Here is a 72,089-nt window from a genome sequence, read left to right as displayed (position 1 = left end):
TAACTCGTACAATTCGAAAATTGCACTCGTGATTTTTTTGTTTCTAATAACAAAAAAATCACTCGTGCAATTATATTCGAATTGCACTCGTTATCATGTGATTACATATACTAATCATATGATGAAATTTTTCCTAAGCTATTTCTCTAAGCTCAAACCGTGAAATCAATTCCTAATTTCACAGATTGAATCTCTAATTGCACGGTTTGGAAAAGCTAATGTTTATAATGGATCTTGAAGTCTGATTTTTCTAATTTATCTTTCCTTTTTCTTTATGTCTTTTGTTTTTATTTAAAGGTATCTTTTCCTTCATTACATTATTCATTAAAAAGTAATTGACAAAAGATCAGAATTGCCCTCCTTCATATATGATTATTAGTACTAATTCTACCTGGTTATAATTCCAGGCTAATGCAACATTTATATTCAGATTTAGTTTCACTTGGATTTTCAATTTTGAAAAATAGCAATTATCTTACTTTGCTACCCCCAAGAATACACCATGCATATAGTCAAAGGGGAAATTCCATATGATATTCAGATGTGGTAGTTCCCCAAGGATAGAAAATCCACGGATCCCAAAAACCTAAAGTGAAAGAAAAAATCATCTAAAAATCATATCTTTTAAAACATAGGGGGTAAATCTTGTAAAAAGATTATCTAGAGTTCCAAAATACCTTAAGGGAACTTATTTCGGCGGGAACTGATTTTGGCGAGCTGCAAAAATCCTGAAATTTTTTAATTTTAACGAAAACTAATTTTGGTGAATGACAGCGTGAATCTACTCTGCTCTATTTTGCCTTATTTTGAGCAACTTTGATGAATTTCAGAGGTTATTTAGACAAGACAAGAAATAAAATTAATTTTGGTGGAAACTGATTTTGGCGAGTTAGCAAAATTAGTTCCCGCCAAAATAAGTTCCCTTAATAAGATAGGAGATAAAGGTTAATGGAAAAAGATATAAAACTGCTCAAAAAAAGAAAATTATTACACGCTTTTTTTATAAAAATACCTTTTATAAGAATATCAGGGTGAAAATTGGCCAAATCTTAAGAATACCCTCCAGGGTGAGTTTCACAGATTCTAGGTATTCTAACAAAGGTATAAAATTATATGGTAGAAATAAAACTTTAGCTCCCAATGTGCTTGTTAGTCCAAAATAGGAAAGAGCCATACTAAAACATCACAAAAAAAGGGCTACATTAGTTGACTGTAAAGTATTTTTTACTAACATCAAGTATGTAATGAAAAATTCAGAAAAATCTGACTTTGTCCGTAATAATTTGACGACATGACTCTACATTAAAGAATATTTCATCTTCAATTTTGGCAATTTCTTGAGAATACTTGACCCTCAGTACACTATATTATAAAAAAAGCGTGTATATTCAAATGGTTTATAAATAATATTTACTGTCTTATTATTTTCAATTGCTAAAAGTGCTTGGGCCATCGTTCTCTCTTCTGATCTAAGTACTAAATCCTTTGACTTTATCATTGGAAAAACAGTCTTTGATCCCTTTTTTTTGCCAGTACACTGAACACGCTCTCCCTTTAGCTCGCAAAAACTGCAGCCAAAGTAACCATTGTACTGGATCATTTCCTGAGCGAGACATTTTGCTAGGAGAAAAAAGTAACAATCATCAAGATTTTAAACTACCAATTATTCAGGGGGTCATAGAGTTTCTCTATAACACTATGGTGTTCACACAGTAACTGCATGATCCCCTGATTTATTCTAAAGTGATTTATCTTTACTTTTCACAAGGCTTAAGAAATTTTAAATTACTAGTTACTTAAAATGAATATAATCAAAACATAATCATAACATGGCTAAATATATTTTCACTAGCACTGATTAGCATTCACTGAAGCAATTTGAAATAACGTCCATCATGTGACAACAGAAGAAGGAAAGGAGAAGAAACAACAGAAAATTTGAAAGAGTTTTACAAAATCATAAATGCTTCCCCCTTGAAACAAAAATAACAGTCACCGGGAAGATCAAAAAGTCCACCAGAGATGACCATCCTAACGGTCTTGTTTGATCCATCATCTAATTCAAGGTCTAAGCCTAAAGAAATCATTATAATCTAATGACTATCTAAATACAATTGCTAGTGAAAACAAAAATATCTGTAACTTTATGATTTGATAAAATTTCTCTCACATTGATAAAAGTTCTAAGAATAGAGATTCACTAATACTAAGTGTGAAAATGGTATTAATAACACAATTCCACAAGAAATTGATTTGAGAATTCATCTTTTGTGTTGAAGTTTTGTCAAAAAAAATTGATATGATAATATTCCACTGTTAGTTAAACATCTATTGAAAAAGAACAAGAGCTCTAATTTACCTCTGCACAAGTTTTTCATTGCATCTACAATTGGTCGCAGAAAGGTCCTCATATACGGCTTCTTTTTGCCAAACCATAAACCAGGCAGTATTTTGAATTCTTTGGATTTTCTGAAAAGGTAGGTAGAGGTAGACATTTTTCAAAGTGATGTAAAACATAATTTTTTAATGATATTGCCAAGCCTGGTCCTGGTCTTTAACTATGAATTTGATCTTCACCATGAAGTTCAGCATAATTATGTATTATAATATTTCCAAGAACTTTAAAGTATACCTCAACAGGGGTGGTAGCTCATTGATTCGCAGATAAACGGGCCAAACTGAAAATGTACTACTTCTGAACAAACTAACTCCATCAGTATTCAATTGACAAGTTAAATTAATGCCATCATTTTCAAAATATCCATCTTTTATAAGATCTTTATAAAATTTTCCATCATAAACATCCTTTATCACAGTTGAGTTAGAATCACGTGTCCGAGGATCAATGAGATTTTCTTTGAATCTTGTTTCTAAAATAAAAGTATAGAAACAGAAACAGTTGAATTGATATTTCCAATCACTTCCATCTGAGAGAGGGTTTCATAAACCATATATTTATCATAAACTATCGCAAAAATAAAAAAAGAACATTCATCAAGAGTAAAAAGACAGTACTTATAATTAAAAATTCTTTAAAACAATTTTCTCTTGATTTTACTTTGAAATTTGCAATTTCAATAACTAACAGCGTTGTCTTTTTTGAGAATCTATAAAATGTGTAGCATAAAAAACTGACATTACTTTGTAATTGCCGTTTCAGCTGCTCTTCAATACTGTTGTAGATAAAGAAGTCCTTTCCAACAAAATTACATGAAGGACACTGATCATCATTCTCACAGAGAAGTTCAAAACAATTTTTGCAGTAATATTTCTTTGAGACTCCAATTGTACTCAAGCCAATACCAGAATATAATTTATCAAGTGTTAAGGGAAAATCATTTGGCTGAACAAGATGGAGATTTGTCAAATGGAGCAAATCTTGTAGTGCTGCTTTGGTTAGGTTGTGTCTCTTGGCAAATGAAAGATGTAGTATAAGTGAATTTTCAAGAGATATGTTTAACCCTCTTGCTAATGGCTTGGGCTCATTAAACAACCTATACTCTTTGAAGGGATCAAAATCATCAAGTTCTGTGTCACTAGTATCATCATCATTGTCCATAGCACCTTTTTAATAAACAAAAAGGTCAGTTTGCTTTGGATATTTTAGCAAGTAAACATAGGAATAAAAGCCTTGAAAACATAATTTTGGGTGGATTTGATTTGTGAATGTGGACTATTTCATCAGCCATATCTTTGAAAGATATTATTACAAATTATTATGAAATTGCAATAAACAGTCAGGGATAACCTGCGATCGCGGTGTACTTCAATTGCTGAGTTCCGGGGGGTACTACCAGTTAGTCACACTAGGAAATCTAGCTTTCAGAAAAAACAACATCAGTCATCTACAGGATGTATTTGCACAATAAGGATGAGAGTTACCTGAATCAAGTTCGCAAGACAATTAATTAAAACTTGAAAGTTTGAAACAAAATAAAACGTGCAGCAGCCAAAATCAACCAACCAAAATTTGTCATTCAATTCCCGAGACAGCGCTTCAATTATTAAGGCCTTGTTTATACGCTAAAGTAAAAATAATTCCGCACATGTAAATGGGTCATTGTTTGAGGTCCGGCAAAATTTCCGGGAAACAGCCTATCCGATGGTGCGCGGATCTAGGTGGGTTACGCCTCCCCCGTAGATCTTTTTCTTGGGAAGTTGATCTTCGAATTAGTTTTGAAGGTTGGCTTGGCTCAAATTTTTTCATCTATGGCTCAAATTTTAGGCAATTTCTCATAGTTTTTGAAAATGTTAATTTCATTAAAAAGCGCCGGGTTATTTTTTCATGAATCCCTTTAGAAGTTTTGCGGCGCCTTTTTTTGCTTGAGAGTCAAGTAAACGATATAGCGCTTTCGCAGCATTAATCTTTGATACGCATTTTGGCGGGAAGCTAGTGTGACTAACTGACTACCCTTGCTGACTGACGGGGGTGTTCTGCTGAGATTGGAAAAATGGACCCTACGTGGGACTTGTTTTTGCGAAAAAAGTGGGACTAAAATTCCCAAATTTTCTACTTTTTCCCCACATTTTCCAAAAAAAGCACCCTACGAGGGACTGATTTTTCTACTTTGGTGTTTTTGCGAACCTACCTGGGACTTATAGAGGTTAAAAAAGGTACCCTGACCAGCGGCGCATCCCTGTAACCCATTTTGCCCTAGTACCCCCAGGTGCTGAGTTTTTATAACAGAATCTGGTATACTGCGGTCGTGTTCACGTGTATCGGGATTGCAGTACCAAATGTATACGTATACCATGATCGCAGGTTATCAAAAATTTCAAAGTCAAAAATGAATTTACCTGGTCTCATGTGTGGTAAGTCTTCAAGCTTGACATCAAAAAAATCGCCCCAATTTGACGTTAAAGGACTGTCCTCTTGTGAAGAGTCCTATAAAAAGAGATAAAAATTCAATGAATTGGAAAATATTATACATGAATTTAGAATAAGGTGCAAAGGTGCAAAGGTGTAACAGCCATTCTAATTTGGCTATGCTGACGTAAAAGTGCTTACTGTACTATAGGACCCAGAATTTTTGCCAACGCAAATAAATCTGAATTAGAAAGGCTGTGTAATTACACATTAATTTTTTTCAAACGCATGTTCGGTGCCTAGAGCTCCCTGCATTTAACACCGGACTGACACCAGTCTTACCGCACATCCGGTGTAGCGAAAGGATACTTTTTGACACCGGACAAAAAACACCGGACTGTACGTACGGTGCGCCGGCAGGGTCGTAAATCATCCAATTTCACCAATATCGTCTTATTGGCGGAAATGCCGTGGCCGCAATGTTTTGCTTTAGTGAGATTGACCATTTTGTTATTTAGATTTGAGCGGGCAAAATTTCTGTACAAACCAAAATATGGCTTCGTTGGACAGTTGGAAATATATACCGGTTGAAAAAAAACACTTGTGATACATATAGTCTAGGAGTTCTATCCCTTTATAATCTAATTGTATTAAACCTACATTATTTTGTGGTTGTAGTTGGTCACGGACACTTGCAAATGCATCATTATGTTCCTCCTCAGCAGCCCCTTGAGTGTCATTTATAGTAGTTGTAGAGAAACTAAAGTTTTGGTCTTGACCTTGAGTGGCATGTTCGTCATCATCAATAATCATCTTCTCAACAGCATATTCTCCATTTTCTACACAATGGATTTCTGATTGAATAACATCATCTATCGAGCTATTTGGATTAAAATTATCATCCAGACTATTGAAGTTCTGTTTGGTTGCAATAAAGCTGAGAAAAATTTCATCTTCTTCCATTTACCGATGGCTAAATCTTCATGATGCACCGGCCTTGCAAGTACACCGCGCGGGTACGCGCGGGCAAAATATTGTGCGCGTAAGCGCACAGGCGAGCGCAGCGTTTTGTTAGGGATTAGGCTTCTGCTCATCCTCTAGCGAAAAAGTTTCTTATAGGAAGTATAGGTCTGCGAATCAGACTAGTTAGGGATAGGCAGCAGGCTGGCGAAGCCAGCCTGCTGCTTATCCCTAACATGCACCCAGACGGCTGTGCACCCTCCCGGTGGTGCATCCGTGTGTGGGGTCTTCCTGGAGGAATGGCGATCATAACAGTTAGCCTAACTCGTGAGGTCTGTTCACCCGTATATACTATATATGTCACTCTATAAATAACCTTGAATTTCGGAAAATTAGCAACCGTCGTGGCCCAGTGGTATAGACTACGTGTTTCGTAATCGGAAACATGTAGGTTCGAACCGGGGTAAAATATTGAAAAGTTTCAAAAAATTTTCTAAGTCCCCGTGCTTGTCGGTGCATCATGAAGATTTAGCCATAGGTTTCCATTTGCTTGTCTGCCATCTTTGCCGCGAAAGCGAAAGTGAATCTTATCTTAGCTTACGGACACGATAACTCTTTTACGGAGCCGAAATTTTATAAGGTTTAAGATTTTCTTATTAAAGTGAAAGTATACTAAATTTCGTTACCGTAAAATTGATAAAAATCTCATTTGCATAATTCGCGCGAAAAAGAAATTTACCTGAGACGAGTTAAATATCCCGGAGCCGATTTGAAATATAAGTGGACCTCAAAGTAAAAAAAGAAATCTCGCTACCGTAATAATAGTGAAGCTTCTTCCCGCCAAACACAGCATCTCTGGTTGTAGCTGGTTGGAACCAAATTTCAGCTGAGCGTCTTTAACTACGTCTTTAACTTCTTAACTTATAACTTAGAGACTGTTAGACTTAAACAGAAAATGGTTAAACGAAGCTTTGATTTCGAAGGTGAGTAGATATGATAGAAATACCCGTTTATTCTCAGCAATCTGTAGACTATTTGACTATTTGACACAAACTTTTTTCACCAACCCCCTTTTGGAAATTTCGAATAACAAATGAAAGTAAAATTTTGAAAAAGACGGGCTGCGAAGAAACTATTGATGCTAGTTTTTGAAGAGAGAGCACATTGATCCTGGGTTTGTAAACCTTCAAATACGACTCCCTGCCCCGATTCCCCAGACTCCAGAGATTTTCTTGTTTTGTGCCCGGGGATTTTAACATAACTTTTTGATACTTAAGCCGGACTGGATGCGCGATCCCTGCGACGTACCTAAACTATCAGGTGATTGCCTAGGCGGGCTTCAATTTCACAATCTCTATTCTGCCCGCTTTCTGCATGGTTTGTTTGTCAGGGCTATAGGAAATATTTTTTTCGTTCCTCGCCCGGGACATTTGGCCCATTAGTGTTGCGAGCCTGATCCCATAAAACCATATTTTACTTGCGAACACACGTCCACTTATGCGGCCTTGCAGTTCACTTATCTCGCTGCACGGTTTGTTTGTCCGGGAATAGAAATTTTTTTTCGTTCCCCCGACATTTGCCCCATCACGCCCCATCTTGCCCAGTGTTGCAAGCTCAATCCCATAAAACCATATTTTAGCTATGAACGGAAATCCCCGTTAGAAAAAATCAAAACATCGATAAGTGGTTAAACTTTCTAAATAACTTTGCTAAATCAAAACACGGGAAAACATCATGCGACGTATGACCACAACTCCCGCTCGCTTCAATCAAGAATTTGGTCACGTGATCTGCCAGCAAAAATCGATATCTATATATCTTTTTTGTAAAAAAACAAGAACCTTCTCACTTCCAAATGTTATGTCCAGCAGTGTAGACCTAAAGCTCTAAACCAGCATCTAATAACATGAAAACCAGAATATGATTCTTCAATGGGAATCAAAACTATAAAGTGCACTTACAAACATCAATTTGTCAGATCTAACAAAATTAATAACCGCACTGTCATCATTGACAATAAAACAAACGATTTTCTGTCAAGAGCCTTGTAAACATTCCAACAACTTTCATCGAAATGATCTATCACAGCTCAGTCTACCATTTTTAGCGCAGTCCGAGGATTGAGCCGAGAACGCACCGCAAACTCCTGTGCGGGTGAAAAACTACAATCTGTCAATCATTTTCTCAAGCGAAGAGTACGCGTAGCGATTCTAGCTTTACGATAGTGCCGCGGGTCATCAATGGATAGTATAGACCTTTTTTCAAAGAGGCCACCCTGTTTAATAATTATGTAGTCCAGCAGAAAATCAATGATAAAACCATGCATAATTATTACAATATGCATGATACTATAATTGTGCATGGCTCTATCATTGTTTTTATGGCTGGACTACACAATTATTCAACAGGACGTCCTCTTTGAAAAAAGGTCTATTCAATTATCATTATCCCTTTATTTTCATTCCTAGAACTTTTGCAAAAAAAGGAAAAATAGATAAGTTGTATTTTTTACTGCTCTATTCACATACTGAATTTGAAAGATCTTCTATGTGGCGTTTTTTTGCAAACTTCAAAAAACTGATTTTTGTCCTGCCTTTGCGGGACTTAGGCTCTAGTTCTACTTCTAGTTCTAGTTCTATTGAATTATCACATAATACATTACGTACATTTTCGTGATTTTAAACATAAAGGATAAAATAAACGACGCTGGTAAAAGGAAAGCTTAAGTGCTTGAGTGCAGCATAGGGTACAAAGTCCAGACACGCGTTTCCCGTAATTTTTGTGTGGAGAGTTAGGTCTACACTGTCCAGGCGAACTGAAATTTCCTCTAATAAGAGCATAATCATTATTTTGAATGGTTCCTAGACAAGATTTTTTCTATCTTCCAGAGACTGGCGTCACAGTGGAATTAAAGTACCAAGACGGGATTGTTTCCAAAGGAGAGGCTGCCACCTATGTAATTCGCCGTATTGTTGGTAGCTTAACTGATTACCCATCAGATGAGTTTAACCATACCACAGGACAATTGGTAAGTTTTGAAAAAAATCAAAAATTTCAATTTTGGCTATTATGTTTTTTATAAGTTTTGCAATAATATTTTATGTTAATATCGTCAACGGCTCTAACTTGGGACGAGTGGTCATATTATGGGATGGTTGACTTTCTGGTCTGTATTTTCACTTACTGTTAAATCTCTCTTGACAACAAGTTTGTTTTCAATGAGATTTGCAACTATGTTAATTAAGTGACTTTGGAGGTTCAGTAAAATGATGGCCGAATTGCTATCCCATATTTTATCAGACTGTCCCAAGTTAGAACTCTTTGAAAAAAAGCAAATTTTTGAATTTTGGCAATTTTTTATTTTTTGATGACATCATTGTTTTATGAAAATTTTTTATTAATATCCAAAGTTTATTCCCCACAGAGTTTCTCACTATGAGAGGTAAAGTTCCACTAAGAATTCAAGGTTCAATCTGCTATATCTTGAGAACCACTTGAGATATGAAGCTGAATCTTGTTACATCATCTTACTGAAATTCAAAATTTCAGCAAAATCTGAGACATCAAGTTCACACATTGAAATTTCTTAGAAAAAATGGCTCTTAAATTAACACTGATTTCTAAATATGTTCCACATTTTCAAATTTTAGCATCTCGACACTCCCTTGATTGATGCGAGCGATTTAGAAAAAGATCAGATGGTCTTTGCACTATACAAACTAGAGGATCCCATGAGATATTATCCAGCCATGGTAACATCTGTCAAATCAAACAAGAGTAAGTATAATATTAACCTGCTTTACTGTGAAAAAAGTACAAACCTGCAAAAAAAGCTCCTCTTCTTTGCCCAAAATTTTCTCTATCAGCCTTCTTTTCAAAACCTTTCCACTCAAGACATTGTTCATTTTGTTCCATACACCCCCTTATCCCCAGACCCCCTACCTGTTTATTAGATTCCCAAGAGTAAAAACGATGAATGTAAGCCATTTTCAGTTTCCATTGATGTTTATGATATATCAAAATCTTTGCCAAAAATAAATTTTATTCAGAAAGGAAGGAAGAAAAGAAACAGAAAGCACAAACGAGAAAGAAAACAGAATCCCCAAAAGAGAAAAAACAGAAGAAGAAAATGACACCAAAAGATAAAAGTACACTTCCTCATAATCTTTGTACTTTCTACATAAGACGTATCAAATACATAGTAGACAAGAATAACGTTCTTTCTAAAAATTGGTTGCAATTTTGTTCTGTCATCATCTAGACCAGATAGTCTCATTTCTACTTCTCTGATAATTTTTGATGACATTGGAAAATCAAGGCTCAGACCCCATAAAATGTGGCCTAGCTTGGTGTGTAAAACCCCATTTCTGTTTGACATGAGAATGTCTACTTTGACCACTGAATCATGGTGTCCAGAGCTGCCAACCCTTCTCCTGTAGGGAGCTCTAACTTTGTCAACATTTTCAACACAAAAAAACTTGGATTTTTAGGACAGAACTAAATGCTAAAACCAATATTAATTAACTTAAAATGTGTTCTTAGATGTAATTGTACAGAATGACGAAGCAGCAACCATTAGCCTAAACAGCACAGATGAGGATGCTTGTTTGGCAGCCCAAGTCGCTGCTAAATTAAAACAAATTAGAAAATTCAAAGGTACAGTTTAAATCTAAATTAAGTTGTTATAACCAAACAAGCATCATGTATGGCCGGTATGAGATGTTTAATAATAATGGGGAAATTCAGCTTGAGGAGTTCCCTTGATAATGTGGGGGGGTAGCGATGTTCAAATAATCTCCTTAAACCAAATAGAATTGATGATCCAACAAGTGCTACACCAAATTATTTGTATTCTATTTAATCGAATGATGGGGGAGGAGGGATGAGGGTGAGGTTCATCTTGAAAGGGGGGTTAACACATTAGCAAAGTTCTTTGAAGTTCAGTGCAACATGCCTCAACAACACAAGAAAAAAGTACATGTTTCATGGTTTCTTGTTTGTTGCATGAGGCAGGGGGTCTAGCATTTAGTACAATGCATTATGCCTACTTGACTGCTTTTTGGCAAAAAAGTTAGTAACACCACCACCCTTTTACACTTTGTACAGTTAGAACTAACATACTTTGGGGTCAAATTTACATACATCACCCTTGAAAATAACTTTTTGACCATATTACAAAAACAATAAAATACTAACTGCTACTGCTGCTACTACTGCTACTTCTGCTACTTCTACTAAAATATTATAGTGTCTCTCATTTCTCCATCTTCTAGAACAAGCTGCCCTAGCAAGACAGCCAATGCCAGGTAATTATCTGCTATTAGTATTCAGATTTTTCCCATTGTAAATGGGACAATACTATTTGTTGCCAGGAAATTGGCCATTTGTTTTTTTATTATCCAATTCTTGCTGTCTTTATCTAAAATTTAGTTGTTCACATCTGCTGCAACTTTAGTTAAAAGAAAACTCTGGCCACATAAGGACACAGTTTGCAGTTCACAGGTTGCAGGTCACAGATTACAGGTTATCAAAATACAGACTATAAAAATATTATAAAATTGTTATTTTATATGAATACATAACATCATAACAACACATAACATGTTTCTACAAACATGATCGTATGATCATATTATGCAGATATATTATGCAAAATGACAATCCAAAAAATGCGTTCAAAATGATATTGTTGGTAATATTTTATTTTTTGTAAAAATTTTCCTTCTAAATGGCATAGATTGCAATTGACCTATCATCGTTGACCTGGGACCTGTGTCCTGTGACTTGCATTTCGAACCAACTGTAAAGTCCAGTTTATATTATGTTCTTAGGTGTTTTTTTGCAAAATGATCAACAAACAAGCAATACATCAAGTATAGATGATCAACCAGCAAGCGTTTCACCAAATAGAATTGATTATCCAAAAGGTGCTACACCAAACAGAATTAATCAACCAAAAGGTTCTACACCAAATAGAATCGATCATCCAACAAGCGCTACACCAAATAGAGATGATCAACCAACAAGTGCTACACCAAATATAGATGATCAACCAGCAAGTGCTACACCAAATATAGATGATCAACCAGCAAGGGTTTCACCAAATAGAATTGATTATCCAAAAGGTGCTACACCAAATAGAATTGATTATCCAAAAGGTGCTACACCAAACAGAATTGATCAACCAAAAAGTTCTACACCAAACAGAATTGATCAACCAACAACCGCTACACCAACTAGAATTGATCAACCAACAAGCGCTACTCCAACTAGAATTGATCAACCAACAAGTGCTACTCCAACTAGAATTGATCATCCAAGAAGTCCTACATCAAATAGAATTGATCATCCAACAAATGCCACACCAAATAGAATTGATCAAGCAACAAGTGCTGATTCGCCAGGTAAATTGTTTTAAATAATCTCAGTTTTAGTTTTCTGCCAGTTTCACTAAACTATAACTTGTGAAAAAGTGAAATATTGCCGACAAAATTAAGAGGATAAAACCGTCAAAACCTTTATTTTTATAAAATTTTTACAAAAGATTCTTTGTTCCATAGATAAAATATCACAATATTTCATTACTTAGAGTACCCATTTCCAGCAAGAAAACCACAAGACAATCAAGTTGACTTCACCAAAATTCAACAAGCTGGTAAGACAACTTATAGCAGTGTATTTTGTTCGGAAGAGCTATTATTATTTTGCAGCATCAGTTTGGAGAACTCAGATACACGTTTTTTATATAAAGCATATCCAGGCATAAATCTTGCAAAAACTTAGGCATGGCCTAATCATATGCCCCCTGTAGGAAATTGTATGTGTTTCTTTTTCCCTCTTCAGAAGAAAAAATTATCAAACAAAGAGAGAAAGACAATCTAAAAACTGCACAGGCTGCACAATCCAAACTGAAAACCTATGAACTCAATAGGTAATTTTCTGCTTGATATTTTGAAATATTTTTTCATGTTAGTTCCCTTATATAATTAAGCTGCTTCAGAAAAGTTATTTGGTAGATTTGGCAAAATTTTGAGAATATTACTTTCCGTCAAAAATTTTGTTGACATCTAACAATTTCAATTTTAAGTTAAATTTTCCAGCCAATTGCTAAAATTGTTTTTCCTCTGGGAAAATTATTTAAGTCATCCAATCCAGGTTATATTTCAACCAAAATTCTGTCATCCTTTTTATGGTTATAGAACAGTTATGGAGAAAATTTTTCAAGATCAAGTCACAAACAGGTGAATGAATAAGTTAAATATTAAACTTTTAAGGCTCTATACAATCTTGTTTTGTTGTGATGCTGTCTAATGCACAAAAACACTTTGTTCTAATTTGTGTGCTAATCTTGTCATTGCAATATCGGTGATTCTAATATACAGCCATTGCTTTTTTAGTTTGTTAAAATTACAACTCTCCGTAACGTACACCCTGTTTATTAGATAATTGATACATTTTTAGTTATCAACAAGATCCTCATCATAGCAGTGTCCCTGGTGGTGTCACAACAAAACCATGCTCATCAAGAAACCCGTATCTTGACTTGTTGAAGTAAGTGAAAGGTTACCCAAATTGTACAAAGGTTACCTGGATTTGGGTCACATTTCGCTATTCTCTGATGGATTTGTCCAATGATATTAGGTTGTTCACTCTGTGTAATTTAATGGGATAATTTTATAAGGAATGATCATCCTCATCCTCTAAATTTTGAGATTTTCTGGGGACTTAAAATTTCACAAATTTTTAAAACAGTTTTAAAAAATTTCTAAGGACACCCTCCGGCTGTAATACTGACATTCTGACTTTGGAATATTTTCATTATCATGCTGCCTCTACAATGTAATGTGAATTTAGCTGTTTGACTTCTTTTTAGAAATCCATGTTCAGAGTGCTGGAAAAAAGAATCTGATCTCTTTCATCTGAGACAGCAGCTAGAAGAAAGTGAGTTCTTTGCTTTTTTCAACTCAACAGAAAGTGCATTTTTTGGGTCACCGATAAACCAGTTATCAGACGCAAGCTCTACAATACAGAAATATTTTACTCGTTCTCGATATTTTCGCATATTTTCCTTGTCTAAAGGCTCGGAAAATATGATGCAAAAAAAATTGGAACTCGTAGAATATTTCTTGTATTGTACTCACAACTTTCTGATAACTATTACATATTTTTTACTTTTTTAAAACGTAAAACTTTGTGCTGAACCTTTTTACCTCCTTTGTCATATTATGCACAGTAAGTTGGTGCGCTCATAAAAAAAATTAAATGGAAAATGGAAAAATTCTCATGAAAATGTTTATGCCATATAATTACCGTGTTTCGGCAACTAGATAATACATGGCATGGACCAGGGGTTTAGGTCCCCTAAGAAAGTAGGTACTCCCTGTGATTGTTACCCCCTGTGACTTGAGTATATGTCAAGAAATGATAAAAGATAGATTAGATAAAAGCAAGATATATTATATAGTTCCCCAGCCCCCAGACCTTACTGTATAAAAGTTAGGTACCCATAGAGAAATAAAAAAAAAATCCAGCCCCCAGCCTTTTTCAGGAAAGTTTTGGTTGTAGCCTCCCCCCCCTGCGGGCTGGGGGGGGGGTTCATGCCATGTAATAACAATAAAGATTATAAAAGAACTACCAAAACATCAAATTTAGACCTTTTATATGACTTTCACCCTTATATAAGCTAAGTACACATTATAAGTACAACCCATATAAAATGATTTATGAGGATTTTTTGTTTCATATTTTTACTATTCGCTACGTATTTGTTTTTATTTCCTTTTTTCTATCAAGAAAGACTTCAAAGTTTTTTATTTTATATTGCTTTTCTAGAGGAACAAGTGCTTGCTGATAGAGACGAGACAATAGGAATGCAGTCGGTAAAGTTATAAGCAGATTGTAAATTTTAAATTTATAAGAATTTAGAAAGAGTTAGGAGTACCAGTTTCTTACATAGTTAAAAAAGTATTTTTACTAGATAATTCATTCTGAAAATTAAATTGTTTGAGAAGTATAATTAAATTTTGACAGCTGTATAAATAATTCAGATAATTTAGAATACTTCGAATGGAGATGGAAAATAATACACAGGTTTCAAATTAAATTACCTGCCCGAAAAATATCAAGTAAACATAGAGAGCGAAAGGCGGAAATGCTTGATTTTTTTCCCATGCAAATTACATAGGATTAAAGAACAAGCTACGCAAAAATTTAATTTGAAATCCGTGTATTGTTATATTATTATAGCATATCCGTGATTACACATTATTTTTATTTCTATGTAGAATGCAATTATCACCAATTCCAACGAAATTGAAAGGCTGCGGGGTCTTATCCAAAGCCAGGCAACAAATACAGTATGTACATATATATACTACTGCTAATACTGCTGCTACTACTGCTACTTCTACTACTTCTACTAAATTATTATTACTGTTGATCTTGAAATAATATTTACAGTTTTCTGCAATTGTTCTGGATCAAATTTGATAGTCAAGGTAATTTTTATTTTATCTCAGAGCACAAAGAAAGTGGAACTATTTCGGGACACAGGAGTGTTTGTACGACCGCGCACTGCCTGCAAGGCCTTGCTCAAGAAAATGGCGAACAATTGTGTGCCATATCTCCTTCGAAGGTAACTTATTCCACACAAAATTTTTAAAATTGCAAATTTTACCTAGAACCGCATAAAAATGAAAGAAATAAGGTGAAAAACCATGCTGATTTGTGAAAATTTCTGATCTTCGATTCAAAAAATTTTGTTCACAAGAAAATTAATGTAGCGCATTGATACGCGTTTTAGACTGTTCACGAAAGAAAGAATCAGCCAGGCCGGGTTGACTGGCCAAACAACACCCACATCAGGGCCATTCCCTGAGCACATTTTAGATGCAATCACTGGTAGGTCTTTTAATTGGACTATCTTGGTAGATACCTTAAAGGAAGAAATTTTGGCGGGAATTTAATTTGGCGGATGGCCGAAAAAGTTTTTTAGATGGAATTTAATTTGGCGGATGGACGAAAAAATTAAATTTGGCGGGAATTTAATTTGGCGTTTGCTGAAAATTTTATCCTTAAAATGGCGTAAAAACAGCAAAAAAAAATGCAAAAACACCTTAAAAGAGATCATATTTTCAAAAAGTTTAATTTGGCGGGTGGCGGAAAAAAGAAATTTTGGCGGGAACTTAATTTGGCAGATTCTGGCCAAATCTGCCAAATTTTCTTTCCGCCAAAATTTCTTCCTTTAAGGTAACGAAAATATTGATTTAGTAAACAAAATGGTTATGGTTATTATCTTCTCAAATTAACATACTTTGAACTTTCTTGTTATTTGGAGAAGGAGTTTTACCATAATATAATTTCAAATTCTTTTTCAGCGTTCTGCAAAGTCAACTGCAAGGTACGCCTACCCAAGGCTGATGGTGGTGGACTTATTGAAATTGATGAAAAGTGGATGAATACCTTCATCACACGCACAGTGACTAGTGCAAAAAGATATATGAGGGACCCAGAATTAGATTGGCCAGTCAATCCTGAGTGGATGGACGATGAAATGCCTTCAAACTAATTTTTCCACTTTTAAATTGTTTTTGAAACAGCTTATTAAGCAAACTAATTTTCGTGGGTAACTAATTTTCGTGTTTTCGGGTTTGTTTGGTGCTTTGGGTTTAAAAAAAATCTAAACATCTAAAAATCTGAAAACCCTTAAAAAAACCCTTCAAGAAAACGAAAGAATTTCTGCAAGAGGTTATCAACTGCGAAAATTAGTTCTTGAAAAAGCGCCATTCCTTTTGCACCTCAGAAGAAGTTCTGCGAAAATTTATTCCCACAAAAATTAGTTCCCTTGAGGTATTGACCTCACCTTACTGGTTATGTATAGTCATTTCAAATGTTAGTTTCGACTATTTTGTTTTAATTTGGGTCATCCATATAAGTACACATGCATTTAATAGACATGCATTTTTGCTAAGTTCACCCATCCCCCTCATTTTAAGAATATTTTCACCAGTTTCAAAATTGAAAGTCTGATAACAGAAATTCCAGACAATGTCACTATTTTTTGGATAACTCTTTTTCAGTCTGGATAAAATGAGAATACCAGCCCACTTTAACCTTTTTCTCAGAAAAATCTTATTTTTTGAACACCCTTTTTAGCCATTTTTTAAGTATAGTTCCAAAGAATATAGATGTGTTTTAATTTGTAGAAATTTTCTACTGAGTTTTATGCACTTTTTGATGATTTTCATCGCTTGTCAAAGTCACAATTTTTATTATAAGTAACTCTTTGGGTTAGCCTCAGGTTGCTATCGCTTTCCAGGATTTCAGCCTAAAAGTTTCCTCTAGATTTTGAAAGAAAAACCCTTAATGGTTTCAATCTTATGAATTTTACTCTTTCGTACTTGAAATACATAATAATTTTGCATTAAGTACCTCTTAGAGATGCATTTTGATGGCAGATCAGCAAGAAAATGTCAAAAGTGCTAATTATTTCTTGTTCCAGATACAAGGTTTTTAAATAAACAAATTGTTTGTTATTATTATTATTATTCTCGCTTTTTTCTCTACAGTGAATAAATAAAAATTAACAAAATGAAAAATGTAAATGATGGATGAAATCGACGATCTTTGTGCCATGCATGATTTGGAAGAAAACTGTATACTAGCCGGTCAAAATTGAATCGAAAAGTCTTGGTAAGGTTCAATTAAACTTGTTTATTCCCACCCTCTGCCTTTAATGAACTATCGAATAGTATAGTGTTTTTAATCGTGGCCTTAAATGATGACAATTCACTCAGGCTTTTTCTTTTCAAGTCAGAACTTCTAGCTGTTGTTAACTTCAATACCCCACAACACTTCCAAATGGTGGATCTTTTTCTTCTGTATCCTCCAGAAAAAGAAAACGAAAACCGGGAGACTTTGAGTATAGCGCTTCTATGATCTAGATCGGGTGTCTGAAATAACAATCAGCTGACTTAATTACTGTTTAATAATATATTAATTCTGTGCTTGTGTTTCCTAAATTTATATTGCTTGCAATATGCCAGTTCCGGTAATGATGGATGATATATTGATGATATACCACATTTCTTTTACTTTCATCCATATATCATCTAAAATATCATCCATATATCATCTTTGTATGGAATCTTGATGATATCAGCAAGATATCATCAAGTCATCTAATGGATTAAAGTTGGATGATACTTTGATGATGTTCAAACAAAAAAAGGATTCATCCCAATATCATCCACAAACGCCATCCAGAAGTCATCTCGGAATCATCAGTTGGATGATCCTTTTTATCATCTGATTGATGATCAGTAGCATCTGATTGATGATCAGTGGATGATAGTCTGATGAATTTTAAATTTCTAAAAATTTCATATCATCAAGGTATCATCTCTTGATGATAGTAGGATGATACATCCAGATGGTAACTTGATGAAGTGTGAATGATATTTAGATGATATCATCTATCCCTCATCCACCTTTGTAGGGGAAAGCATAGAAGAAATTGCAAACATGAGCTCTGTGTCTAACTGTATGAATTAGATTGTTTTGGTAGAGGTCAATAGACCTACACATCTATAAATTATTATTATTATAATTATAATAAATATGATAACAACACATTTCCCATAAAAAAGGAAAATGGAATTTGATTAAAAACTCAAGTACCCTAAGACATGAAAATCACCAAACCACATCTGACTGTCAAATTACTTGTGGGAACTGAAACAGGTCTTGCGCAATCAATCGTCTCATAGGAAATTATTGACCATGTTAAATCACATTAAAATGAGATGGCGTGAAACAGTGTGTTCATGATATGCACCACTGCAATGACTTCACAAAATTATGCAATTTTTTTGTTTTTGTACGATACGTCATTTTTTCTATTGTTTAAGTGACGTATTGGGTGGAAAATGTTAAAAGTTCTCAGAAGACTCTCCAGTGGTTCATATCATGAATAGTAATGTTTTTAAATTTTGAAGAAAATAAGTGAAACATTCTTTTTTTAGTCGGCAATGATGATGATGGATCTCATAATCTGAAATCAATACATGAAATCCGTATCTTTTCAACCTTCAATTGAATTTTATATTTCTTAAGAAGTCCCCTTGTTTGATTTTGAATGTGCAAGGTGTTGACAATAGTAAAAAGAAAAATTCAAAATGCAAAAACTAATAATTCTACCTTTTTTAGAGCGCGTAAGGCGCGTCATTTAACAGACTCCCTGGTAATTTGGTTTGTTGTAACCTTAAAGATTTCTGAAATATCTTGTCCTTTAAGTTATCCCTAGGAGTAAAAGGATTTCTATATTCCTGTATGGTATGGCAATGTAGGGTCCGGCTTAATGGTTGAAATCCTGTATACTCAGATATATCTACTATTTTATTACATTGTTAAACCATATCTCAAAAGCTTCAGCAGTTTTCATTTTTTCCTTAATTTCTTTATGTTTAAAGCTGAAAAATACAGGCCAATTTTTCCATTTGCATACTTCAATGCATTGCAGTCTAAAGTTTTTGATGAGGTAATCAAACATTTATTTTAAAGTGCATGGAGATTTCTCAATGTGTTCTCAAACGTCAGAAGTGCTTTCAGAACATTATGTTACATTACTCTATTACCAGAAAAAGTAGAGGCTGCTCTATATGGCTGACTTGGACGTAATTTAAAATATCAGACTAATTTGAAAATCATTCTTAAAGGTTTTTCTCATTTACCTCATTTTCGTTCCATTTTCACTAATTTTAAAGATTATGTTTTATCAACAAATTGTTCTTTAAGGTGATGTATTCAGATAATCCAATGGTTATTTGTGCACCTACTGGTTCAGGCAAAACTGCCATATTTGAGATGAGCATTATACGATTGCTTCTCAGTACTACAAATTTCACCTACAAAATAGTATACTGTAAGTTGGTTTTTCTTGTATTGGTAAGAGTCTTATTAATATAACATATAAGTTTACTTTGTTCGGAGTTGTTGAATTCACTTTTTTTATGTAATAAAACTATATACGATGATAAAAACATTTTTAGGGTTAAAAACCCAAATAATTGAGAATATCTAAAGACATCGTATATAGTTTGTTTTTTTAAATGAATTTTTGATGTTCTTATTAAAAACACAACGGGTATGCTACCTAGACATCTAGTAATTAATCAATATTTTTTAGTGGCACCAATCAAAGCATTATGTAGTGAACGATATCAAGATTGGACTTCCAAGTTTGGACCATTTGCTTTGAAATGTACAGAGCTCACTGGTGATACTGATATTGATGATTTCCAAGAACTCCACAAAGCACACATTGTTTTCACTACCCCTGTAAGAGTTGTTTTCTCTCACCTTTTTCCTTAATGTTCTTGATAAATTCAACGAAATCCAAGATATGAACAAAAAGTTAATTTGTTCTTATTTTTCTTCAACTTATTTTATTTAACGTTTCGGTTTCAACCGAACAACATCATCAGTTAAAAATTTGTTGGAATGGAATGTTGAGACCGAAACGTTTTATCAAATAAATTGAACAAAATAATTAAAAAACAGCTACTGATACTTAAAATGCATGGAAGGATTGACCTATTTAACCTTTTTCGTTATTTTTCTTGATAAAATTCACCAAAATCTGCTTTTAAGAAGAAAAAGTGTTAAACTGGCCTGTGTCCCGCTCTTAAGTGTGCCTTTTTGGAACTTCAAAGCCCCGCTGTAACTTACCCTTACCCTTACTAAGGGTCCTAAAAATTGTCCCTAAAATGGCAAAATTTCGAAAAAGAAATCACGGTAAGGGCAGGGGGGGTCAACATCCAGATACCAGACCCATAGCCGGGTGGTGGTGTCTTTTTTTCCTTTAAAAGTCTGAAAAGTCAAGTTGGTATTGATGGGGGTGGGTCCCCCTTTTTTAGAAAAAAGAGTTATCTTCAGTTGGTATTGATACCAAAATAAGGGGTGGGTACCCCTTTTTTAAATGATATGATTCAGAAAGTTGGTATCCATATCAAAATGACAGTAAAACTTTCCTAATTTTTGCCCTTATAGCTAGAAAATACCCCGGGGTACATATCAGTCTAAACAGGTTTCAATTGGATTTGTTTTAGCTTTTGAGTATAATGACGGTAAATGAGTAATAAGTTTAAATGACTTTGAAGTTTGTTTATTTTGGACTTTTTTCGATATTTTCAAGTTTTATTTTTGATCAAGCCTGAAGCAAAAGCATTTTTTCTGTGATAGCATTTGGTAATTAGTGAATCTATTCTGTTCTAAAATTATGTACTAATAATAGCTTCTCCTAGTTCTTGCACATCAATTATATTCAGATAATATTGATTCATATTGATTTTGCTAGCTTCATTGGGTTTGTTTTTATTATATTGTCAGTTTTCAGTCATTTTCTATTTTAGCATATGACATTTTTCGTGTTGTGTTGAAGAAAGAGTATTTCAAAAATGAGTTTTTTTGAAGTTTCTCTTAATGTTTCTCTCCCTGTTTGTGTGGGAGGGGGTGGGTTCCCTTTAAACAGCTTTAAACTCAAATTTGTCAGATTGGTCTTGGTACTAAATTAGGGGGTGGGTCCCATGATATTTTGTCAAATTCAAAAAGTCATGTTGGTATCGATACCAAATTAAGGGGGTGGGTCCCCCTTTTTTCTAAAAATTATGATTTTCAAGTTGGTATCGATACCAATTTTGGGGTGGTGGTGTTAACTTAGCTCAAAAGGTCAAAAGTCAGGTTTTCGGGCTATGGGTTGGTATTATAAATGTTGACCCCCCCTGGTAAGGGTCCCGAAATTCCCAAAATTTCGGTTTTCCCTTAATTTTTAACCAAAGAATTTCCGATATTGGACGCCTCCCTCAACATCCTCTCTCATCCAGCAAGGATAGTACCTCCCAAGCCTGGGCATCGGTCTAAAGCCGGATATGGGTTTGGTTTTGTACTATTTGTTCGTGTTACCTATACTATAGATTAAAAAAAAAAAAAAAAAAAACCGGATATGCTGATGTCTAGCATAGGAAATATTCTTTTCAGGCAAAATATCATCTTCGCTTATTTTACTTCCTTTTACATTTCAAAATGTGAAGTGCCTCTTTACTTCTTTAATGTCTTTTTCCCAATGTAAGCAAATAATTTTTTTTAGGAAAAATGGGACAGTATGACGCGACGTTGGAGAGATCAGAAGTCATTGGTGCAAACTGTTCGCTTGTTCCTTATTGATGAGGTATGGATTTCGTGTTTTTAGTCCATCGCGTGCTAGACGAAATGAGTAGTAAAAGTAGTAAGAACATAAGCAAAAAAAAATAGACGGGACAAATTGTAGTTATATAAACTATTTTGTATTTATTTGGGTTATTCCTTGAAAAAATGCACTTCCTATGTTAAGAAAGTCTTTTTTGAAAATTCGACGTTCTTCTATCCGATACGCTCCCTTATTTGATGAAAATCTAATACCCCTTGAAATTTGAATTAAAGAGCGTAAGATTTAATATCATAAGTTTCGCATAGTGTGCAGAGGGGTCACACCTTCACCCACCTTCACAAAGCAAAATATCGAAGAAATTTTGCATGGAAATTCTTGATAAATTTATTTTAATTTTTTTTTCAGGAGGAATAAAACCTTCCCCACAGCATAGATTTTTAACATAATTTAAAATATCTTCAACCTATCAGCTCTGCCCCCAGTTCTATTACACAACACTCAGCCCCCCCTAGCAAGCTAGTCCCCAGTATTTTTTGAAAAATACAGCCCCCAGTCAAGCAAAAATGGTTTAGCCTCCCCCTAAGCTCAGGGGGGGGGGTGCATTCTATGTTTTGCCACCAAAGCTGCGCTTAAAAAAGTCTTATTAATTTGCTTCTTACTAGAAGCGTCTAATCCGAATTCTATTTTTGCAGAAATTTCACTTTTTTCTTTAGGTCCATTTACTCGGGGATGATGTCCGTGGCGCGACCATGGAAGCCGTTGTCAGTCGTATGAAGACTATCCAAGTTGCCATCAAGAAAGAAAGAAGACTCAAACTCACCAGCTATGAGATTCTTAGCTATCTCCGCTACCATTCCTAATGTCAATGATGTAAGTAGAGAATTTAAGATTAAAATCTCTTTTACTAATCCTTACTTAACTTAGTTAGATCGCGATCTCCAAGTAAAACTACTAACTAACTACTCTAATGTTTCAAACTTTTTTTGAGATAAAAATTCTTCCGTCTTTACGTTTTATAAAAGCTTTCACTTTACATACGAATGTAACTTCTTTGAATTCTATGTCGATTGCAAAAAACCTTCAATGTTTTCAATCAATGACATGCACCACTATACCTTATCGACCTTTTTTACGCCGGCCCTAATTTAACGCCGTGTGCCAAATTTCAGCCAAATCAAAGCATTTTTGAAGTCTCCAGGCTGCCCTAAAGTTTTTGTGACAGACAGACACACACACACCATAGCACACGAAAAGTCCATAGTGAGGACCTCATTCGCAACCCGTTAAAGTGAGGACCTACACAAAAAAATCTATATCTTTAAATTAATGCAACCCACGGTAATAAAATTTTAGGTGGGGTTAGAGTAGACACTAATACGTAAAACAGCCCTAATAACACACCCCTATCTTTTAATTCAAAAATCCGTTATACCAAGGACCTGTGTCTATTTTTTCGTTTATAAGTACCCGTTAAAGTGAGGACTTCCCGGATTTCAGAAAATTCGTGTGTACAAACATGCAATCTGAGGACTTGAGTAAATGTTAATTATTAGTGACAGTCTGATTTGGTGTATAATGGAGGGTTGAGCACGAGTTTGTTGCGATGTAGTCAGAAGTAATTTTTAGAGATTTTAAATCAAACTTCTTAAAGGATATTTGTGGGGGTTTTCCACTAGTCAGGAAGCATTTTCATCCTCAGGGAATAAGTCACTGTCTGGTAAAGAATAAACATCAATCTTTAGAGATTTCTCTTTCATAATACGGCAGGGACATTATGCTTCAATAAACTTAAAAGAAAATCTTTTGTGCGAATTAATCAGACATTATTCTAAAATTGCACTGCTATTGCTAAGGCTCGATGAGAGAGGAGGTGCTCTGCAAGGGTCTAAAATTTAAGGAAATACTTCAAAAAGTTTGTCCTTAACAAGGCAAATATTATCGAAAAATTACACCAGGCGAGCCATAATGATCGATTTTTAGACAATTCTTTCCTGGGTCGGTTTTTAAAGACCTTAATTTTGGCCGCACACGGTCGTTTCTAGCAAAAAGCAAATTCAGGTTTTTTAAACAAAAAAATTTTTGGACGTCAAAAATGACATTTTTTGTTACGTTTCATTTTTGAGCCGTCTGTAAGTGATCTGGAAAAAATGGACGTGTAAATACAGACTTAAGGCGCTATCGGATTCAGTTCTTGGTTGAGGCTTTAAATCATTTAACAATTTGTAGTTGATTGAGTCAATGAATTTGTCGTACTTTGTTATAAAATTCGTAAATCACACCTCACAACTCTCATAGGAGCTAAATTTTCTCGTCTCAATAACTTTACTTATTGGTCAGCCAAGGGGACCCTTCAAATCCCTTCCGCGATTTTTTTCCCGCTGGTGGTCGTCGTCGTTAAGACTACTAAGTTTAAATCCGATTTCGGATTATTTTCGGAAAACAAGTTATCGGGAAAACTTTCATTAATAGAAATTAAAAATTAGAATAGAATAGAATTAAAACATCATTAATAGATCTGATACTAACAAATGAAGAACACCAAGTCAATGACATCCAATACCTAGCTCCTCTAGACAAGAGTGACCACAGTGTGCTTTCTTTTTTAAATATTTCCTATCTATATAGGAAATATTTGTTAAAAATAAAACGGTAATTTTTCTCCTTCTTCTCCAAGTCTAACGCCGGTTTTGGTCAATTTCGTGAGTTTGTACATGAGTCTCTTTTTAAATCAAGCTCCGGCGGTAAAAACAGTAGGATGTTCTTTTTTCGAGGCGGAAGACATCATTTTTTCGAGGAACGTCTGTGGTAAATATCCGTACGGCGCTCTATTCTCCTTTTTGATCGGGCAACGTCGGCCGTTTCAGAAGCGTATTGTTGATCGGACCATACTGCTTTGTTTCTAACTGTCAAAACAAAGATGGCAGAAAATAGTAAATAGACATGCTGATAAATAACGAGATTGCTCACGGAAATTTCTAACCCGCGCGAGCAAACCCGCACCTGTCAATCATTTTTTAGACCTGTCAATCATTTTTATCTGCTTTGCTTTTCACTTGTGGTTTCGAAAAAAAGTGTTTGGTCGGTAAGATAATAAAAAAGACGAAAGTCGATTTTTATGCAATTTTTTTAGTTCAAAGTTTTTGAATACTTGATTTTCAAGAGAAGGGAAACTCTTGACTCTTGACTCTTGACCCACTAACCAACTGATCCATTTTGAAATACTGTACTTGAGTCAAACTGCACTGAGGTGACACTACTTATAAAATTTTTGTTTCTTAAAAATATAACGGGAATTTCCAAAAATATCAATAAGAGCTCATAAAAACAGAAAAAGGTTGGTCAATGCTGACAAAATAACACAAACTTCAACGCACCGTATAGGATTTGAACTCTCAAAAATGACTTTCACATAACTGCCAGAACAACGCCTCATCCACTCGGCCACTTAAGATGATACAATCGTTGAACAATGATTAAGAATACTATCTCTTTATTTGCCATGACCTTTATAATTTCATTTAACTACTTAAACAAATGATTTTAGATCATTTCCAACAGGCGCCGATCACTCATCGAGATTTTCAGGGGATTTTCAGGACTCTTTAGTCTTTAGTGGGACCTGCAGCAAACGGGTTGTAAACCCTGCTAGTGCCTTTAAAATTAGAATTTCCATCTGGGGGGTTACGACACTCTCCAATCTCCTTGAATTCTCAAAAGAATGAAGAGAGGAGCTTTTTCTAGTATACAGTACCCATATACAGCAGACCGAATTCACAGAGCGTACACGCGCGGGCGATTTAACACGATCGCGCGGAATGCGAGTCAAAAAATTCCCGTGAGCAATCTCGTTATTTATCAAAAAGTGTAAATAGAAAACATCTTTTGCTACTTTTCTTTGCTTTGGTTTTTATGCTTTGATGAGTTGAATTGGATCATGATTTTTGTACGATTGTCACAAGAAATGGTCGACAGTGAACTTTTCTTAATATTCCTTTCTGGATTTGATGTTTCATTTACATTCTGTTGGTTTGGAATGAGCTGGAAATGAGAGATGATACAATCTCTTGGTCTTGGAAAAACAGGACATTTTATCAACTTTCACAACAAACTAACTTCAATTTTGTTTGTATACTTACATGAATCGTATGAAGGCAAGTGACTGTGAATAAATCTGACTTGCATATACTTGCAATATGAAAAAAGTTTGCACCCAACGAATGCAATCTGGCAATGCCGACAATGCAACAATGGGAATGGAGGACCCTGTCGACGCACCGGACTGTCCGGTGTATTTGTCCGGTGGCAAAAAGTATCCTTTCGCTACACCGGACACAATAAGTCCGGTGTCAGTCCGGTGGTGCATACAGGGAATTTTGGACGCCGGACATTTATGAAACAAAAAATTAGAAACACCGAACGTTTTGTTTTGTTTTGATTGTCCGGTGGAAAAAAATATCCTTCTCCGACACACCGGACATTCGACTTCCTTAAGTCCGGTGTAGAGATTGTTCGGTGGTGAAAAAAATTCTCATTTTACACCGGACTTTCGCGTGTCCGGTGTTCGTTAAGTCCGGTGCGTCGGCAGGGTCCTGGGAATGGTTGATGAACTGATTTTAGCTAAAAATTTAAACATGGAGCAAAATTGACTCGTTAATGATTGAATTTCCCTTGGTGTTTTTATCTAAAATAATGAATTAACTGCTGGTTAGTGACAGTTAGTGAAAACTTGTTGCGGTTATAAATTTCAAATTTTAAAGCTGATAGCCGCGGATCCGGAACACCATTGCCCCAATATGAAGAATGTTATGTTATACTTCTTAAAAGGTTTATTGCATTGAATATGGATGTAAATAATTTGAAATCACCTCACATGTACAGTTAAAATTTTTCTAGAACTTGGAGATTTTCTTCCCCGCGTGCATTTTAAAACGTGGAAAACTTTAGTTGTGAATTTAGAGATCTTTTGCAACGTGTGTTTTAAACGTGGAAACTTTTGTCGTGAATTTGTAGATTTTCTTACCGTCAACTGCTCCAATTTGGGACTATCTGACAAAAAATGGGACGGCAATTTGGCCACCATTTCACTGAACCTCCAAAGTCATTTGATTTGAGTTAATGAAAGGCGTATTAAAAAAAACACGATTTCTCTTTCACACTGCGTAGGCTTTTAAATCGAAATATGAAAAAAATCTGTGGTGGAATACACGCGAGTGTCTAGATCGAAGATGAACAAATTAGTGGCAAAACAATGGAGCGTTTGACGTCACTTGCGCGACAAGTTACACACGCGTTATTTGTTAATCCCATCGGGCGATAGGCGGTTGGTTAAGCGGCGGGCGTTCTCTAATCCTCCAATCGGTGAAAGTTATCGTGACATGTTATGAAAGGAAGTATGATTGATAAACTTGGTGGAGTTATCAAAACAAATTTGTTGTCAAAGAGATTTAACAAGTTAGTGAAAATACAGACCAGATATCAAACAGTCCCATGTTTCGACCAATCCTCCCAAGTTAAAGCAGTTGACGGTATGTACATTTAAAACATGGAAACTTTTGTGATAAATTTGGAGATTTTCTTACACGTGCATTCAAAACGTGGAAAACTTTTGTCGTGAACTTGACATTTTCTTCCACATGCATTTAAAAAATGAAGAAAATTCAAGTGATTTCCTGGCATGACAATTTATTTTATTTTCTGACATTTTTTTGGGAATTTTGATTGTTTCCAAGTATGTGACATTTTTTGCTCTTGCAGCATGCTTTTGGAAATCATAAAATGGCTTCTGTTAGGGGAATTTTATTCCTATCGACATTCTTTCAGATTATGAAATGTTTACTAGTATATAAAAATGAGACTTTTTTTTTTTTTTGCATTCTGTCGGAAAATATGAAATTGTTTCCCTGTTTTGAAATATTTTTACTTTTTAGCACGTACATTATTTCAAAAAACTCCAAAAGTTACTACAAATTTTTACATTTTTTGCAATATTTTATATATATGAAAGTATAATGGAAAATATTTCATCTCATTTTGAAAATATATGAAATATTCTGTGAAATATTCTCCTTTTTGTCATTCTTTCATTTTAAATATTTGCCCTTTTTGGCTATATGATATTTCTGGAAATCAGCGCTTAAAATAATAATTATATAATCAGGTCTTTTGATGTGTTCAACAACACTCTACTTGGCGGTGCGACGCCGGGTGACCGCTAGTATAATACTAAAATCCAAAGTCAAAATTTAAAGTCCACCTAACGAAAATTTAAAGTTCCAGCCAATTTGATTACTGCATTGTTGTTCTCAGTCGGGTTCAGCTTGGATATATTCCGTGATCCGTAGCTTTGAACCTATAGTCATCTTATGAATAATCCCGTAAATACTGGCAATAACATAAATGGAATTTTGAAATTCTTAGGGACTTGATGCTATCTGAGATTTAAAGCACTTTGAAATCTTTTGAGGACATAAATTATTATTTTAACATTTGTAAAGGAAATATTTATCCGCATCTTTGCGGCTCTTGTTATTTGAATGCTTTTTCGACCCGAAAGTCTTAACCGAGAGGTTTAATTATAATAAAGCAGATTTTACAGCAATGAAAAGACATATCGAGGTTTCAGAATGGGCGTACTGTACAACCAGGACCCGGACCGGACCTTGGACCCTGAGAAAACACGGACACCGGACCTTTACGAAAAGCCGGACCCCTCGTAAATTTTTGAGAAAACACGGACCCCCCCTTCCAATGTTCCCTTACTCCCAATGTTCCCATACTCCCTTATGTTTCATTAATCCCAATGTTTCTATACTTCTCAATGGCCAGCTTTCTTAAAAAGTCGGCAAAAATCTTCCAAAAGTACCCAAAAAGGCGATTTCGGGCTATCGGGTTCACCTCGAACGCGTGAATTCTGAGCCAACTAGAAATGGTATAAAATCTAAATTTGGCAGGGAACCTTCCCTCGTCACCCTGAAGAATCCCTCAAAATTTGAGCTCGATCGGCACGCGTTCGGGGTGAGCCCGATAGCCCGAAATCACCTTTTTGGGTATTTTTGGCCGACTTTTTAAGACGAAACGAAAGGTTGCCACGGGTCAGGGCACACTTTGGGAAGGCCCAGGAACAATTTAGAACCCAGTGGAGTGGATGCAGCGTTCGGGTGGGCCCAAAGTCCGGGGTGTGGTAAAGTCAGTTTTGACGACTTTCAGGGGCTTCTGGGTAATTTTCTCCTCGTCTGAACAGAAAAACATTTTATGGAAAAAGAGGAAAAATTGCAATAAATCAGCAAGTCCAAAAGGCTATCAGAGATCAACGGTACGGTACGAACAGAGAAGAAATATGTAGAACCGAGTATGTCAATGCACGTAATCAGACCAACAGAAAGATAACACAAGTCAAAAGAAATCTCGAAAAACGAATATAAGGACATGTTGACTTAAAAACTATTACAACTTTAACCAACCACAAGCTTTCTTGATCATTCAAAATTAATGGTATTTTACTAAAATTTAAATAAAATTCTTGGGTTTCAAACATTACAGAACCTCAGGTGAAAATTCAATATTTTCAATTCCTCAATTTGTAGTGTGTCAAAGTTACAATGCAAAATCAAGGAAATTTTCAATCTGAATTTCTATCAAAACTGAGGTCCTCACTTTGCAAAAAATGTATGTTTAATCTTTTATGGCTACTTTCATTTAGATTCGCGTTGCCATCATCTTTTCTAAGGTGATTTTATCATGCTAGGAACATCTTACATGTTGACTTAAAAACAATTACAACTTTAACCAACCATAAATCATCTTGATCCTTCAAAATTCATGGTATTTTACTAAAATTTAGGTAAAGTTCTTGTGTTTCAAATATTACAGAAGCTCTAAAAATCGTAAATATATTCTGGATGTAATTATTGACATTTTAATCATCATTACTTATTCCTGTTTGAAAGATGTAGGTAAAAATACAAAATGATCTCAGGTCCCCACTTTGTAGTGTGTCAAAAAAACAATGCAAAATCAAAATGAAATTTTCGATCTGAATTTCGATCAAAACTGAGGTCCTCACTTTGCAAAAAATGTGTGTTTAATCTTTTATGGCTACTTTCATTTAGATTCGCGTTGCCATTGTCTTTTCTAAGATAATTTTATAATGCTAGGAACATCTTACATGTTGACTTAAAAACAATTACAAATTTAACCAACCATAAATCATCTTGATCATTCAAAATTCATGGTATTTTACTAAAATTTAGGTAAAGTTCTTGTGTTTCAAATATTACAGAAGCTCTAAAAATCGTAAATATATTCTGGATGTAATTATTGACATTCCTATTGAAATCCTAATGGGGATAGAAATTCCATTGTTCCAAGGTTAAAAAACCCAGTGGGGATAGTTTTGGAGTGCAATTTTTAAACATGGAATTTCGAGTGGGGATGAAATCAAAGTCGATTTCCCGGGTCTGTGACACAGAGGTGTTCAAATGGCTGCTTAATTCGTTATACTAATGAATCAAAAGTGCAGAAAAAATAGTAAAATCAAAATAAAACAAACTTAAACCTGGACGAGAATCGGCCGCTCATACGGCCCGGGAAGAGTCCTAAAGCTAGCAAGGCTTCAGCGTCATTCTTCTTTTAAGTAAAATAAAGATAGTTTATAGATGTCTTCTGACCAGCCACCAAAACCGTTAAAAAACGATGTAACTGGTCGCCAATAGAATGGCTGTGAGTCTCACCGGAATGACCCGTTGATTTTTAAACGATTCAGGTGGCTTCTCCGAAGATGTTTGTAAGGCCTTAGATTCAGAACGCCATGTATATCATAAATTGAGGCAATGCTGCGTTATAGCTTTACTGGTTTTTTATATTGACCCTGGAGGCAGTGTAGTTTCTTAATCCCAGCCAGTCAAAATCTTTGATCTGAGTTTTTTTAAAGTGTTACCCTGATAGTAGCACTACTAAAAAGTGATGTATATACATTGAAACATGAAATTTTGATCAGTGACCAAATCTTTACCCGTTTGACAGAAATCTTTTCTCAACTTTAATTTCTCAGCCGAAAATAATATGTTAAAATTCGTTAATAATCATCTCCGAAAATAATTTGTTAAAATTCATTGTCATTTGATGTGGAAAAAGTTCTAGCGTTTTCTGAAATTTGATTAGCTTCTTCAGATAAAAGAGAACTTAAAAGTTACTAATCCCCCGGTTCTATTACTTACATTAAATCTTTGAACATCTTCGTCAATCTTTTTCGAATCCAGCGAACTATAAAATGGGTTATGCCGAACGCTTTCAATTTCCCGCTCAACAACATCAACTTGGTTACCAGACCCTTCCGACGACGGTTTGACCCAATTCATTGCGGATCCAACCCAGCAGTTATCAGCCACGCTGGCGACGCTTGAAATCAATTTCTTTGTTGTAGTTTTGGTTTTGTTGAGGATTGAGATGTTATTCTAGAAACAGAATTAATTTATCTCTATTTTTTTTTTATTACAAAATATTTTTTGCTACTTTGCCGATACACACATTTTAGACCTTTCGATCGACTCTATATTTACCCAACCACCACATCTTTCGTTTCAATTTAGGTTAGTTAGGTTACTTCTCAAGTTTCATTTTTTCGAGTCTCTGGGTCGCAAACATCCTTTAAACTTTTACATGTTAATACAAATTTATATATATATTTTATTCTTTTATATTTTCATTTTTACTTTTAAGTTTAGGCAGAAGAACAATTTGTATAAATTGAAGCCAAATATATGTAAAATAAAAAAAAATAAAAAAATAACTTTGAGAGTTCAAGCATTAGCGGCGTAAAGACGTTGTCGACGTCAGTTTGTTGACATTTTACTTTACGGACTACAGTAATTGATTCAGCTTTTTTGAAGCTTAGGATACGTGTTATAACTTTTGAAAAATCTTATCCAATTCCCAGTGAGAGACTATCTACAACTTTCCAAAATATTAAAAATTTATAATATTAAATTTTAAAAATAGGCAGCCTCATAGCTTTTTTAGTTCCCAAGATATCGCCATTTAAAATTTTGCCCCTTTCTGCATTGCAGTCCCAAAATCCGCCATTTTGAATTTACGTTTTCTTTAATATTTCCTGAATGAAGAATCCTACAGGGCTGAAATTTTAGATTTAGGGTAATTTTGAGGCGAGGAATTCAAAAAAAACACTTAAAACCATCAGAAATGAAGTCTTAACATGCTATAGATTTGTTTTAATTCTTCTCCCTTGGTAGATCATGTAACCAAAAAAGGGGCGTGGCCAAACTTTTTTGGGGAATTTGTTTTTCATCAGAATTTAGAGTACTTGAACTGCAATTTGACCAAAAAACTAAGAATGTTCTCTTTTAGATCAGTCAAAATCAAAGATCAAAGACAGGGTATTTTTCAAAGGTTCAAATGGGGAAAGCTAGCAAATTTTTCTGACACATAACGATTATAATTTACAATGAAGTATTGAAAATAGGACTCAAAGAAAATTTTAAACCTTGTTAACAAAACAATCATATGAAAAGATAATATTAACATGATCTTTCTCCGAAATTTCATACATTCTTCCTGTTGTTGTGTGTGTGTGTGTGTGAATACTGGGTCATTGCTGAACCCCGAAGAGAGTCCTCTTCGCCAGGACAATCGACTTCTCAGGGCACTTTGTGAGAAGTCCCAGGCCCACCTCAAGTTCATTTTCATCAAAAATTTCGTGTTTTGCTTCTGATGCATCTGGGCAGCGGAGGAACCAGTGTTCGAGGTTGTGTATTTCCCCGCTGTCACATTTGGTGCTTGTAGGGTCAATGCTCTCATCTATCATATGTTGGTAGCTACGGAAGACCTTGTGTTTTCCGCTTCTCAGTTGTGCCAGTAGGACTTGATCCGCTCTGGTTTTAACCTCTTGTTCACGTTGTTTAGAGAAATGACTGTAGACCTTCTTTAATTGTTGGTGGTTCGTCGGGTGTTTGATTCTGCTTCTTATCATTGTGCAGGCACTTCAGTGATATTGGTCTGGGGTCTGCCTCTAATTTGGTCGCTTCTTTGGCTGCTTGGTCAGCGAGTTCGTTTCCTGGGACGTCTGAGTGGCCCGGGATCCATTGGATGATCGTTATTCCTGGTCTGTTGTGTAGTGCTTCCCTTATTGTTGCTGTTTCGACGTTGTAGCTTAATAAGGCTAGGCATAGTGACTGACTGTCCGTGCAGACCATGATGCTGATTTCTGGGTCGCAGTTTAAGGAGATCCAATTTGCGGTTGTTTGCATTGCGTCCAGCTCATCTTCTTCGTACGAGCAGGTAAAATCTGATCCTTTGCGTTGGATGACATGGATCGTCTCTGGGTTCTCGGGGTCACCCCTTGTGATTACTGCCGCAGAACCTCTTTTTCTAGTACCTTCGGAGGCAGAGCCGTCCGTGTAGATTGTGATCTCAGCGTCCGCTTCTTTGATCTTGTCTATGGAAGATTTCCTTTTTGTGTGGATATCATCTTCTCTGCTGTTAACTCCTGGGAGGGTAGCAAATATCTCTAGGTTGGCTGCCGTCATCCATGGAGGAGATGGGAAGTAGTTCAGTGGTTGTCTGTTGGATACTTCTGCTGGCAGGTATTGTTGTAGTGTGTGAGATTTTGCTCTCCAGTTTGTTTGTTTTCTGTGATGAGTAGTTGAGCCTTGGGATGCAATACTTCGTGGATGGTTGTGATCGAGTCTTTTTGCTTTTTCGGAAGCTTTAGCGATTAGCCTGTCTCTGGTTGTGTTTTGATTTGGAATTCCGCATTCCAATCGGAGTGCTTCGACTGGAGTCGCCAAGTACTGTCCGGTGATCACTCGAAGTAGTTTGTTCTGTGCTCGATCCAGTCTTTCTAGGTGGGATTTGGCGGTGCTTGGCAGCCACGCAAAGGCTGCATACTCAGCTGTGCTAGAGGCATGTGCAATGAATATTTGGATGAGCTTTTCTTTGTTCCATCCCCATTCAGTGTTCGCCACTGCATTGAGGATTCTTTGCTTTCTTTCCGTTCTTTGTATGATGGTATCGATGTGTGGGCCAAAGTTGAGCAGTCTGTCAAGAATGACCCCCAGTAATCGAGGTGTTTTCTCTTTCTTTATGGGCTGTCCGTCAATTGTGATGGTTGGCATCCATGTAGCCTCTTGTGACCATGTGCTGAAGAAGCTTGCTTCACTTTTCGTTGCGTTTAGACTGATCTTCCATTCTTGGGCCCAGCTGGTGACCACGTCGACAGTTTGTTGCGCTTTCCTCTCTGTTTCTTCTTTTGTCTTTTCGGTTGCGAGTATTGACACATCGTCTGCGAATAGGGCGTTGAGTGTTTCTTGTGGTAAGATTTTGGCCAGTTGGTTTATGTAGAACAAGAAGAGTATAGGAGACAGTACTGATCCTTGTGGGACACCTTGTTTTATCTTACGACTCTTGCTGGTGGCACCATTGAAGTTGACCTTTGCTTGTCTATCACGGAGAAAGCTGGCAAGCCATCTTACAATTGACAATGGCACTCCATCGTCTATCAGTGTGTGTAGTAATTTCTCCCTCCATACTGTATCATACGCTTTTGAAAAGTCTAGCAGAACCAATGTTGACCTCTGCATAGGTTTTTGGTTGAACCCGTCTTGGATTGCTTGTATTATTCTTCCTATCTGGTCGTCGCATCCTCTACCTTTTCGGAATCCTGCTTGTTTGCTGTCCAAGATGTTGTTTGTCTCTGCGTAGTAGGTGGGGGGCGTACGATTTTTCGGTATTGCGGAAATCGACCCTTTTTTCTTCGGAAATTCGGAAATCAGTCAAAATTCCTTCGGTATTTCGGAATTCTGAAATTGTTTCGGTATCGGAAATCCATAAATTTTAGCTTCGAAATTTCGGTATTGTAAAGTTTTTATCCCTATTTTTCGGAATTTTGGGAAATTTGATGAAAAATTAGTCAAAACGAGGATAATACCCAAAAAATTGGTATCGGAATTGCAAGTATTTTTTTACGGAATTTCGGAAATGTTGGCAAAATTATTCGGTATTTCGGAAATCGCGAACCCCGTACGCCCCCCCCCTAGTAGTATAGGCGTTCTGCTATCATCCTTTCGAAGCATTTTGAGACGCACGAAGTTAGACTGATGGGGCGGAAGGAGGCAAGCTCGCTTGTGGGTTTGCTAGCTTTTAGAAGTGGTAAGATGGTTGCTATTCTCCAAATATGGGGGCATGCTGCATTACGTAGGCACATATTTAGGATTGTTAGAAGTTCTTGCTGGGCGTTTGGGCCAAGTTCTTTAAGGAATGTCGGTCTCATCCGGTCCTTGTGCTCCTTTTCTTTTCATTTTTGAAATTACTTTCTTTAATTCTCCGATGGTGAAGTCTCTTCCGTGTTCCGTGTCAACGGAGGGTGCTTCTAGTCTTTTCTTGAGGTTTCTATTTAGTGATCTCTCATCCTTTGTGAATTTGTGTCGACTAACTTTAGCGTAATGTTGTATAAACAGGTTTGCTTTCTTTTTGTTTGAGGAGATCGTTCGACCGTTGTGTCTCATAGTCTCGTTTGGGGAGTTTGTTTCCGGGCATCCTTTCAGGGAATTTACAATGTTCCACAGTTTGCGATCATCGTTTTCTTGTAACGTCGATTCTAGCAGGTCCTTCCAGCTTTCCTCTTTTGTTTTTCGTATCTCTTCTTGTGCTTCTTTACACGCGTTTAGCCACTGTTGTTGTTGCTGGTGTCCCAATACAAGCTAGAATCCATTGCATTGTAACTAGTGTATTGATAAAGAAAATTCTAAACTTTGTTAACAAAACAATCATATGAAAAGATAATATTAGCATGGCCTTTCTCCGAAATTTCATACATTCTTCCTGTTGTTGTTGCTGGTGTCCCAATACAAGCTAGAATCCATTGCATTGTAACTAGTGTATTGATAAAGAAAATTCTAAACCTTGTTAACAAAACAATCATATGAAAAGATAATATTAGCATGATCTTTCTCCGAAATTTCATACATTCTTCCTGTTGTTGTTGCTGGTGTCCCAATACAAGCTAGAATCCATTGCATTGTAACTAGTGTATTGGTAAAGAAAATTCTAAACCTTGTTAACAAAACAATCATATGAAAAGATAATATTAGCATGATCTTTCTCCGAAATTTTATACATTCTTCCTGTTGTTGTCTTATCTTGTTTGGTGGGCTAGTAAAAGTTTTTACGAGGTCCATGAGGGTGTAAAAATTCAATTAATACATCTTGCTTATTCATGTCAATTTCTGTAATCATTCCTATCCACCAAAAGTCTCCATAAACACATGCAACATAGCTAAAGTTTTTCAAGGACGCAATATAAATCTGCTCAAATACCTTTAATTTAAAATAAAAAATTATGGAGTTATTAACCTCACTTGTCAACTTGTGAGTGATTTTCGACTTGGATTGAGGTACAAAATGATGGCTTTTTCTTGTTCCTGGAACAGTATCACCAGCATCAAAACATTTTTTTCAATTCTTCTCTAACTACCTTTGTTTCATCTTGGCTTATTCCAACAAAATGTACGTCCTTTAATTCGGTTACACACAAATCTATCATTGATTCATAATCTAATATTTGGTTTTTCAGTGGTCTTTGCAAGATCAAACAGATCAATAGCATGTCAAAACTTCATTTCTGATGGTTTTAAGTGCTTTTTTTGGATTCCTTACCTCAAAATTACCCTAAATCCAAATTTCAGCCCTGTAGCATTCTTCATTTAGTAGGAAATATTAAAAAAAACGTGAATTCAAAATGGCGGATTTTGGGACCGCAAAGCAAAAAGGGGAAAAATTTCAAATGGCGATATCTTGGGAACTAAAAAAGCTACAAGGCTAAAATTTTCAGGATTTTCATTTCTCATTAATAATTTCAAAGAAATCTGAGACATGAGGGTTACATTTTTCAAAAATATACCCAGGTTTCAAAGGTCTGTGGGACCCGTAGACACACTGAATTACTCCAAACCCTAATCATATCAGTCTGATATTCGTACAGTTATTAGTCTCCAAGTCGGGTTGAATTTTAATGTCGGATTGACAAAAATAGGACGAATTCTGTAACCGGCCCAACCGGACCATTTCAACTTTTGAAATTACCAGGAAAAGAATACAAGTGGTGTATATTATCTTCATTAAAACGTTTTATTTTTCACATAAAAACTATACTATGGTAAGAATATAATGAGATCCGTCTGAAGTCATAATTTTCAAGCCAAAGTAACCCTTATCGGACATTTTTTGTAGCCTACTCAAAATCGTTATTTCCTGTGCTGTATAGATTAGTCGATTAAATCTCAAAAATAACTCCACAGTTTTCTCTTTTCTTCAGATGCTTGGACGAAACCTTTTGCATTATCGGCATCACAATAATTAGTGGCACAAAATCTTTTGAAAATGGTTTGAAAAGCTTTGTATTGCATCATCAGATCGTTATTTCTGTCGAAATTAGTCATTTTGTCAGCATAAAGACAATAGAATAATTGATTGGATTCATATCTCTAAAACTGGCCTTCCCAATATTTTCCTACTGACAAGTTCTATCTATTCATACTAAAGGCATCTCATTCAGCATAATTAAAATATTTGGTTTAACAAATCTTACAAACATCATACTTAATGACCCTGTCAATATTTTTGTCAAATAGTGTCACTTTGTCAAGAAAATGACTGGTTACTTCAAAGGTCACTTTTTAGTATTCTGAGGACTTGATTTAAACATTCTCTACGGCGGAGAGAGCAAATAAACTCGATAACCCAAATTTATCTGGTCGCCGGTCGTGGTCGCTGGTCGTGGTCGCCATTTCTGGTCGATGTTTAGAAACTCCCTATATTGGAAGAAACTATCAACACTATTGAAAAAGACTTTTGAAAAAGAAATAAAAAAGCTATTAAACGCTTTTCTTTATAAAAACAATCCACTATCAGAAAAATACACACCTTAATAAATAAGGTTTCCAGAAAACTCAAATCATCGCGCTCTACCGTGACATTTTCTTCTTTTAGAAAAAATAATAATACAAATAATAATTTGGCTAAGAACATTGATCTATGCTTATAAATAGTAATTCTTATAGATAAAGATTCGTTTTTCAGCCAAAAAATAATAAATGTTTCTAGAAAACTCAAACCATTGCCCCCACCGAACATTTTCATCTTAAAAAAACTAATAATAATAAGAATAATAATCTTTACCTATGATGGTACCCTACTTTAATGGAAAAAATCAGAAAAAATTAATGATCCAATTTTTCACAAAGTCCAAAAAAAACAAACAAACGGACAGAGCTTTCATCGCCGGACCTACAGCTACAAAAAGACGTGTCACGTCCAAAAATACTATAATATATACACGTTTTTTTTTATATAAGGAACACGTTTATAAGGAACTCGAGGCTGAAAATGGTTCAAAAATAAGGAATTGTTAAGGAACTGCTCAGGCTGAGAATAAGTGGATTTGAAAATAATGCACCTTATTGGGACTAATTTGACCAAATTTTGATCTTTCAAGGGGCAAAAAGTTCAAAATTTCCTATGTAGTAAGGAACTCGATAAGGAACTTTGAGACTGAAATTCTCTGAAAAAAAAAGGAGCTCCAGGCTCAGAGCAAAGTTAAGGTTCCTTATAAGGGCCCTTATAAGAAAGAAAACGTGTAGGCGAAAGCAGTACACATAATAAGGGTACACTAACCAATACAAGAATAGCATAGTCTACACCTCTCAAACATCCGATATTAAAAGGTGTTTGTAAAATCCTTCCATTGTCAACCAAGAAGCAAGATCTCCTCAATTTCTTGGTTATACATTGATATAAAGCACCACCCACTCGTAATATAGAAGCACTGGTTACAGCGGCTACTATGAAGCTAAAATATTCGTAGTGTGAAGTGATGTGTGAAGTGATTGCCTTTATACTGGACTTCAATATCATGATCAATGTGAGGATGAAGAGGCAAGCAACAACAGTATCTTTGACTATAATCAACGGGGTGTAGGAAGTGATATACACGTTTTTTTTTTTATAAGAACGTCAAAAATTTTCGAAGCCTTCGGATGTTCTTAGTTTTTTGGATTTGAAGCCTAAAAATGTTCTTAAAATGTTCTTATTTTTAGCATTTGTTGAGCATTTTGATGTAATTTCTTAAGAAAATGCATGTTTTTAAGTCTCCAAAGCCTTAGAATGTTCTTAGAATGTTCTTAAATTTTTGGGCCTCGAAGCCTTATGTTCTTATATAGTTTGTTCTTATAAAAAAAAAAACGTGTATTTCTCAATGTAGAAATATTCCAAAATCGATTCAGGTCCGTCTTCATAAAGAAAGCTAATCGTAAAAATTACATGTTTCAAGAAATTGAAGGTATCTTCCAATTCGCGTTCGCCTGTTTTGATAAGTCCTCTTTCAGTATTACTATAGTTTTTCCAAGCTCCTATCTTAGCAATACATCCAAGAACGGCGAATACATAAATAGCAGTATTGACATTGGTATTTCGGTAAATTGCGTCATCCAAAATCTCACCTCGCTCCAATCGGTAGAAGATGTAAACATCCAAAGTTAAATCGATGGCATCCCAAAAGTATTTGAGCAAAATCAATACAATCAAAGAGAAATATGTTTTAAGGTTGAATAAAAGCCCACTGCGATAACTTTGTTTCAAACCAGCAATATAAATATTTCTCAACTTTTCAAAAAAGGGAGTGCTGTCTTGATTTGAGTTCTCATCAAACAGTTCTTTAACTCCTTCCAAATTTTCATACCCACCACCTTTGACATAAATGAGTTGCCATATAAAATACTCGGGGTCATTATTTGGAAAAACTTGTTTGTAATACACACGTAATAACGCCTCTCTTTTTTTAGTATATCTAACCGTTGTCTTTCGCCATTGTCTAAATAAACGAAGCTTGTTGAAAAGCTTTCTCACCGTCAGAAGTAAAACTAACCAGTAAATCAAAACTGGAGTCAACGTCATTGCCAATAAGGTTCCATGATTGAATCGAGGTGTCCACTTTTCTGTTAAGCCACAAAATGTTTTATTACCAACAGCTATCGGAAGGTCGTGACAGAAAGTTGTGTTGTACTTTGCTGATAGATTCATGGTGTTTGTTGCAGTAGAATCCTTTTCTTGAACAGTTATAGTCAACTTTTCGATTATTTGGACAGTACCAGCCAGTCAAAGAAAGAGAATGTGAGAAGATTTATGACTTGGTGAATATGCTATCGAAGAATTCTTTTATTAATTTTTCTGTTAGCTTTACCCATGGAGAAGAAAAATAAGAAGTGTGTAACTACATGCTTGATTCCATGTTTTTTTATTCTCTTAATGCATACAAACGTCATAACAACATAATTGGTATTGGTTTATCTTATGTTGTTGTTGACGTGTTTATCATCATTAAATATGACTTTTACGTGAAGCAGCACACATCTCTGTACTAAGGGTTATTCACACTACTTACTTGAAAGTTGCTTGAAAATATGGAAACAAAGCACAAATTCTTGGTTCAGGATTGCTCGTAAATATTGTTCTTATTTATGAAACATTTTTTGAGCCTCGCAGAGTATAGTTCTTATAAAATATTAATAATAAAGAAACGACATACCCCATCGACATTGTCTTCGTTGTTTTCTTCTTCAGTTTCTTTCTTAGATGACGTCACAATTTTGTCTTTCTTGCCTTCTTTCGTAAATACACCCAATCTCTCGTACAAAACCTATGCAGAGTAAGAAATAAGTTTCACGTTTTTTTTATAATAAGAATATACTGTACAAAAATATTCATGATGAAATCGGCAAAACATTAAGAACTTGTTAAGAATAACTGCCATTTATCCCCCAGTAATGCTAAAAGCTTTCACAAAAATCTTTGCGAATCTTTGCTCAAGGTATGTATTACATGGTAGAATTAGGCTAGGTTGGATCATAACCGAAGAATATACTGTAAGAATATATTATTTTAGGATGATTTTCCCCAAAAAGTTAAGAATATCCATTCTGAAATGAAAAAACATCGTTCTTATAAAGAAAATCGTGTAACATCCATGTTCAATTGTCACAGTTCTGTTCTGAGGCACATCAATAAAGTGGTAACCTCGATAAGACTCAATATTATCTTCCTTTTGTCATTTTGTCCTTTATTCCCTTTTCGTGAAAATACACCCAACCCCCCGTACCAAAATTATTAGAGTAAAAAAGGTGTATGAATCAATTTTAGAAACTGAGCCCAGACAATGCACTGTTGATAAAAAAATGGGTTACTAAAAACGCAATTCCCGCAAAAATGGTCAATGGGGATTTCTTAACCATATCTTATAAGGAAATGAAGACTACCCCTGTCATAAATTTTGAACCCTCCTCAGATCCACAACTGGGCCTTAAAAAAAAGATTTCAAATAATATCTAACCTGGGTTTCCAGTTGAGTTTTCTCTTGTAAAACTTCTTCGATGTGGTGTACTGGACAATAAGGTAACGCAAAACTCAACAACTTTTGCCTGGAAAATGAGAGAGAAAAAAATATTCTCCATAGTTCTATTTTCAATAAGGGAACGAAAAATCAGGAAAGGAAAAAAACGTTAAGCGTGATTTGGTGCTATTAAAAGTTATTTTTGTGTAACTATGTTCCAAAGTTGAGATATCACAATTTGAAAATTCTAAAAATGGGTTCTTTTTTTTCCCACGAATTTTCAAAACCACAAACGATTTGGAAGTGCTCTAAGTTAGGTTGGAAGGGTAGAGTTTAAACTGTGAGTTTTAAAGCTAAGACTTAAAACCTAAGATTTTAGGATCTGAGGATCCAAAAGTTCAAAAATAGTCCAATAAAGCGTAACTCTATAAACCCGTGCTAAATTGAAATAATCCGATTAAATTTAAAAGATGGCCCAAAATCGACTTGCTCGCCCGAACTCAAAATTTTGAAAAACGAGGAAATCAGCTAAATTCTCATTAGATTTTGACCATGATTGTAGTTAGGCAAAGAGCTTTGGGGATTTGCTCAGGATATGTAAATGAATATCTGAAACCTAAAACCCTTTATAACTTGTGTTTACTCAATAAAACATACCTGATTGTGAAGTTTGTGTATTTGGCACATTCACCAAGTTTCCTGTTCCAATAGAAAAAGAATTCTGTACTCAAGTGCTTTAAGTGCCTCCCAGCTAAAACTGTTCATATATGAAGGATAACTCCCTTCATAATATCGTTAGTAAAAAACCTAAAAATGATTACCGAGCCCCGAATTTCATTGTGAGGGAAATAGAATGCCTTCATCAAAAACTTTCCATATGTTATTAAATTTTCCCGACAAGATCTTTAGCGTATCCATAAAGTTTCTTCGTTGCGTCGTATCAATCCAAGGCATCCTACTCAGTCCATTTTATTCAAAAGTTGAGATCAGCGCATAACCCATGAATCCGTAGGCCAAATAATAGCCTGAAAGTCGATCAAGTGAAATTCGGTTCGGACGTCAGTAAAGGCTTATTTTCGGGCCCGAAAACTACCTAGGAGGCGCACGAAAGACACGAGGGCACGGAAAGGAAGCAATTTATCAAACTCCTCTGCAAGCCAGCTTTCGAAAGTAAAACTTGAAGTTGTGGGATTTTCCATGATTGAGGTCTGAAGTCTGAAAATATATTTTCGATTCTTAGATCCGTTAAACTTTTGGTGGCTTAAAGCGTTAAAGCCTTTTTTGAATTGAAACAACTGTAATACTTTAAGGGCAGAAACTTTCGCGTTTTTCGCGTTTTTGGCATTTTTTCGCCAAAGTTTCTGCCAGCTAAGAAATTAAACAAGAGATTCGCGAAAGTTAATTTTGAGAAAAATTAAATTTTCCTAAAAATCGCGTTTTTTCCAAGTTTTAAAGCCGAGGAGAGTCGATATTATCGATATAATCGCACTGGCTAGGATTCGGAATGGGAGGAAGAAGTGCAAATAGTTTATTTTTCATTTATTAGCATATCACTCTTTCGATTGAAGAAAAAAATGATATTTGAAATGATTTTTTATTCACTTTCCCTAGCCACTCGCGAAAGTCATTGCTACTAAAATTGAACATTCACAAAAAACCGCGAAAGTTTCTTCCGTAAATTTTCTTCAAAAAGTAAAAATCGCGAAACTTAAATCCGCGAAGTTTAGCGACTTTTCGGTCTTGCGAAACTTTCTGCCCGCGAAACTTTCTGCCCTTAAAGTAGTCGAATGTTGGAGGTTAAATCGATACCCAATGTTACTGAAAATGCCGAAAGATCTTCACTGAATTTAAGCTGTTTTGAATTGATACGGCAACCGGACTCAGACAAGGCAGGACAAGGCCTCAAAAACTAAAAACTTATATGCTAACATATTTTTATAAGAACATCAAAATAATTTTAAGGGTCCGTATGTTCTTAACTTTTTCGGTTTTATGCCTAAAAATGTTTTTGAAATTTGGTGTTTTAGAATCCACAAAGCCTTTAAAATGTTCTAACTTCTTATTCATGATATGCACCACTGCAATGTCTTCTGACATTACGTCATGGACCCAATAGCTCATTGGTTGGAAGTGACGTAAAAGCAGTCAAAACGTCACTTTCAACCAATCAGCTATTGGGTGGAATGGAAGACATTGCAATGGTGCATATCATGAATTAAAATATTTTGGCCATCAAAACTTTATGTTCTTATATCCATGATATGCAACAGTGGAGAGTCTTCTGAGAACTTTCAAAATTTTCCACCCAATACGTCACTTTATAAACAATAGAAAAAGTGACGTATTATTGGGTGGAACAAAATCAGAAAAGTTGCATAATTTCGTGAAGTCATTGCATATCATGAATAGTTAGTTTTATTCTATAAAAAAAACGTGTACCTGCAAATATACCAAGCATTAGAATAATTATCATCCACCAACTGTACACAAACGATGCCAGCGTATGTGTAATCTTTATGCTCAAATGCTGATTCAGCAATTTTAATGTTGACTTGTCCAATCCGTTCTTTGTTATCATGGCCACAGATTTGTAAAAGATTACTCAATTGGATGAGCTGTGAAATAGAATAGAATAAAGCGCAAAGTTTTTACTAAAGTACAAGTAAACCACAAAAAGGCTTTAATTTGTCTCAATTTTTAGCTTTTGCTTGGTTTTTTTACCTTAGCAGATTTTTCAATTTTCAAGAATTATTTTATCATTATTTGGATTTTCAGTATTTGTTTTAAAATTGCAACCTCGGAAACGGAAAGTGCTCCTAGTCTAAAGTGTGTCCCAAAAAAGCAGACTACTAGCCGTATTGTATAAGGGTTGCGAAGCGATCCAGATTCCACCTCAATTCGCAAGTTGCTAGCAAAATAAGAGACTCTCTTAAAATCCCTCTTCTAATATAATAAAGCCGCTATAGAGACAGGGTTGTAAGAGCCTTAATGCCCCAAACACATTACATAATCCACGGCGGCACAACACCCGCCGTGCTGCCCTGCGCATCGCTCTTTTGTTTTCCTTCTAGTTATTCTAGTGTAAACGGTGCCTTAATAAAATCGAACGATATTCGTCGAACGATCGAACATTTTTATTTGAATCACGAATCGTCTGTCGAAATCATCACAACAAAACATAAAAATAAAACAAAAACAAAAATGTACAAAGATGGCTTGTTGGTTCTTCAGCAGTTTTGATTTATTTCTTGACAAATTCGACAAATTTGATTACCTCCGTACTTCTTTATCATAGAATATCCACTTGGTTTTGCAAGGTAAGTTTCGTTCACTAAAAGAGCACTCCCTCCCGCCCGCGCGACTTGCAAAAACATCTCATTGATTGACCTTATTTGATACTTGATACTTGCTGTTAAAAGTCAAGGGATGATGAAGATCCTTTTTGTCACCATTCAAACTATTTTTTTTCCATTTAACAGCAAAATAAACATTAAAAACCGAAGAGAACCACTGCTTAGATTGCTTAGATGCGTGCCGCCCGCGCGACAATTTGATCAACTTCAGATTCTAAGTCCGTGTTTCGGCTTCCGGTAATTTTGTTGCTGTTCACTGGTAGGGTACACCATTTTAAAACGGCATTTTTCGCAGTCCTAGCTACCAAACCGAGAAAGTTTTCGTGGCTTCAAGCCAAACCATTCAAGGTCATTTTGATAAAATCATCGGTTTGAAGATGTGATTTATATAGCAAATTTTATAGCAAATTTTCGCTTGGGATAGAAGTTAAAGGTACGTGCACAATATAGCAAAACTGCTTCGCTCATAAATTCGCTTCGCAAAAATCGAAAAAAAAATCTTAACTATCGCATTTCGCGGAAATTAACTTTTGCGGTTTTGCCCAGTTATGGACACATTTCTTTCACTTTCCTAGGGATTTTTCAAATTTGTTGATGAAAAATGAAAAAATTAGGTAATTTGTAATTCGCGGGTTCTAATAAAAATAAAAGAAAGAAGAAGATTTTTCTCGATCTATACGAGTCTTAATAATAGCAAATCACATCCGGCTGTTAATAATTAGCCATCTGGATAGTTAGGGTAAATCTTTAGTTAGGGATCGTTGGTTTTCGTTACATTTTTTTAAGAACCAGTAAATTTTCTTGTCTTATGGCAGTTCTTTTTCTTTTTGGTCACATACATAAAAAGTAGTCAGAGGCCCCTTGAAATCCCTCTACACGTTTTCTATAAGCACAGGATAAGTTCTCGCAAGCCTCGCTTAGCTAAATTCTTTTCTGATCCTCAAATTAATAGGGTAAATTTCGAAATTATAATAAAGTTAAGATTTGAGATTTCGTTAACCAAAGCTTAGCATATGTTTAGCCATGAACATATAAACGACTGGACATCTATCTTTTATTGTCTCTTTGAAGCGAGCTTCGTTGCCGTCTGTATTTCAAAATTGCTATAAAAAATCCGACAATATTCCGTCGTAATTTTATTTCTTTGAATTGTTTAGGTAAAATGATTGATAGAGCTTGAACATTACTCCTAATGCACAAAAAAATTATTTTCAAATTTTTTCACGAGTTTGCAATATATTTTATTAACTTTTTCAACTCTGAAATGCAGAATTTCAACTGCGTGTATACTTTTGAATCCCTTTTGTCACTCCAATAATTTTTTTTATGACTTGAAAAAAATAGCTTGCCAAAGTTGAGAGCCTGTGTCATAAGAATATCGAAATTAGAATGTGACACTCTCTAAAATTTTTAGACACTTTTAAGTCAAAATTTGGAAATATTAGTCGGAGTTTTGACTAGCTGACGATGATTTTGCCTCTGTTATCTTTGTTATGATATAGATAAAAGACTTGAGAAAAGTAGAACAACAAAGACTTTTGTCGAAATTTTGACGTTGTTAGCAAGGTATTCCCAAGAGGTATACCATCAGAATTTATTGTTTCATTTGATGATTTTAACGAGGCGGCAACGAAGCTAGCAGTGTTATCTTCAAAAATACCAAGGAGATGGATGTCCAGTCGTTTATATGTTCATGGTTTAGCCAATGCTTAAGTTTTTCCGTTAACCAAAGCCAATGCCAATTAACTAAAGCCAATGTCTAAAAAGATTTGAGACGGACTGGATATGGTTATAAGCGTTATGTTTATAAAAAAACGTTCATTGTATAGTCGAACGTGCGCAACGCACTGGGATCAACTTCAGTGCCTTCAAACTATTCATAGGCCCAATTGTAGAACCCCAGATATTCACCGAAGGAACAAGTGTGCAAAATTTCAGCCAAATCGAACAATTTTTGAAGTCTCCAGGCTGCCCCAAAGTTTTGGCCTCGTTTTGGAGAAAAACTCGTCCCCAGGCCCCAAAAATCAAAATTTTCAAAAAATGAAAAAAAAATCCCCAGATATTCACCCAAGGAACAAGTGTGCCAAATTTCAGCCAAATCCGACCATTTTTGAAGTCTCCAGGCTGCCCCAAAGTTTTAGCCTCGTTTTGACGAAAAACTCGTCCCCAGGCCCCAAAAATCAAAATTTTTAAAAAATGAAAAAAACACCCCCAGATATTCACCCAAGGAACAAGTGTGCCAAATTTCAGCCAAATCCAAGCATTTTTAAAGTCTCCAGGCTGCCGTAAAGTTTTTGTGACAGACAGACAGACACATGTCAGATTGTAGCTCAACTGAAGTTGAGAATAGCTTATTTTATCACAGGACTCAACTTGCCAAAAAAAAAAAGAATTTCCAGATTTGAAATTGTGAAGTAACATATGTTTCGATTGGTAGATATTTTGATTGACAATTTGTTTGATTTTTCCATCAGTATATAAAAATCATAGCATGGATATTCAGTCTAGAACATGGTCTGGAATACCAAATTGATTTTTACCATTGCACTGGACAAGAAAGACCCAATAACGTTATATTGTAAATGATATAAAAAGTTTAATGATACCTTTTAGTGTTGGACTCAACTCATTGATTGTATATTTAATTGGCCATATTTGCTGATTGCAGTCGATTTAAACAAACGCACACCATCTTTGTAAAGAAATATGAACCTCTTTTTCTTTCTGTCCTTCAGTAGTACCATGTAGAAACCCATCGTTAGAGAAATGTTTACGGTACACCTAAAATTAACAGATGTTTTTTTACTCCCAGTTATGTAGAAGGATCTTGCTAGAAGGATCTTGCAGGTAAACATAGTTTCCTGGGGGTTAAGAATTCCCTCCTAAATAATCAAACCTTCCTAAAGGGATATAAATTTTTGATGAAACCCCCCCCCCCTAAAAAATCAAGGGGTTAAGATTCCATCCTGTTTACATATTTTTTTCAATGGGCAAAAACTTTGAGATTTTTCAACCCAACATAGGGGGTATCTATGTTGAGGAAGTCAGCTTTTCCATCCAAGGGGGTACCCCTCCTAATTCCAATCTCCTCCTAAGCACTTTTGAGAATAAAGAATGTTAACGTCCCATCATTGAAAGCAGCCGGAGAGGCGACCTTTTTTCCGATGTGTTCTGAGAGTATGTTTTCATCTAGAAATTTCGATCTGTTCTGATACGATCTTGAAAATTAATCAGCTAGAAATAATGATGTGTTCTGACGAGACAGGGATATAATCAAGTCATCAAATGTGCTCTTGTTGTCTAGGTAGCCCTAGAAAGCTTCAGAACACATCTTTTAAGGAGATAGGGTGTATAATCAAGAGAAAATTGACGTGATATTCATGTTGCCTAGTAACCCTAGAAAGTTTCAGAACACATTTCGTGAAAAAAAAACAAATATCTTACAAGTATATCTTGGAAAAATGATTTTCCTAGATTTTAGAACACATCCAACCATAAAGTCACAGGAAAAAATCAATAAATCACACGCGTGTGAAAACCAACATTACTGCACAGAAATTTTCTGTCGGCGTGTGATTTTTAAAATTTTCAGTTTGTGATTTTTTTAGGGCTTTGAGGTCTTGGGATATACGTATTTCACATTTGGGAATTTTGGTATGGATAAACACACGCGTGGTTTTTCAAAAATCACACGACGATTAAGTCGAGCCCATTTAACCTCAAAATGAAGAACACGCGTGTGTTTTCGAAAATAACGAATGTCTTTTCTCCAAGTAACAAGCAGATTAACACACGCGTGTTTTTCCTCAAAATCACACGAAGACTAGGTCAAATTCATTTAACCTCGAAATGAAGAACACGCGTGTGTTTTCGAAAATAACGAATGTCTTTTCTCCAAGTAACAAGCAGATTAACACACGCGTGTTTTTTTCCAAAATCACACTGCTTTTACCACTATAAACTCCACAATAATCTTTCTGCAAATTTGAAAATTGACTTTGTGATATTAAAATCATAACGACAAATAAAGATTTGAAATACGTTCCTTGGCATTTAGCGAAACATTTGTCAGACTTTAAATATTGTGTTTTAATTGATACCCAGCACGATGACTGTATGAAATTGTGAGATTTTAGAGCCGAAAAAGGCGTTATGGTAACTCAAGACTAGCATGTGTTACACAACATTAGGATCATGGGAGAGGCATTTCATCGGTAGGAAAGGTATGCGTCGATGAAAATTAGCTCCCCGCCATTGGCAATACACCGACAAGAGCTTAATCAAGGTCAACCGCTGTGTTATCCCGACCGAGGACAAGTGAAGTCAGAAACTTGCTTACATGACTTGTTGTGAAGGAATAGAACGGCTGACCCCAGCTTCGCGTAACTTGTTTTTCGTCACGCACAGAACATTCGTTATTTTACTGTATCCCATGACCCTAATTTAACTGAACTCGGCTTTGTTGCTGACAAAGAACTTGGATCTACAACGTGATCTTCAAGTCAAGAAGATTTTTTTTTTTTTCTTTCTATTATATTCTGTAATATTACTCTTGAACGAAAGGATTAACATGGGGCTTGGAATCAAGAGCTTTCGAAACGAAAGAATTGGCAAGATCCAAACCTTCATGTGCTTTACTACAAGAGCAATACCACAAGCAAAAATTGAAACGATTGAGAAAAAATGTGTCACTAATTATTGAGAAACGTATTTCAAAATCATTATTATTAATATCATTCGACAAAGCTTTGACATAAAGAGGGGTTATAAACGTATGTTTCAAAAACTTTTAGATGAAAATACCACTGTGTAGTATATAGTGACCCCTTTCTCAACAAGAAATCAGTAAAATTTGTAAGCTAACAAGGTCACAAACCAGCATGACATTTGTTTCCCTAGCCCATATCTCAACGCAAAGAATTGGTTTACAGATCTTCATTTGCTCGCCTCTAGCTAAAAATCACTGTCTAACTCGCCTCCTGCTTCACATAAAACTTTTTTGCCTACACACATATACAAACTCAAAAGAAAAGTTTTTGAAAAAATCAAACACTTCGCGCTGAAAAGAATTGGCTGTTGATAACAGAAAGAAAATATGACATAATTCGGTTCCGAGAACTCTTGGAGGACATCAATATTCCAGAAATAAATGTTACTCACCACAGATTAGGAGACAGAAAAACAAAGAATGGCCGTCCTCTTAAAGTCACCCTGCAAAGTCAACATGATAAAGATCTTCTTATGAAGAATTTATACAGGCCCCGGGGGGGGGCTACTTAGGCAAAATGGGTGCCGGGTATGTGCGAGCCATAAGGGTACCTTTTCTCATTCCTCAAAAGTCTCTCAAAGGGGTACAAATTCAAAAGTTAGTCTCTGAAAGGGTCCCAAAATCACAAAAATTTTCTCTCTCAAAGGGTCACGATTTCCAAGAATTTTGACCAAAATTTTGTGAAAATCAAACCAAAATTTGGAAAAAATGGACCAAAATTTAGGAAAAAGTCTCTCAAAGGGTTCCAAAATCACCAAAATTTTGTCTCTCAAAGGGTCGATTTTCGATTTTCGGCTCGGACATACCCGTCACCTCGCAAACCTAGTACCCCCCCCGGATACAGACTGAAAGAAACTTTTTTCTTTCAGGCCCGGGGGGGGGTACTAGGGTTGGTGAATGAGGGGTATGTGCGGACGGGACCTCCGAAAACCGACCCTTAGAGAGACCAAATTTTAGTGAAAAAGTGACCCTTAGAGAGACTTTTTCGAAAAAGTTTCTCTTATTTTCAAAAATTTCCTACCCTTAGTGAGACTTTTTTGTAATTTTTTCTCTCAAAATCAAATTTTTTTTCTAAAAATCGTGATTTTTCCCACCCTTAGAGAGACTACTTTGAAATTTCCTGATTTTTGTAACCCTTAGAGAGACTTTGAAAGGTGAAAAACCCTTACCGTCCGCACATACCCAGCACCTATTTTTGCCTAAGTACCCCCCCCCCCGGGCTTTCAGGTAAGTATCACGGAAGATTTCACAATCAACGAACGGAAAAAAGATCAAGGAGATGCACGAACAAGCGCAGAAGCTTAATAAAGACAAACAATAAAGTATTTAACTGGCGCGTAAGAGGAAGCCCAAGAACAAAACTACGCATCGTTAAAAAATTACAAAACCAAACAAAAATATCTTCAAATTATAAACCAAAATACTCTACAGAAGAAATCGTCAGCGATTGGGCATCAACAGATGGTGATGAATGATTCATTTTGTAAAATAGGCAGTCGAGCTCTATAAGCTTTAAAGCTATTACAGATTTGTACACATTTTTCGACTTTATTTGCTAGTTCAATTATTTAGATTTGTAAAATATTCGTCAGTTTTGTATTTCCTAAAGGGAGTTGAAAGAGAGGCAAAAGTGTAAAATCAGAGTACACGAATCATGTAGGAAAAAGATTACCGAAACGTAGTATCCCAGACAACTCAGACAACCGACCAACCTCGTTCCCTGCGTATTATCAGCTTATTTTTATACTTACTGATAGTGCTAGATAATATTCTCTGGCGTCTATCAAGCAAAGGAAATAAAGTCTGGAATACACGGGGACGAGGTTGACAACCGACCTGCAAAACGTTTAAGATCATCGTGTTTCGCCGAGCCAGTCTGTGATTAGAAGAAAAATTGTTTTTTGTCTAACAGGAAAGCCCAACCTAAGTATTCAACTGTAATAAAAAGTGGAAACCCTACCTATTAACAGTCGCTAACTTAAATGTTCACGAGAGAGAGCCGATGACTGGGGAGCGGAGGTATATGATCGTTTAAACTCTTGCATTGACCTAGTTGCAGAGGAAGCTGTATACCACATCGTATGTATGATTGGTTTCCGTCTAAACAAATCCAATGGCAAAATACAAACGACAAATCTTCAGGTAGAAAGCCCCAAACTGTTTCAAAAAGGTATGCCAATGGACGAAGGTGACAGAGAACTGTTCACTCTTAATGAAATTTATGACAAGATTTTCAAGTTGAGTAAAGAACTGACTACCATAGAAATTATTTGAAAACAAAACTAATGCAAAAATATAAAGATCATAGATATCTCATTTAAAGTGAAGTTTTATTTAGGTTTCTGTTGTTTGTAGACAGCAGCTACTGTATCGGTAGTATTTAATTTTGAGGACGAAGCGATATAATTGGTTTTAAACACATGAGCAAATTCCTCGAACAATTATTCACTCCAAAGCTCAAACAAAACAGCATCGGCCAGACAGTCGCAAGTAGTAGATTTATGATAGAGCTGGCACATACAGAAAGTGAGTGACACTACAGAAAGTGAGTGACACTACAGAAAGTGAGTGACACTACAGAAAGTGAGTACACGACAGAACGTGATTGACACCTTACAGAAAGTGAGTGTCATCACAGAATAAGTTTCAAGTGGTAAATAATTTTCTGGTTATCTTCAAAAGCATTAAAGTCATTTTCCCTATCGGAAACACTCGAAAACACCGGAATTTGACCAATGAGTGTTACTAAAATTGCAACACATGGGTTAAATTCAACACCTCCAGCACTACCTAAAGAATAAGTTCCAAGTGGTAAATAATCTTCTGGTTATCTATTAAAGCACTGAGCTTCTTAGTCTAATTATTCATAAATCATAAAAACTGAGTACATTGTTGACAATAACACCATCACCATGTGAAAGATTTGATATATAGGTAATTTTATCAGTAACAGGAAACATATGCGAGATAGCAACAATTCTTATTAAAGAAAATAACCAAGTCTTATTTCTAATTGTAAAAGATGAATTTGGAAACGTTCGTTCTTTGAAAGTCTTCAAGGCATTTGATTGAAAATTCTTTAAGCGTTTATTAAGCTTGTACATTTTTTGAGGTAAGCAACACTGCTGCACATGTAAAAATCGAGTCAGGTATAAACAAGTCGAGGTTGATGAATTAAGCAAATCCAAGTGAAATTCTCAAATTGGAAGAACAAAAGAACATTAAATTTTGATGTTGAAAACTACTTTAATAAAGACAAGGAGGAATTTTTTATCATAATTCAACGACCCAACATTTGAAGTCCAAAGAAAATTCGTGAAGGAGGCTCAGAGGAGTACCCAGAGTCAATTAAATTACCATTATTGTCTAGCCACTGGAAACAAGTGTTCATAGAAGATGGTTTTTCGAACTTCACAAAAGTTGTTAATGAACAGGAATCAAACGCTATGTTTGCAATAGTACGCTGGATGGATGGAGAAATTGAGTATTTAAAGTTGGAACTCTTAGCTGATGATCGATGGATTAAAAATCTAAGATTACAAAAATTTTAGATTGTTAAATAGGGAATGAATGAAATAGTTTATTTGAGAAGAAACAAAACAACATTGGTAACAAAATTGAACGTGGATACACCAAATAAAAGATGTGTAAACAAATGTATTTAAGTTATTACTATAATCCAAAAACCCTATGTAACACTACTTTGAGCTAAAGTCGTAGAGGCAATAAAAGAACTAAGAAAACAAAAATATTTATTGCTTGATGGTAATATATTTCTAGCTTATAAAAATAATGTTATCATTTACAAGGATCAAATCTCATTCTTTCATTGCATCATTTGGAATTTGTCGATTAATTAGAAAGCGACGTTTTTCAACAGCGAAATCTAATGCTTCTTCAAAATCCATATCTTCCTCATCTCTAACCCTTTGTAAAGTTTCTATCACAGATTTATGTGTTTTATCCTTTTTCATTGCTCGAAGAAAAAGGATTTTGTATTTATAAATCTCATGAATTGATAAGTCAGTCTCTTGACATTCGTTCAACATGCTCTCCCAAATATTAAATGTTTCTTTAACACCTTGAGATTCTTCACTATCACAGGACATGGGCTCGCTGTCTGTAAAGTCTTCATCAGACTCTTCATCTTCTTCTTCAGATTCTTCAGGGTGGGCCTTTGCAACATGTCGATTATAATTGCTTTTATTGGAAAAGGTCTTTTCGCAATCGTCGCATTCGTACATCGTGTTTCTCCCACTGGTTTTAAACTTATTTGAAGAAGTAGCATCCTTACTTACGAATTTATATGCAAAACACAAGAGTAATCCGATATCGGGTTTCTCTTTAGGAGCCTGGTTTCTCTCTAAGATCTTTGTTTCTTCCAGATTACCTAGTCTTTATTTTGTCCACGTTCGTTTCTTGGTCCGGGACTAGCTTGAGAAATCTAGTCTTACTTGTTCCTCTTTTGGGACTCCAGTAGTTCTTTACCTAGTCCTTGTTAGTCCCTTTTTTGAGACCAACCAATTATTATTGGTGGCTGCAAAAAGTAATCCCTTTTTGTGTCGAAATAGTCCCTTTTAGACTTCTATTAGGACTACCCGATTCCTGTTTCAGACTACTTAGTTTTGATAAATCGTTGTCGGAATTAGCTAAATCCTGTTTTGGATACCCAATTTAAGCTTCATGAGTATCTAATCCTCTTTTGTATCTACATAGTCCTAGCTTAATTATCCTTAGGATTAACGGGATTACCTAATCCTTCTTTGGAACTAACCAATCCTTATTTTTTATTTTTTTATTTATAGTAATATATTTCGCAGGTCTATCGACCTCTATGAAATAATCATATTTATTTAACATTTTGTAGGCGCACAGTTGGCCTCTAAATCAGTCGTCTTTACAATATTTCATTTTCAGTAACGCGTAAGTCACAGCAGATCTTCTTGAAATAGAGTCTAGTCCGAGGACTTCCTCTAACCTTTATTTGACTGCCATCCTTTTGTAACTTTGTCTTCTCTTTTGCGTTCCTATGCCATTCTTTGATGGTTTCGCGTTCTTTTTTAGAAAAATCATCGGTTACTCGTAAATCAGTTATAATTTTCTTTAGCTTGTGGACTGATGCTAGAATTTGACGTTTCTCTTCTTCATTCCTTAACACAACTTTTAAGGGTCGCCAACGTTTCGTCCTGAACATCTCGTTCTTTCGAGCTCCTATTCTCTGCGCTGACGATGTTTACCTTTAGTCCCATTTGGTTGCTCACAAATTCTTCGACGTAATCTTTATCACTTGTTCGCTGTTCTTCAAGGGTTTCATGTTTGAGTTCACCAATGTTGTGAACAATGATATTGCACTTTGTCAGGTTCAGCCATCGTACTTCTTCTTTCTCTTCTTTGATGAAGTTCTTGATCGTTACCTCTTGTTTCTTTAACTCTGTAATGCTAGCATATGTCTGTTGTTTCATAGTTACCTCTTGCTTCTTCAGTTCTTCGTTGGTAGTTTCTGCGTATGTCCTTTGTTTTTTATCTTTAGCGACATCTTCCTTATCTAAAAGTTTCTCGATTTTCTTCTCCAGCCTGTCCAATCGAGCGTTTGTAGATTTATCTCCTTGTTGCTCTCCATTATTAACCTTATCAGTATTTGTCGCCTTGTCCTTACGCACTCTTTCTGTACTTGTTTTGATCTTTTCCAGAAGAATTGGCGTGACTGTAACACATTTGGCACATTCGAAGCGCCGGCTTTTGTATTGGAGACACAGCTGTATCTGGTAGGCAGGTAGCTCCGTGCATGCATAATGGACAAACCTTTCGCATCTTCTACATTGTAGCACATCATTGTCCTTCACAATCTCGTTCATGAAGCAGTTGTCAGGGGTGCAGAATCCATTATTTTGTTGTATTTCGATGTTTTTTGGTATTTCTTTAGTTTTCGCCATTTTGATGCATTTCGACGAGCACAATTATTATTTTGGATTGCCTAATCCCTCTTTGGGATCAACTAATCCTCATTTGAGATTACCTGATCCCTCTTTAGGATCAACTAATCCTCATTTAGGATTACCTAATCCCTCTTTGGGATCAACTAATCCTCATTTGGGATTACCTAATCCCTCTCTGGGATCAACTAATCCTCATTTGGGATTACCTAATCCCTCTTTAGGATCAACTACTCCTCATTTGGGATTACCTAATCCCTCTTTGGGATCAACTAATCTTCATTTGGGATTACCTAGTCCCTCTTTGGGACCAACTAATCCTCATTTGGGGACTAGCTTGAGAAATCTAGTCTTACATGATCCTCTTTTGGGACTATGTATTTCTGCACCTAGTCCTTGTTAGTCCCTTTTTTGAGACCAACCAATCGGAACTGCGTGATTCTAGTTAATCCCTCTTTTAGGATTACTTAATCACTATTTGGATCCTTTCTTCCAATTCATATCAAAGGCTCATGGTATGTTGTTGTTGTTGTTTCCTTTTTTTTTTCTTTTTTGTTTTTTTACGCGTTTTTTGTTTGGTGTGGGATTTTATTATTTTGTTAGTTACACCCGTAAGTCCCGCCAAAGGCGGGGCTTACGCCCCGGGCCCCGTCAGAAGTGCAATGAAGGTCAAATTTAGGGATAAATATAAATCCGATCAACTTTGACGTTTCAAGTCATTGATAAGCATCTTTGAAGCTAACACGTTCATGCAGTAAAAGTCGTAACGACTGCTAAGAAATTAAACTATTAAACAATGGATGTAAAGCTAAAGCATCCTTTTAGTATACTCGTCAGCTGTTTAAGAGGTGCAGAGAAGTCTGTTTTTGCCCAAAATCTTATCAAATACAGGAATGATGTTTTCGATAAAGAGTTTGATAGAATAGTATGGTTGATCACCAAGCATCAGGAAGATCTTTTGGAAAGGTTGAAGTCCTACTTTCCAACCGTAGAATATGTAATTGGTTTACCCGCCGATCTTGATGAAATGTTCGACAAATCGAAAAACAATCTGCAAAGGTGTTTATCACAAAGTGATGACATGAAATGTCAAAGTTGATCGGATTTATATTTATCCCTAAATTTGACCTTCACTGCACTTCTGACGGGGCCCGGGGCAAAAGCCCCGCCTTTGGCGGGACTTACGGGTGTAACTAACAAAATAATAAAATCCCACACCAAACAAAAAACGCGTAAAAAAACAAAAAAGAAAAAAAAAAGGAAACAACAACAACAACAACATACCATGAGCCTTTGATATGAATTGGAAGAAAGGATCCAAATAGTGATTAAGTAATCCTAAAAGAGGGATTAACTAGAATCACGCAGTTCCGATTGGTTGGTCTCAAAAAAGGGACTAACAAGGACTAGGTGCAGAAATACATAGTCCCAAAAGAGGATCATGTAAGACTAGATTTCTCAAGCTAGTCCCCAAATGAGGATTAGTTGGTCCCAAAGAGGGACTAGGTAATCCCAAATGAAGATTAGTTGATCCCAAAGAGGGATTAGGTAATCCCAAATGAGGAGTAGTCGATCCCAGAGAGGGATTAGGTAATCCCAAATGAGGATTAGTTGATCCCGAAGAATGATTAGGAAATCCTAAATGAGGATTAGTTGATCCTAAAGAGGGATCAGGTAATCTCAAATGAGGATTAGTTGATCCCAAAGAGGGATTAGGCAATCCAAAATAAGGATTGGTTAGTTCCAAAGAAGGATTAGGTAATCCCGTTAATCCTAAGGATAATTAAGCTAGGACTATGTAGATACAAAAGAGGATTAGATACTCATGAAGCTTAAATTGGGTATCCAAAACAGGATTTAGCTAATTCCGACAACGATTTATCAAAACTAAGTAGTCCGAAACAGGAATCGGGTAGTCCTAATAGAAGTCTAAAAGGGACTATTTCGACACAAAAAGGGATTACTTTTTGCAGCCACCAATAATAATTGGTTGGTCTCAAAAAAGGGACTAACAAGGACTAGGTAAAGAACTACTGGAGTCCCAAAAGAGGAACAAGTAAGACTAGATTTCTCAAGCTAGTCCCGGACCAAGAAACGAACGTGGACAAAATAAAGACTAGGTAATCTGGAAGAAACAAAGATCTTAGAGAGAAACCAGGCTCCTAAAGAGAAACCCGATATCGGATTACTCTTGTGTTTTGCATATAAATTCGTAAGTAAGGATGCTACTTCTTCAAATAAGTTTAAAACCAGTGGGAGAAACACGATGTACGAATGCGACGATTGCGAAAAGACCTTTTCCAATAAAAGCAATTATAATCGACATGTTGCAAAGGCCCACCCTGAAGAATCTGAAGAAGAAGATGAAGAGTCTGATGAAGACTTTACAGACAGCGAGCCCATGTCCAGTGATAGTGAAGAATCTCAAGGTGTTAAAGAAACATTTAATATTTGGGAGAGCATGTTGAACGAATGTCAAGAGACTGACTTATCAATTCATGAGATTTATAAATACAAAATCCTTTTTCTTCGAGCAATGAAATAGGATAAAACACATAAATCTGTGATGGAAACTTTACAAAGGGTTAGAGATGAGGAAGATATGGATTTTGAAGAAGCATTAGATTTCGCTGTTGAAAAACGTCGCTTTCTAATTAATCGACAAATTCCAAATGATGCAATGAAAGAATGAGATTTGATCCTGTAAATGATAACATTTTTATAAGCTAGAAATATATTACCATCAAGCAATAAATATTTTTGTTTTCTTAGTTCTTTTATTGCCTCTACGATTTTAGCTCAAAGTAGTGTTACATAGGGTTTTTGGATTATAGTAATAACTTAAATACATTTGTTTACACATCTTTTATTTGGTGTATCCACATTCAATTTTGTTACCAATGTTGTTTTGTTTCTTCTCAAATAAACTATTTCATTCATTCCCTATTTAACAATCTAAATTTTTTGTAATCTTAGATTTTTAATCCATCGATCATCAGCTAAGAGTTCCAACTTTAAATACTCAATTTCTCCATCCATCCAGCGTACTATTGCAAACATAGCGTTTGATTCCTGTTCATTAACAACATTTGTGAAGTTCGAAAAACCATCTTCTATGAACACTTGTTTCCAGTGGCTAGACAATAATGGTAATTTAATTGACTCTGGGTACTCCTCTGAGCCTCCTTCACGAATTTTCTTTGGACTTCAAATGTTGGGTCGTTGAATTATGATAAAAAATTCCTCCTTGTCTTTATTAAAGTAGTTTTCAACATCAAAATTTAATGTTCTTTTGTTCTTCCAATTTGAGAATTTCACTTGGATTTGCTTAATTCATCAACCTCGACTTGTTTATACCTGACTCGATTTTTACATGTGCAGCAGTGTTGCTTACCTCAAAAAATGTACAAGCTTAATAAACGCTTAAAGAATTTTCAATCAAATGCCTTGAAGACTTTCAAAAAACGAACGTTTCCAAATTCATCTTTTACAATTAGAAATAAGACTTGGTTATTTTCTTTAATAAGAATTGTTGCTATCTCGCATATGTTTCCTGTTACTAATAAAATTACCTATATATCAAATCTTTCACATGGTGATGGTGTTATTGTCAACAATGTACTCAGTTTTTATGATTTATGAATAATTAGACTAAGAAGCTCAGTGCTTTAATAGATAACCAGAAGATTATTTACCACTTGGAACTTATTCTTTAGGTAGTGCTGGAGGTGTTGAATTTAACCCATGTGTTGCAATTTTAGTAACACTCATTGGTCAAATTCCGGTGTTTTCGAGTGTTTCCGATAGGGAAAATGACTTTAATGCTTTTGAAGATAACCAGAAAATTATTTACCACTTGAAACTTATTCTGTGATGACACTCACTTTCTGTAAGGTGTCAATCACGTTCTGTCGTGTACTCACTTTCTGTAGTGTCACTCACTTTCTGTAGTGTCACTCACTTTCTGTAGTGTCACTCACTTTCTGTAGTGTCACTCACTTTCTGTATGTGCCAGCTCTATCATAAATCTACTACTGTCGCACTCTCATCAAGACCGAGGTATCAATTGCTCCGCTAGCTTTTAGAATAGGTGAAGATCTTGACAAATCTTTTGCCACTAGATGGTTTATTGATCATTCAGCGAAATTTGGATTTTCCGTATCCTCTGCAGAAGAATCTGCTATTGCATCCATATCATCAGAGGCAAATCCGTTAACCAACTAAACGACAACCGAGACAAATCCATCAAGTAACCAAACGACAGCCGAGACGAATCCATCCATCAATCAAACGACAACCGAGACGAGTGTATTACAATAGAATTCCCTCGAGGAATTCCTAAGAGATTTCTATTGTAATACACTCGAAACAATATCCCACAATGCATCGCTTTTTTAGAAAAATAAAAAACTCCGATAAGGTCTATAATCAATATTTTTACGAAAAAGCCCACCAAAGTACAAGCCATTAGACAAACTAAAGCGTCGCAGTCAAAGCAATCTTTCTGATTCGTCAATACCAATAGTGGAATTCTATCCATGCATTTTTACCCTGATGACGTCAGAGGCAATATTCCATTTTACTCACATTCAGTACATTTACAGGATTTTTTGTAAGCTGAAAAGATGTTCAGCTTTCAATATGCGATTGATTGATATATAATACTTGTATGTTTGGCCAAATTGAACTTTTAGGATTTTTGTCCTGATGACGTCATCGACTTTGTCCCTGAATTTACTCACATTCAGTACATTTTCAGGATTTTTCATGAGCTAAAAAGTTGTTCAGCTTTCAATTTGCGATCGATTGATATACAATACTTGCATATTTGGACAACTTGAATTTTGACCAAAATATGTGACAGTCATCATTGATTATGACGTCATAACTGGGGATGCCAAGGTGCTGAAGGTGGGGGGTTTTAATGTGGGTTTCCTGAGACCTTCCTTGAACTCTGTGCAAAATTTCAGCTTTATATCAATTTTTTTAAGGTTATGACCTAATTCCCCTATACTATTCCTTATAAGGAGATTCGCAAACATGGAATGACGGACAAAATGACAGAGAAAGAAAGGAATTTTTTCGTTTTGTTTACAAAAAGCAACGAGTTCACAAAAACTCAGTATCTTATATCAGGAAAAAGTCTCCTCGCAGATCTTACAATCCAACTCGATGGCAAAATTATTCATCCTCAGAACAAACTGAAACACCTTGGTTTTCTATGGGGAAAGTCATCAAGCATCCTTCAGCTGAACCACCATATCGACTACCGAGTTTCAGAGATGTGGTCCGTCGTCTCATCGTTGATTACAGGTGGAGTTCGCTACCTGCATCCTAATCAAGTTGTAAACGTTTTTAAGACTCTTGTTATACCTAAACTCCTTTATGGTCTAGAGCTGGTAAAACTTAGTAACCACCACCGTGACTTAATCGACAGACAAGCAAGATGTGCCTTGAAATCTCTACTTGGCGTATCGAAGTTCTCCAAGAATCACATTCACACCATCTACAAAATCCCAAACGCTAGTTCTCACCTATGTAATCGGAAGTTAAATCTCATTAATCAGACTCTTATGAATCCTAATACTCGAGACTACATATTGTCTATGTTATCGCTTGAGAAGCATGATCGCTCGTTTTCGATCGTTGACGAAATCTATGAAATTTGTTTGGTTAACAATGTGAACATCTACGACTGCATATTTAATAAAAAGTCAAAACGGATTAGTGTAAGCTTCCCTCCACTTTCGGAGGAGCAATTGGAGTTGAGAGATTGTACTCTGGAATGGTATGATGTTTTGTGTAGACGACGATTTGTGGAGATTTTAGAATCTGCCATACAAAGATAGTGTTTTACGCGGTATATTTTATTTGAACTTTACTTAATATTTTTATTTTTTCTGTTTTCTTTTTTTTCTTTTTTCTCTTGAAACTTCTGAGATGCTATATCACTTATTCTATGCACATAGGGGTAGCCATCCTTGTAGTTTTGTTCCTATTTTTTCGATTCACAGTTTATATCCATTATGGGCATCTGATCCATTCTAAGTCTATAGAGTTTCATATCTTTATGGGGTTCACTTTAGGTCGTTTGGAGGCAAGGCCGCTTCTTTATCTCTGGTAGGCCCTGATGATATCGCGGTATCTCCTCCATAACGAAGTGACCCAGGGTATTTTTAACATCGGGTGTCGTTATTTATGCATTTCTTTTCAAATAAAAACGAGAACATGTACATTTTATTTTAAACATAGTTTTTTATTTAGTTGTAAATTTTTTTGGATGTAACTATTATACCAAATCTAATGGTGATAAAAGAGATTTAAATAAAAATAAAACTTATTAAATAAAGGTGTAAAAGTACTTGCTGCATTTTTTCTATTTTAAAGGAATTAATAGAAAAGCAAATAAAACCTTACAAGACACTAAAAATTTTTTACTGGTAAGTTTTATCACTTTTTAATTAGTTTTATGGGTTTTAGAATCAAAAATCGAGTTTTTCTATATCAAATTTGACAGTGAAATTTTATTTCATAAGACTTTTGTGAGGAAAATGAATAGGCGAAGGAATTCTAAGATTACGTAATTAAGAATTTGCTCCAATCAGCTTTCAGGATTTAAAACGACTTTGTCCAATCAGCTTTCGTTGGCATATTTTGAAACTTTTTTCATTAATTTATCATTTTTCGACATTTCTGTGTGTTTCGAGTTGGAAGTAGAAACGTATGAAAATGTTTGAGAACAGTGTTTTGAGATGGGGCGAGTATTTTTTCTTATGATCTTTCTTCTTTCTTTTTAGATAACATATCATATAAAAAATATTCCGACTTGCCGATAGGATTGTGAATTATGGAAACTGAAAAAAAGACTACCATGGATTCGCAATATGTATTTCAATCTGGTCAATTTACGTCAGTTTACTTTTACTGGTTGGAAAACAAATTTAGCAAACCGGATTGATATTTTTGAGTTTGAGACTTAAAATCAAATGGAATTTTACTCATTTGCTTTAGAGTCTGCTAAATCGCGTGCCACGCGTGCCAGCGTGCCATCGGTTTTTAGGCGTGCCAGCGTGCCATGCGTGCCTTCGTGCCAACTGTCTTGGCGTGCCAACGTGCCAGCGTGCCAACTGTCTTGGCGTGCCAGCGTGCCAACTGTCTTGGCGTGCCAACGTGCTAGCGTGCCAACGTGTCTTTGCGTGCCAGCGTGCCATCCAAATTTTGGCGTGCCATCCAAATTTTGGCGTGCCATCCAAATTTTTCAAATTTTCAGAGTCTTTATTTTCCATGAAACATTAATTGTTAGGCGATATTTTGAAATATACACTTACTACGGTCTCTTACACGGGTTAAGGTACGGCAAGTGAGCGGAGTAAGAAAAAGAAAAAGTCAAGAAAAATGATGACTTCTGAAAATTACTTTAGCCCTTGGACAACTATTTAACTAAGCTCCTTATTTTTGGCTACAGCTCCTGACCACTTGATTTAAAAAGGCAAAAACGGTAACCGTAAACTCATGAGCTTTTTGGCTATTTTGAAGTTTTAGGTTTTCAAAAAAAAAATTCCAGAAAAAAACTTTTTCAAAAGGTTTCAGAATGAAAAGCTTTTTCAATTTTTTAGAACAGTAGCGTAGACAGGGGTGAAAAAAGATCTGCGTATGAGAGTAGATTTTAACGTCAAAGCAGTTACCTATTCGTGACATAGAAACATCATTACTATGTCGTTTAATCTACTCTCGGATACCTAAAAGCCGGGGCGCTATAATTAATTTTTCGAAAATTTTCCATCCAGGATATTTTTATTCCACCCCCCCCTCGCATATTAAGTTTTGACATATTTTCCAACCCCCGGTAGGTACCTGAAAGTAAGCCAATGTTGCTTCATCCTTGTTTACTCTACTGTACAAGACTCCAAACTGCTCAAAACGACTGAAAATGACATAACATCTGGAGGTAGTTTAACGTTGTTTGGAGCATTTAAGATAAACGCTTTTTTATATGAGAATATCTTCTATAAGAATATCAGGATGAAACTCCAAAGTCTAAAACTCTCAATATGATTATTTCTCATGTTTGTAAAATAGTCAAGTCCAAAAAAGTAAGAACATGTTAAGAATAATTCACCCTCAATTTTGGCAATTTCTTAAGAATACTTGCCCGTCATCCAAAAGTACACTACCCGTTTTTTTATTTATAAGCATAACGCGTATAGGAAAAACAAAGCTGGGATTCTGGCTCGAATACAATGGATTTATTGTTTTAGAACAATAGAAAATTAAGCATATTAAGCATATGTCCAGCATCAGCTTTAAATTACCATATGCTCAAGAAAAAAGCATAATGCTAAGTATCTAAACATATATTATATATAAAGCTGAAAATGAGATTTTGCTTTGTCTTTACCTTACGCGTGGAAGAAACACGTGTATCTCCTTCAAAACTTTTAAAGTTATGTAATGCTCTGTTCATAAAAAAATGAAATTAATAAAATAATAATAAAAGTACTACAATTTTCATATCTCTAAAACAGCTCTCTTGGAGCATTTAATGTTTTCATTGCATGACAATCTATATCCCTTTGCACCGCCAGCATCCTATTGAGCATGAGAAAATATCTTGTTGTAAATTGGTGTATACACCTCATATTTTGTGATAATGCCATTATTTACATAATTTAAGTGTCATTACATAAAATAACCTTGAAAATGCTTTCCCACTAATTTTGAGGGAGTCCATATTGGGGTCCACAATGGGGTCCATATTGGGGGGGGGGTCCAAGTTGTGTCATCGTCTCCCCCAAGCTTTACCGAAATTTCGGTAAAAATTCGGACGAGCACGCCGAAATTTGGATGGCACGCCAAAATTCGGATGGCACGCCAAAATTCGGATGGTACGCCGAAATTCGGATGGCACGCCAAAATTCAGATGGCACGCCGAAATTCAGATGGCACGCCAAAATTCGGATGGCACGCCGAAATTCGGATGGCACGCCGAAATTCAGATGGCACGCCGAAATTCGGATGGCACGCCAAAATTCGGATGGCACGCCGAAATTCGGATGGCACGCCGAAGTTTTAATGGCACGCCAAATTTGGATGGCACGCTGGCACGTTGGCACGCCAAGGCACGTTGGCACGCCATGGCACGCTGGCACGCATGGCACGTAGGCACGCATAGCACGCTGGCACGCGTGGCACGCGATTTAGCAGACTCTTTGCTTTAGCTGAAGACTGAAGAAATTGCTTGCTTGACGAAGCTTGACGAATGAAGATCTTGATACCGATGATACGAACCAAGTGATAGCAGAGAAATATACAAAACTCATGAGAACTAACTGGCAGAAAAGCGTACTAGAATAGAAGTTGCAGTTGTTTGTAAATACTCGACGGATATATGAACTGCTCATCTGTTCCTGAAAACTATGCTTATGTAAGTGAAAGAAAAAAGTTGTAAACACTAAAAGTTTGTTTTTTAATTAAATTGTAACTTAATATTTCTTCATCAGTGTAATTGTAATTTGGAATACAGTATATAAATAAAGAAGCGGAAATTTTAAGTTCATTCAAAAGCTCCGAATTTCTTTTTGCTTGCCTGATTTGTAGTTTTAGATTTCATATTTGTGAAATAGCAAAACACACGCGTGTGCGTTCGACCAAAACCTTTTGGGATACTCGATTTCACATTTGGGAAATAGCAAAACACACGCGTGTGCATTCGACCAAAATCTTTTGGGATACTCGATTTTACATTTGTGAAATAGCAAAACACACGCGTGTGCCTTCGACCAAAACCTTTTGGGATACTCGATTTCACATTTGGGAAATAGCAAAACACACGCGTGTGCGTTTGACCAAGATCTTTTGGGATACTCGATTTCACATTTGGGAAATAGCAAAACACACGTGTGTGCCTTCGACCAAAACCTTTTGGGATACTCAATTTCACATTTGTTAAATAGCAAAACACACGTGTGTGCGTTTGACTAAAATCTTTTGGGATACTCGATTTCACATTTGTGAAATAGCAAAACACACGCGTGTGTGGTTAATCTAATTTTTTTGGATACTTGATTTCACGCATGTGATATCCAATTTCACAGTTCAAACAAGACGACTCAGAGTCGAAAATTTCGCAAAGTATTTGATTATAGTGGGGGCCACTATGTCGCGAAAAAGCTTCTCGTGTGCAGCAGTGTGCAAAGGGATTTTATGATTGAATATTGTTCCTTGAATGTAGAAGATCAAAATTTGAGAGGTGGGGCCGGGTGTGACCACCCGTTGCCATGGAAACTGACGTCATTAATTACTATGGCAACCAAAATATAAAGTCGTCAATATTGAAAACATTTTTGTTCCATTCGAAAGAGCATGAAAAACTGATGAAGAAAAAGATCACAACCTATATCTGAAAATGAATATATCATGAGATATTGAGGAAATAAGACAAAATGACGTCATGAAACGATGACGTCATCGAAAAATAAAGATTTGTCAAAATTCAAAAATTTTAGTTTTTTTTGGAAAGAATACGTTCCAGTGGTGAACATAAAATATTATTACGAAAAAGTCAGAAAATCCTTTTTAAGAAGTGTATTAGCCAAAATTGATATTTTTAAATTTTGCCTGTAATAATGTGCAACAAGTTTTTATTTGACGTCAGTTAGTCAACACGCATTTTGTGTAGTTCTTCAAAAATGGTTGAAATTTAGCAAAATCAAAAACATGAACGAAAAAACCGACAAAAAGCAAGAAAAACAACCATTTGAAGAAGCTAAACAAAACCAAACATGCACTCCCACCTCCTGCTCAGATGATGATGACCAAAACCGTCTAAAATGCCGAAAATGCCACCGCATGGTACACTACGAGTGCACACAATTACCGCTTTATCAGCTGCAAATTTTTGCCAACACTTATAACGAACAATATCTATGTCAGAATTGCGTGCGGATAACACGATCTCTAATGAGTAAAATAGGTGAGAACTCGTATCATCTGATGCAGAGGGAGTAGATTGAGAAGAAGGACGACGTCATTAAAAAGCTCAAAAACCAGCTAGCCAAGAACCGCAGCCTTAAGAACGATATCGAAAACATCTTAACCAATAAGATGGCTGACTTTGAAATAAAAACCAAGCAGATTATAAAAGAAGAAATAAAGCAAACGACGAATTACATAGAGAAAACATCAGAAAAAACATACGCTGAAATAACTAAGAAACACAAGGATAATTTCAAATCAGCAGTGAGAGAACACCAACAAGAAAACAAGAATGAAGAAAGAGACATCGAATCAAGAAAACGAAATATTATGATACATGGAATGGTGGAATTAGAGGTAGACAACAAAGAGGAACAACAGGAACAAGACAAAATAGATATTGAAGGTATACTAGGTAACATTGGCGTTCAAGATATCACACCGTCCCACCATCGCATTGGACAAAACCGAAAAGGGCTACATTGGCGTCCAATTAAGTTGATCTTAAAAAGTATAGAGGAAAAAGAACGGATAATGCAAAATCTACATAAGCTGAAACGATTCAATGAAATTGGTGGCTTTAGCATCACAGACGACTTCACCATCAACGAAAGAAAAATTATTAAAGATATGTGCCAAAAGGCGAAAAAAATGAATTCAAAAAATGACGATTTCGTTTGGCATGTAAGAGGAAGCCCTAGAACAAACCTTCGCCTAGTTCGAAAACCTAGGACAAAGACCAAAACAACGTCTTCTCTTCTGTCCATATCTTCTGACGACTGGACGACAGATGAAGAATTAGACAATTTATAAATCTAAAATTATTTCGTAGAGGTCGATAGACCTGTGAAATATAATTCTATGAATAAAAATAAAAAAAAAATATGTGCTGGCTGGGCGTACTCGCCCAAGCTCCAACCTTCGACAGGCAAAAATTGAAAATATCAACAAGCCGCTGCACACGGGAAGACATAGTGGCCTCTACTATTATTCATAAATGAAATAATCATATTAAACGACTGGGGAATACAAGGGTTGAAGAATGTCAATCGGACCTCCAACAGAGAATAAAGTTACCCTTACAGAGACAAGGCGAAAAAGTGACTCTTAGAGCACATTTTCAAAATATGTTCTAACCTTCTAGAGATTTTTTTGACTGTTCAAGTTTGTACCTTAAATAATTCCGAGACTTGGGAAGGTTAAAAACAGAACCTTAGCATCAGCATACACCTGGTATATACCTATTTATGCCCAAGTACACCCCACCACCTTCACCATTAAAATAATGCAATAAATAGAACGGGGCTAGAGCTATATTGTCACCCAAATGTGAACTGTCTGTGAACTGTGTGGCCAATATCATACCAATATCTTTGACTATTTACAAATATATTAAAATGTTTACACCTTGTAGATAAATCAAAAATAAATGTTTCAAGGCTTGAAAAGCACAAATTTGGAAAATTACATGAATATTTTAAATTTGATGGAAATTGATTTAAATTTTTAAGGCCAATTTTTTTTCTGCAAAGATGTTTTACCTTTAAGCTACTGCTACTTTGCTACTGCTGTTACTTGCATCCATATCATTGAGACGTGGAGTTACATATCTTTTGAGAATTTATTGATTGAATAGTAGAAAATCGATTTTGGAGCAGGTCGATCAAATCTGATTGACTTCCATTTCTTTTTTTGATGAATAACCAATCAATTTGTTCCAATATTCGATAGGTAATGAAGCCCATTAGAAAATTTTGAGTACTGATCATTAATTGGGTTTGAATGATAGCATAAAATTATCAAATACCTATCAATTACTGTACGTTGGTCTAATGTCAACATCCCCCTTCTAATTTCAACTATTATTCCTATCTCTAAAGAAGGGTGTCGGAATTAAAAGAGGGATGTCGACATTAGACCAACTTACGGTACTAGAACCTATCGATATCCAGTCAGTTGATTTGTTATCGATGTTTCATCGATAGAAAATAAATCAATTGTTTTGAGTGGGAGTCTGACACTGTATAAAGAAGTTTGTCTTTGAGTTATATATCTGATCAATCAAAACTCAAATCCATTGTACTGTATATACAGTATTCAATCAAAGTTGATACATATTTTACAGTAAGATTTTGATATATAGACTTCAACAACAGTCTTGCCGTTTTCCCTCGCATCCATTTGGGTTGACTAGGTGAAGGCTTGTACACTTTCCAAGTGAACCGCTGTGAGTGGGAATCCTAAACTTTGACGCCTGCTTAGCAATCGGTTGGCAAATGATATCATACTTCAGGATGCATCGTCTCTTATTTTCCCCCTATTTTCTACGTTCCTATCTTCTATCCTGATTTTCTATCTTTCTCAAGTGTTTCTAACTGTTTTCTAAGTATTTTTCTGAAATTTGGCCGTAACGGTGAAACAGGTCTCCCACCCCGGCTCGAACCACCAAATGCAAGTGGCAAGCAACCTTGGTTTGCAATCCCAATGCTTAACCGCTTGCGCCAACGAGACACGGCAGAAAGCTGTCATTCACAAATACTTATAGCGTGTAATTTACAGATCATAACTAAGAAAGCTCCCAACCTTTATATTGTGACTCTCGAGCTCCAACCCTAACCCTAACCCTTACCCTAACTGATAATAACCGAACCCCCGTCTAGGTCCGCGGATTGGAAAATTTCACTTGCAACCTGGAGTATGATATCGTTTGCCAACCGTAGCAATCAAGGTAACTTTTTCCAATCGATGACTAATCGATAAATAATCGATGGATTGGATGATATCGTTTGATTTCAATAATTGATACATGATAGACAGAATCGATAATCAATATTTCACGGGAAGCTCGATTGGCTATCAATTGTATTTGTGATCCATTTTCCATCGATTTATTCTTAAGATGTTCGATTGATCACAATTGACAGCCAATTGAGTCCAATTGATTAAAAAACTAATCTATTATCAGTTAGAATAGTCTCGATTATTGAAATCAATCTAAATCCAATCAATGGGTTGGTTACCAATTAGTCATCGATTAATATTGAGCCTGGAAAATGACAATTAACACATCGCACCTACTCTAGCGCAGCTAGCAAAAGGTAACTAGGTAACTTCTCTATCACTTATAGATTGACACCCCCTGCTATGAATTCTTCTGTGAAATACTTAGTAAATGATAATACTTAGTATATGATAATCTGTCTTACAACAAAACTTAATCAAATATCAACAAATAATTCTACTTGTAAAAATGAAGATCATACCTGTCTGTGATCTGTGTTGTCTGTATTATTGTTGTTGTGTGTAGTGATGTTCAAGAGCAACTCTAATTGTAAGATTCCTATCACTTTATTGGTGCATTACTAACTACACAAACATAAAATACTATGCTATTGTAAAGAAATATAAACCTCTTTAAGTACTCTAAAAACATCAAAAACATGTAAAAATACAAAAATCCAGAGCAAGCCTGACAGCATGATCGAATCCGCCATTTAAAAAAACTAAATGTTTACGAATGCTTGGTTCCACCTACCTAAGCACTTGCGGACTGGAATCATTAAATTTTATTTTAGCGAGTGAGTCCATATTTTAGAATCTTCGAGAATGTTCTAGAAGTTTCAACTACTTTCGTTTTCTAATTTTTTTTCCGCACCGCCGCCGCGAAAGACGATCGTAATACTTTCGCTAAGCGAAATTAAAAATACGTTTGTGTTTTTAGTATTTCCCACTCGTGTGAAAGTTTGCAAATTCACACGCGTGTGATTTGCGTGGGAAATAGCAATTTCACAATTTGTGATTATTGAATTTCACACGCGTGTGATTTGATGATTTTTTCCTGTGAGTAGTAATACGGTATATAAAGTTTAGGGAGACACATAGTGCGATTAAGGTTTCCTAGAAATCAGAACATATCATTTGTATAAGAAAATTGAAGTGGTCTCCTAGAAGATAAGAACACATGTTTCTAAGAAATCTCTCTACCGGCTGCTTCTGCCCAATATGTTCCAAAACTTTTGATGGGGGCAGATGGAGCCATGGCATTGCAATAAAAACTGTGTAGCCCACTTTTAAAAAGTAACCGGTTGTTAGAAATAGAAAACAGTGATGCTGGTGGTACCTTTCCATTTTCCATTATCTTTCTTTTCACTGGGTATTTCAAGCTTTCAAGAAATCCATCGTCTATATACAGAGCATATCAACAAACTTAAAGGCAATAGCGCTATACTTATAGTAGGGGTCGGATTTGATGGTACTTCCATGGTATACTCTGAAATACATGCTGATGTCAGCCCGAAAGCTGATTGGCTTAACCGACAGTTATACGCGGTTTAAGAGTATAGCTAAAACTTTGTTATGTTTTCAACAAAGTCTTTTTGTGTTGTTGTTGAACATTATAGTAAATTATATTCACTTTTTTGAATATATTTTTTGGAATAAAGTCACTTTTGGTTTTTGTTATGATCTAGCACTCCTAAATACTCCTCCGGATGGATGTTTGTGCCAATGCTAGATCAGCATTTCATAAATATACCATGCGTCGTTCCCTTTAAGCACACAAACTTGGGAAAAGAAAGTTTTGTGAAGTAAATATCACAACAAAATTCGATATAAAGTTTGAAAAAAAATCTAAAAAATTCAATAAAGCTTTTAAAAACATTTGTGAATCACGAATTAGATATAATTTGGGGCCGTCCATAGGGCTCCATATAGTACGTATGCAAAAATTTTCCAAATATTAGATACCCCCCCCCTCCATGTACTCAGAGAACAATAGAAATGACTTCATTTAAACAATAAACGTACGCTTTTGCTAAACCCCCCTCTCCCCCCCCTTCACTGTGTACTTACTAATGGATGCCCCCTTTGCAGCCGCTGTTTGGATTAAATTTTTTGAATATGCACAAACTCAATTTTGAAATTAATTTGTACAAAAAATTGTTAGGCAAAATACATGTTTTTTATAAGCATTTAGATATCCAAAAACAGGCTCAGAGATGTTTAGGTCGAGAGCTTGACAAGGCTGAAAAAATGCTTGAGAGATGCTTACAAAGTGAAGTGAAGTGAATCAGGCTCAAAATATGCTCAAATTTGCCTTAAAGAATTCTTGGCTGAGTTATAAAAAATTTTGTTTCCCAAAGCTGAGATATTTCATTTTGAAATTTCAAAAAATGAGTCTTTACACAGTCTTTTCGTTGAATTTCTATTGTTTTCAAGCAAAAGTTGAACATTTCAAAATCAAATATTTTTGCTTTGGGAAATCATTGGGTCAAAAATTTGGAGGTCTTTCTCAGGACCATATAAGGTTTCTGTAGGCCAAATATCTAAAACTATCTGATTATCTTTTTAAAGATTAATTTTCATGGAAACATAATTTGTTGGGTCGTTGTAAAACATGGAGTAGCTCCAATGGAGTACCTATTAGAGTACTCTAAAAATATTGCAGACCAGATTTTAGATCGCCGCGAGAGGAAAATAAAGACCTGTATAATTTTGTATTTGCTCTAAAACCACTATGTAGCAAGAATGTGGCTTTCATGTTGGTCTCTTTTTATATCCTTTCATGTCATCTGCATCACATTGAGTATGAAATTCTCATATGAAAGAAATAAGTTGGCGGGCTTCATTTATTGTGTTTGTCTTATTATTTTGTTAATTGAAGTGTATTTTGCCAATAAAATGACAATGAATAATTTA

General features: G+C 35.5%; 4 protein-coding genes across 4 annotated transcripts in view; 2 read left to right on the top strand and 2 right to left on the bottom strand.

The window, feature by feature from the left end:
* Positions 1-5,770, bottom strand: part of LOC136818425 (uncharacterized) — a 10,567-nt gene extending 4,797 nt beyond the window's left edge. The window contains exons 1-8 of the mRNA XM_067074762.1: positions 5,468-5,770; positions 4,798-4,885; positions 3,142-3,564; positions 2,633-2,870; positions 2,360-2,469; positions 1,997-2,074; positions 1,415-1,620; positions 480-586 (exon numbers count right to left, since the gene is read on the bottom strand). Coding sequence (XP_066930863.1) covers positions 480-586; positions 1,415-1,620; positions 1,997-2,074; positions 2,360-2,469; positions 2,633-2,870; positions 3,142-3,564; positions 4,798-4,885; positions 5,468-5,770 — 1,553 coding nt within the window. The remainder of the gene's footprint in view (positions 1-479; positions 587-1,414; positions 1,621-1,996; positions 2,075-2,359; positions 2,470-2,632; positions 2,871-3,141; positions 3,565-4,797; positions 4,886-5,467) is intronic.
* The window catches only part of LOC136818479 (probable ATP-dependent DNA helicase HFM1), a 28,157-nt gene extending 8,020 nt beyond the window's left edge, over positions 1-20,137 (top strand). The window contains exons 3-6 of the mRNA XM_067074812.1: positions 18,790-18,840; positions 19,237-19,304; positions 19,562-19,688; positions 19,953-20,137. Of these exons, the coding sequence (XP_066930913.1) occupies positions 18,790-18,840; positions 19,237-19,304; positions 19,562-19,688; positions 19,953-20,137 (431 nt within the window). The remainder of the gene's footprint in view (positions 1-18,789; positions 18,841-19,236; positions 19,305-19,561; positions 19,689-19,952) is intronic.
* On the top strand, positions 6,598-17,146 carry LOC136818419 (triadin-like). Its single transcript, XM_067074754.1, has 17 exons — positions 6,598-6,750; positions 8,656-8,795; positions 9,418-9,544; positions 9,817-9,915; positions 10,310-10,423; positions 11,041-11,073; positions 11,599-12,171; positions 12,357-12,422; positions 12,611-12,698; positions 12,967-13,008; positions 13,229-13,318; positions 13,641-13,708; positions 14,600-14,646; positions 15,052-15,123; positions 15,286-15,401; positions 15,570-15,667; positions 16,144-17,146. Exons 1-17 carry the CDS (start codon positions 6,723-6,725, stop codon positions 16,332-16,334), a joined length of 1,992 nt encoding a protein of 663 aa, XP_066930855.1. The 5' UTR covers positions 6,598-6,722; the 3' UTR covers positions 16,335-17,146.
* Positions 20,138-24,796: 4,659 nt separating the features above from the next.
* LOC136818478 (NBAS subunit of NRZ tethering complex-like) lies at positions 24,797-47,473 on the bottom strand. Its single transcript, XM_067074811.1, has 7 exons — positions 47,459-47,473; positions 43,804-43,979; positions 42,022-42,063; positions 41,365-41,452; positions 40,564-40,674; positions 31,187-31,423; positions 24,797-24,874 (listed from the first exon to the last, which is right to left on the bottom strand). Exons 1-7 carry the CDS (start codon positions 47,471-47,473, stop codon positions 24,797-24,799), a joined length of 747 nt encoding a protein of 248 aa, XP_066930912.1.
* Positions 47,474-72,089: the final 24,616 nt, after the last annotated feature.

This window comes from Clytia hemisphaerica, unplaced genomic scaffold (genome assembly GCF_902728285.1).
Source record: "Clytia hemisphaerica strain Z4C2 unplaced genomic scaffold, Clytia hemisphaerica genome assembly, whole genome shotgun sequence".
NCBI classification, from domain to species: Eukaryota; Metazoa; Cnidaria; class Hydrozoa; order Leptothecata; family Clytiidae; genus Clytia; species Clytia hemisphaerica.
This window is presented reverse-complemented; position numbering and strand designations above follow the sequence as displayed.

Excerpts from the sequence above, each read along its gene's own strand:
- LOC136818419 (XM_067074754.1), top strand. The coding sequence starts at position 6,723 with ATGGTTAAACGAAGCTTTGATTTCGAAG. Across the intron at positions 10,424-11,040 it reads ACAAATTAGAAAATTCAAAG|AACAAGCTGCCCTAGCAAGA; the intron begins GTACAGTTTAAA and ends TCCATCTTCTAG. Across the intron at positions 13,319-13,640 it reads CCGTATCTTGACTTGTTGAA|AAATCCATGTTCAGAGTGCT; the intron begins GTAAGTGAAAGG and ends ACTTCTTTTTAG.
- LOC136818478 (XM_067074811.1), bottom strand. Across the intron at positions 41,453-42,021 it reads TACACAAACTTCACAATCAG|GCAAAAGTTGTTGAGTTTTG; the intron begins GTATGTTTTATT and ends CTCATTTTCCAG. Across the intron at positions 40,675-41,364 it reads AAACTCAACTGGAAACCCAG|GTTTTGTACGAGAGATTGGG; the intron begins GTTAGATATTAT and ends TACTCTGCATAG.